At 40.9% G+C, this 72,089-nt stretch overlaps 3 protein-coding genes across 3 annotated transcripts; 1 reads left to right on the top strand and 2 right to left on the bottom strand.

The window, feature by feature from the left end:
• Window positions 1-7,738: 7,738 nt before the first annotated feature.
• On the bottom strand, window positions 7,739-14,973 carry LOC124262196 (patatin-like phospholipase domain-containing protein 4). Its single transcript, XM_046696652.1, has 5 exons — window positions 14,902-14,973; window positions 13,377-13,619; window positions 11,546-11,776; window positions 9,601-9,666; window positions 7,739-8,457 (listed from the first exon to the last, which is right to left on the bottom strand). The coding sequence occupies exons 2-5, from the start codon at window positions 13,584-13,586 to the stop codon at window positions 8,116-8,118; spliced, it is 849 nt and encodes a 282-aa protein (XP_046552608.1). The 5' UTR covers window positions 13,587-13,619; window positions 14,902-14,973; the 3' UTR covers window positions 7,739-8,115.
• A 23,240-nt stretch (window positions 14,974-38,213) lies between these two features.
• LOC124262200 (oxalate:formate antiporter-like) lies at window positions 38,214-47,884 on the top strand. The gene is made up of 10 exons (XM_046696655.1): window positions 38,214-38,414; window positions 41,937-42,048; window positions 42,495-42,550; window positions 42,993-43,085; window positions 43,406-43,545; window positions 44,397-44,538; window positions 44,940-45,040; window positions 45,416-45,557; window positions 46,404-46,526; window positions 47,645-47,884. Exons 1-10 carry the CDS (start codon window positions 38,214-38,216, stop codon window positions 47,882-47,884), a joined length of 1,350 nt encoding a protein of 449 aa, XP_046552611.1.
• A 10,712-nt stretch (window positions 47,885-58,596) lies between these two features.
• On the bottom strand, window positions 58,597-71,250 carry LOC124262198 (oxalate:formate antiporter-like). Its single transcript, XM_046696654.1, has 12 exons — window positions 71,142-71,250; window positions 70,041-70,260; window positions 69,633-69,759; window positions 66,612-66,734; window positions 65,953-66,092; window positions 65,293-65,422; window positions 64,547-64,635; window positions 63,421-63,550; window positions 62,812-62,934; window positions 61,828-62,037; window positions 59,369-59,468; window positions 58,597-58,872 (listed from the first exon to the last, which is right to left on the bottom strand). Exons 1-12 carry the CDS (start codon window positions 71,248-71,250, stop codon window positions 58,757-58,759), a joined length of 1,617 nt encoding a protein of 538 aa, XP_046552610.1. The 3' UTR covers window positions 58,597-58,756.
• Window positions 71,251-72,089: the final 839 nt, after the last annotated feature.

Genomic DNA, 72,089 nt, shown 5'->3' with positions numbered 1-72,089 from the left:
TTCAGCTTTTTCGCAAGGTCAAAAAGCAATGATTTTAACCGAACAGCCATTGCCATCCTAAAAAGAAAGATAAAAAGACTTAGAAGAAGATTGAGAACCTGCTGTGTCCGCCCATAGTTGACGCAACACAGATGGTTGCAATTCTGGGACTACAACCAACTAATGAAAGTACTGCGTCTTGAATATTAAAAGTCATTCTATAACTATCTAGAATGGAGCTAGCTCTTTTCGACGAACTCCTTGTAAGAGTTGGCCTTAGAATTGCCAAAAATAACAAAAAATCAGCGAGCAAATCTAGAGCCTGGTCTGAGGCTGGCTGACCCTCAGGTTCCTTGCTACTGGGGACAAGAACCCAAGCCTCCAGTACCAGTATCGTGTGTCACACAGCACCATCTCTGTTTTCGTGCCAGATGTTTGAAGAGTACTTCTCTGGCGGCATGGTGAGACGGCAGTTCGCAAACTCTGACAATCAACAGTACCAGGCCTATTGATATGGAGTCTGAAAAGGCAACGCAGTAAGCCGAACGGTGGCAGAAAGGAGGCATAGAGAAGGCTGTAGGAAGGGAGAGAGAGCTATTGTCATGGTCGCTCAAGGGATGCCGCTGTCGCCGGATGAAGGCACAGAGATTGCTCAGCGCACACTATTGGTTGCTCAAAGAACGCACAAGGAAGGATCAAAGAATGCAGAGGCATCGCCCCGGTTGACGGAGCTATTACATGGTGTCCTTTCGCCGACAGTTGTGCATTCAATCTACCGTCACGGCGAGGCTTCTGCTTTGTTCGAGAGTCCTTTGTGCAACCACTTTGCGTTTTGTTTTGAACATGTTCAATATTGTCGCCGCCACCATGGCGTTCTGTGCCGTCCATGGCGATGTATGTGCCTTCTCTGTACGACCTACGCAATCATTCTGCCTTCTTCGAGCGTTCGGAGGCATTCTAAATATTTTCAGAACGCACAAAGAAGGCAGAACGGTTGAGGTCCTCAGTAAAGGGGGTACAATCGTCCGAATTGAGACCGCTAAAAATCACACAAATACATCTGAATACATCGTTTTCAGTGACTTTTCTGAGAAGGGAATTTACAACTATTCGTTGGCTTCATTGGGGGCAACATGACTGCGGCCCTGGTCATAGGCGGATCCAGAGGGTGGGTGCAGGGGTGCGCACAGCCCCTTTTGTCCTGAATGTTTGTTTCATGACCATTGAAACTCGGGTGGAAATGAAGTGTGCAACCCCCACATTTTTTTCTCATTAGTGTGCACCCCCTTTCTCAAAAAAGCTGCATCCGCCCCTGCTGCCATTTCAAGCTTTGCTCTCTCTTGAGGTTGGGAGCTCTGGTATAGTTTTACACCACCTTTAACTTCATTCCTGCAACATCACTGAGTGGGACATCACAACGCATTAACCACCAGGCTAAACCAGTCTAAGTAAAAATAGGCTCAGTATTATTCGTTACACTGCTATCAGTACAGCAGTGTAACGAATAATACTGAATCTAAGTTTACTTAGACTGCAGGCTAAACCACCACCAAGTCAAACCACTACCAGGTCACTCCATCACCAGGTCAAACCACCTTCTTAACACGACAGCTCTTAATCACTGACAACGAAAACATACATTTTGACATATGTTTTATATTTTATTTCGAACACATGAATAAATGTCAAAAACAATATAATTACCCAGAAAGCGTTTGGTAATGATATGCACATTGATCAACAATCTTAAAACACAAAATTCTACCATTACAGTGGAAATAAGTATATAAATACATAACTCATCATGGAAGCTGCTGCAAAAGCATTGCTCTACATGATGAAGGTCGTTTGATGATGTTTTGACAAGTTCATAATGAAAGAAATTCTTCATCAAAAACTGCTCTGTGAGACCTTCCCTAAGTAAATAAATACGACATGTTGACTAACATTTGAAATCATGGTGTATGTGTTGTTTAACATCACACTCAGCAACATCCATATGTAGACAATGGATTCTGACTCAGACAATCCAACCATTTAGACAGCGAACAATGACCCGACATCTGGGTGCATGACACCCCATCAACCAGGTCAGTGAGTCCGACCACCTCACCCATCGGTCACCTCCTGCAACCAGTAGAGTTTGCTGGGGACCATCATCAGTATCACCACAGGATATCGTGGAATCCATACTGAACCAATAAAATTTTCAAACTGCATGAGTTTGAAATCTACAATTTGGACAAATAGTCCAACCATCCATGACAAAAATATTCTTGTTGACATTATGCATTTTGGTATATAAGCCTTTTGGCAGGAATGAAACATATGTTTTGACATATATAATGTTTACCTCTGTTGTTATAACAATATCTCACCTCTATTGATGATTCTGTTTGTTCCTAAGTAAAATAATGCACAATGCATTACAACACATCACTAACTAAACAAACGGTTGAACAGCACAAACAAAACATTTGTCATCAACCACATAAATCCTTGCATTGAATATTGGACACTTGTCTATCAACTTTCATGTCAATTGAGAGAAAGATTCTTTTAAAGTGTATGAATTGTATCAGGGCTGTAACAATCAACAAAGTACACAAATTCTGAGCATTGCTTTAAGGTTGAACAACCGTATATGTACACAAATATAACAACAGTTTAGAGACTAAACATTGATATTCTGAGGAGGGAGCAAAATGGAAATTGTCTTGTCGTGAAGTTTTTCAAACTTAAATTAAAAACAAAATACTCGTTGATGTTCCTAACATTGTTCAGACTTAAAATAATTATAAGGCTTCTTCTTTAATAGAAATAAAATTGTTTTGAAACATTGTCCAAAATATCCTGACTGGGAACAAAACACCAGTTGTCCATCCCTCAGAATAAATGATGGGTCTCTTAAGGCAGATCATGAAGACACACTGGAAGATCAGATTGAACAAATTGAGCAAGGTCGTTACAAGAGCAGTGAATACAATGGGTACAGAATGATCCCGCTGTACACCTGTCATGAGGAAAATACTATACAAGAGCAGTGAATACAACAGGCACAGCATGATCAAGTTGTACACCTGTCATGGGTGAATACTATACAAGGGAATACAGGTCATGTTGAACATACAGGGATGTCATATTACAGTAACCATGGTAACATCACAACGGGACTGAGAGGCTATAGCCAGAGTGTTCAGCCCAGGCATCGATATGAGGACCAATACCTATAACCAAATGTCTCCATCATTCAGCTACTACTGGTTAACACTGTGAAGATACTTGCTGTATTTGGTGTTCAGCAACCAATGCTTGGTGTAAGTGGCAGCTGATGGGATTTGGTTGATAGTATCCCAGCTGAGTGAACTGATCCTCATACAGCTTGTTCATCTTGACCTGAGCTACTCTACATATGCATGACCCGGAGGTTAAATGGCACAAACGTCAGGTCGAGTTAACTTCATTAAATAGGGGAGCAAGAATGTTATTAATGTTGCGTTCATGTGAAACATGCATGCATGGATTCATTACAGCCCAAATCGAAAACAGTAAACCATCTGTAGCTTCTTTTTTAAAGAAAATTAGGACATTGCTGACGATTTTTCGACACAGAGATGTCAAACGGCAACCTTGTCTCGGCTGTTCGGACATTTTGACAATCAAATGACAAAAGTGCACCCTTCACAATAATAAACTGAACCAGTTGTGACGGGGTCATGCATTGCATTAGTATTCACTTGATCAGGTCAAGCTGAACAAGCTGTAGTATCAGTCACTGGAATGTCTGGTCCAGACCGTACAGACTCCTGCTCTTACCACAGTGTATGTTTGCTGCTACACACAACTCTCAGTAGTATTCTGCATGTATGACCTTGAACTCTGAATAATAACAACTGGACAAGAAGAACCAGTGATTGAGATGATCAGCAACATTCCTCAATGTTAGGGTAGTAAAGTTTCACACAATCTCTAGACACTGAAGCTAGGTTCCAACCAGCCACCTTGTACAACAAGCATGTGCCTATCCTAACATAGAGGCCCTTAGTGCTACCACAATGTTTTCCATTCCATCCCAGCTCAAGCAAGTAGCCCCAGATCTCAGTCGTGGCTGTCTACTTAATACATGTTGGTCCTTAGCACATAAAACATACAACAGATAACGGAACTGTACAGACTACAGATGAACACTAATTGAAAACAAACTGGTATGAGCTGATAACGTATGATTGACAGATATGAGCTGATAATGTATGTTTAACTGATATGAGCTGATAACGTATGATTAGCACAAGGTTGATTCTGTGCTTGACAAACTAATCTCCTGAAAATAAAAAATACATATTTGGAGACATTCCATAAATCAAAAGAAGTTAACAAACAACCAATTATTTCAGATGATTTTGGTAATCATGGCCACATCTGTAACTCCCTTTGAGTGGTGTTGATACCGGACAGATGCAGCTATTACATGATGCTAATATGAGGGAGTGCAATACTGATGAACAAGGTAATACAAAACATCCAGATTACATGCTGAGCCAGTTGCATATACAAAGTAGGTGATACATCCGTGTATCACTCACCCCGGAACCAACGCTGTACCTGTGTGTGATATCCTGGAACAACTAACCGTGCAGGACAGGAATACGAATATTATACGTGATTCTAGATGCCGGGATTTGCAAGGCTGCCAAATGTGCTTCAAGTACGCATAACTATGTAGAGTGGATGCAGAATGAAACATAGTAGTGTTTATTGTGCTAAATTCTTGACAAGAGATATTTAGGCCAGGCAATTAAAGTTTTGATCAGTACATCACACCATTTCAACACCCAACAAGATTCTAATACTTCCTGTAAGTACCCTTGTAATTGATTATCGTAAGTCAGGGTAAATGTAAAGTTTGTAAAGTGGGTTGAGATATTACAGATATCCAGATTCAGTTTAACATGAACTTACAATATAGGTCTGAATGCAAGAACATGCAAGTCTTATTGCAGAAATTATCCAGCCACAAGTACACAGTCTAAAATCATAGATGAATCCCTGGATCCTATGTGTGCAGGTTGCTGTAAAGATGAAGACATGTAAACTGATAGTTAATTCATCACTACAGTAAAGGTACCGGTACGTAAAATATCTGTAGCAAAATTATTTGAACTATGTGGCTAACAGACAAACAGTTTGGTTTTGACATCAGTACAACTTAGCAACAGAATTTCTGCATGTCTCGAGTCAAGGGACTTTGTTATCAATGAGAGCGAAACATTGTCAAAAACATGATCAAAGTACCCTTCTCTTCCTTGGCCCAGCAAAACAAAGATGTAATCAGATTAGCAGTTACTCCCCTTTTTATAATGCTCTTCAATGTGAAGGTCATAAAGGGAGACTACTCTCAAAGCTGTCATTGCCCCCAAGACAAAGCCAAGTGTCATGTCAGAATTCCATGTTGAAAAGGTTGAAAACTTTAATAGGAAAATATTAGTGAAATGTTCTTCAAAAAAAGTCATGTCTGCATTAATGAATAAATATCTTTGGTGTTGCCATAGTTACCAAGATGAATATGTCATACAAATTGAGCACATCCCTGAGGTATAAACTACTGTCTGTGCATTTCGGGGTCCTGACCCAGGCAAAGATACACAATCTGCCCAAGCTGCAAAAGCTTAAAGTATCATATGCCGGCATATCCCAATAAATTAATACCATGTCCATTTTAGCTGTTTGTTCAATGAGTGTTGCCAAATAAAACAGTGTTTATTTTATAAAAATACAGATATTGAACATTTATTATGTATACAATAGAGCTGTGATGATATATCGCAGTATCGATAATCGTGATACTTTATCTGGCGATAATTATATCGATACATTTTTTCGTATTGTGATATGTATCCTTGACCTTAAAGTTGTTAATTTTCACCAGAAATTGACGGTTATGTCAAAATTTACACTGGTACTAGCTACTAAAATATACTTTTTTAAAGAAAACAACTAAAGACAGCATATCGTGATATGCATCAAATCGTATCGTATCGCTCCAAGCTATCGATACGTATCGTATCGTGAAATTTCTGTATCGTCACACCTCTAGTATACAATAAAGCCCGTCAACACTAAAAGCTTTAATAAATACTTGACAATCATGTACTTTCTTCGAACGTGCTTCTATTTCCACTTGCAATTATAAAGAAAACATATAAGACAAATGTTTAGAATACCAACTCCCTCCACAAAGTCAAATGTCAAAACAGCAGAAATATACAAAATAATATCTTAGGAATAAACTGCAGGATTCCTGCTGAAAGCTGAACACACAGATGAACATTTCTATGACATCTAATATCAAACGAAAAGTTCTACAACGGTGAACACAAACTGTGCCATTGTTTAATCATGAACACAAATTGTGCTATTATTCAATGATGAACACAAATTGTGCTATTATTCAATGATGAACACATGCTGTAGAAGATGAACGGCATCATTGAGCCAGCGAGGTGAAATTCATCATCAGAATCTACTTTTAAAAATTCAATTTGAAGGTATGAAATTTAGGTCCTCTTAAGTTTTAATCAAATACACCCTTCCTAATATTTAATAACATAAACGATTGCAACAAAAGATGACACAGCTGCTTAAAATCTTTAACAGTTAGTGAAAATGAGAAATCTGTTGGGACATATTTAGCTTTTTGTTCTTCACTGTTCCCTGGGAATATCAATACGAGGAACAATTTATTGAAAAGTTACAAAATGAGTTATATATCTAACTTAATTCCAGTCAACAATATCCTCCTACCGCTGACTAGTATTTGGAGTAATATCTCAAGGCACTGACACATCCTAGAATCATTACCATTTATACTGATTGTTGACACCAGCAAGAAATATTCAAACTGCAACATCACATTCAACATAAACAATAACATTGTTTCAAAATCTTTCTGTCATTGTTCACGCTCATGTACCCGCATAGACCACCGTTTCCATAGAAACATAACAGATAATGAAATACCATGGTATAAATAACATGTTCCGATGAATACAACGGATTTTACATTTACTCCTTGATCAGTCTCGCTATCAAGAAAAAGACAACAGACAAATGGACGTAGATGAAGATATGAAGCATCACTGTGACTGGCTTATTTGTGTCCTTTTTTCATATTTACAACACACAGTTACTTGTACATATTTACAACACACAGTTACAACACTGTGAGATATATTTACAAAGTTGTCCCCCTTTACACATACCACCAGGATATATTCCAGGTGTTGTTCGTAACTATAGTTGATTTGATTTCTGGCTATAGAGCAAAGTTCCAGGTTTCTGTTTCACTATGATAACATTGTTTAACAATGAATGTCATTTTTGATCTCTAAAGAAGTCCAGACAGAGATATGTTTGAGTTGGAAAACAATCCTTTTTTTAAACATTGTAATCACAGGCATGTTTTATGTTTACTCTAATGCAGGAACATCCATTTCATTGCTTGGGGGGTCAGAAGATTATTTAAATGAGTTGTTTGTCCAGAAATATACCCAATATCATTAGTTTATTGTGTTGATGATACGAAATTGATGAAACTTTTGTATTAATAATAAAAATAAACAGATTGTTTGATGGTGCTCAGAAAACAGATAGTTTCTTGGGTACATCTGGGAAACAAACAGATTGTTCTCAAAACAGTTTTCCCCTCCTCACCAACACAAATAAAATGGATGGTCCCTTTCAGTATTCTAGTCATTATGACTATCAATGAGACTAACTTTGAATGCAAATGAGGATCTGTGACCAGAAATATTGTTACATTTCACAACTATCGTAACAGAAACTGAAGACATTGTTACCATGTCTGTAGCAGCTCAGCACTGTACAGAGAGCAGGTGCATTTGTTTGTGATTCCTGGCACAAAGTGGGAGGAACCCCCAAAGCTATACATACTCCGGTGATGACAAGCAGGATGTTAATATCTCAGTTGTTGCTTATATGTCATAAAACCTCTGACTGGCAGATCCTGGCTTAGGAAGGGGAGGTAACTCCTTAGTCTGCAGAACCTACTTCTGTGCCTTACACTGCTTGTTACCTTGAGAAGAAATCTGTAAAAATACATGACAAGATAACAGGCCATTATACAGTAGACTCATATTGAGTGACCTTCTTGTAGACTGGCTGAGGTTTGGGAGCGTCGTACAAACCTTCTCTTCTCAGAAACCGACTTGCATCCCTCTCTCCCATTTCAAAATACTGTGCCAGGGTTTTCTGTTTTGGGGGAAACAAAGCATGTGTGACACGCACAAGGTTGTTGAAGTTCACTTGAAAGTCTTGTTTACTGTGACGGAAGAACATTCCCTTCCCCGCCTTGTCATGGGGGCAGATGTCTTGACGACCCGAAAATGGTGACACGGTGATGTTCCTTGCTGTGCCACGGAGAGATGGGAGGTTGTTGGTGACACCACCATCGATGTATCTCTGTAAGGGAGAAGCATTACGTTGTGTCACCATGGTAACAGACAATAGTATCGAACCTGTTGTATGAGTAATTTACTGGCTAGTTTTACTACATGACTTGTTTGACATGAAGTGCTCTTATGATTACTGACTGATTCATTCTGTGGAGAAGTATAACGCGCAATGGTCAGAACAACATTTGCACAACATTTGCAAAATGTCTGGAACTTGTTTATCAAGCACAATGAGCAAACATAATTCAACATGATATGCTACACATTCAACCTTAAATGCTACACATTCAACCTGAGATACTACACATTCAACATGAGATGCTGGACATTCAACATGAGCTGGTAGACATTCAACATGAGCAAGTGACACCAGAAATGGGCTTCACACACTGTACCCATGTGAGGAATTGAACCCCAGTCTTCAGTGTGACATATTCAACGTGAGATGCTAGACATTCAACAATGAGATGCTACACATTCAACAATGAGATGCTAGACATTCAATGGGAGATGCTACACATTCAACACATGATGCTACACATTCAACAATGAGATGCTACACATTCAACACATGAGATGCTACACATCTAACATTCAACAATGAGATGCTAGACAACAATCTAGACATTCAATGAGATGCTAGACATTCAACAATGATGCTATTCAACAATGAGATGCTAGACATTCAACACTAGACATTCAACAATGAGATGCTACACATTCAACACATGATGCTACACATTCACATGATGCTACACATTCAACAATGAGATGCTAGACATTCAACAATGAGATGCTAGACATTCAACGTGAGATGCTAGACATTCAACACATGATGCTACACATTCAACAATGAGCTAGACATTCAACAATGATGCTAGACATTCAACAATGAGATGCTAGACATTCAACAATGAGATGCTAGACATTCAACAATGAGATGCTAGACATTCAACAATGAGATGCTACACATTCAACAATGAGATGCTAGACATTCAACAATGAGATGCTACACATTCAACAATGAGATGCTTCAACACATGTTACTACATTCAACACATGATGCTACACATTCAACACATGATGCTACACATTCAACACATGAGGCTACACATTCAACCTATGACACCAAACATTCAATGCTACTCACATGCCCCTTGATCTTGGGGGGCTTAAGTCCTGCATATCCGGGGATATAGCTACTAGCAATCAGGGCCTGGAAATACAAATATACTCATTGTCATGGTTACAGTTCCACTTTTGTGAAAACACATGTTACTGGTGCTGGGGAGCAAACTATTATCTTTGAGTAGACATACATGTGTAACGTGAATATCCCACCATGACTCTTCAAGGAGTGAGTGATTGAGTTTAGTTTTACGCCGCACTCAGCAATATTCCAGCTATATTCCAGCTATATGTAAATATAACATATGTTATATTTGGGATTACATTTTCTTAGTAAAGTACAGATTCTAGTACTATTGTTGGGTTGAGTCCCATCCGGGATTCGAACCCACATCCTCAGAGTCAGGCACCTAATCGCCTATGTTCTGTAAATAGGTTTACAGGTTTATAGGTCTGTAAATAATCGTGACTGGACCAGACAATCCAGTGATCAAGAGCATGAGCATCGAACTGCGCAACTGGGAACCGATGACATGTATCAACCAAGTCAGCGAGTCTGACCACCCGACCCCGTTAGTTGCCTCTTACGACAAGCATGGGTTACTGAAGATCAATATTCTAACCCGGACCTTCACGGGTAGACTCTTCAAGAAGGTGAGTCCATGTGTCATTAACTTAATACCTAGCGCCAGGCAGGAACACATCATCCTTTGCTAGTTACAAGGTCACATAGATATAGCAGCTAACACAAAAGCCGATGTAATAAAATGTCTTGACAAGTCGTTATCTTCACAACCGCCTCCGTGGTGTAGTGGTTCGAGGGTCTGCCCGGAGAGCGGAAAGTCGTGGGTACGATCCCCGACCATGTCATACCTAAAGACATTAAAATATAGTACTTGCTGGTTCCTGCTTAGCACTCAGCATCAATAAGGACAGGTCTGCTCGAGTCACCTGAGTGAGCTAACTGCCGCATGGTATCTCAGTGAGCTAGCACTGTAAAACCAGCTTAAGTCTGGGCTAATACAAGCAACCACACATACACACGCATGCACGTCGTCATATGTGCGAAATAACACTAAATCCAATTTCACCTCACCTCACCCATTATCGTCACTGTAAATCCTGTATAGTGATTTCTAACCCACTATTAACAGGTATATATGGGACCTTATGCAGAATGAAATGATGGTTAATGCCTAAAAACGATGAAGAGAAAAGTATGGGCAATGTATTCACATACATACTCATAATCTCTCGAATATTGCTAAGTGCAGCGTCAAACTAAACTCACTCACTCACTCTTAATCCTGGATTCAAGATAAAAATAGCAAAAAACGTGTACAGCTAGGGGAGACAACTCTACATTGTGGCTTAACAACTGCATCATCATCAGACAAGCAAATGAACAATTCAGCCTACATTATGTGACTGATTTTACACGTTCATTATCATGACTGTGAGAGATATTGTTCATGATATAAATAATGCTTTTAGTTCCTTATCCTGATCATTGTGAGCACATGTGGAAACCGTGGGACAAGTGTCTAAGGCATCACAATCAGTGAGTGAGTGAGTGAGTTTAGTTTTACGCTGCTTTTAGCAATATTCCAGCAATATCACAGCGGGGGACACCAGAAATGGACTTCACACATTGTGCCCATGTGGGGAATCGAACCTGGGTCTTCGGCGTGACGAGCAAACGCCTTAACTACTAGGCTACCCAACCGCCCGCATCACAATCAGGCTGATGAGAGTTGTGTCCTTTGAGTGAGAAACCTGTGACTGTGAGTGGCTTCTGTTCAAGTTTTGAGGTTCGCCACCACTTAACCCATCTTGTGTTTTCAAAGAAGTCTAATACCTCAATAGCTTAAGGTTTACCTCCATAAGCAAACGCCATGATATGACTGAAATACTGTACAGAGTGGCGTTGAACTCTCTCACTCACTCACTCTGACAAGAACCAGTACCTTGATGAGTTCATCCCTGCTGTCAAACGTGGACATGATCTCGTTCTTCTTCGTGTCCACATTGGTGAGTGAGATGAACAGTTTCCCTGATGCGGTCTTGTGGGCGTCCTGTGGCAGCGTCCTCTCCAGGAACTTCTCCACAGTCTTCAGGAGGCTGTAGCGTGGGGTCAGCACCCCAAATGGCTTCGACCGGATCTCCTTCGCCAGGTTCTTCGTGAATTCGACAGATTCCTGCCGATGGAAGCGATGACAATGATGAGGATGCACAGGAAAAGGTAAGTAACAAGTATATCATCATGATTAGAGCAGCTAGTATTAGTACTAGTAATCATGGAACTAAAGGGTTAACAATTTGACCAGGAAATATATGACTGGTATATGTCACCACCTGTTTGTAGACATGTAGCTGCATAGCTGCAAGTTAGCAGATGAAGTTTTTAACTAATTTATCACACTCATGGGCGTGTATCACATTAATAGTTCCAAAACAGGCCTATTTAACATTATCGAGGGTACATCAAACCATGGGCCCCGAGGGACCAATGAACAAGGCATTTATCTTACCGAACACCTCAATGATAATTTTGAGCTGTTTGAAGCATGGGTATTGGATCATAATAAGGAGTACCGGAGTTAGGCAACAGTCCAAACACTACTAACACGAAGTACCAAACAAATTCCCACAGTTTAGCATTATGAGCGGATAACATAGAAAATGTTACTCGCTTGTAAGTGGGGTACATTGATAATGATTGGCTCAGCCAAACAGAAAACAACATTTATGAGTGAGGTAAGATAATACAATTTGTTGTGGCTTGTACTTCACTGAGTGATAGCTGCACAATAAAAAGGGAGAGGTTATAACTCTAGTTTACATAACTGAACACAACATAAAGATTCAAAGTTAACATTTCTCTTAGTTTAAAAAAAGTATGAACATTCCTCAAATACATGTATATTTGGTTGACAATTTTCCTTCTTTGAGCAATTGGTCTGGAATCAGAGAGAATTCCCAGCAAGGAATAATAACAATCATCGTCTACTTCTTTCTTACAATCAATAGTAGGCATCTACAATCAATCTTACAATCACCTAGATTAACACATCTAGTCTCTAAAATGAACATGGACTTTCCAGGATATACTTGTTTCAAACAAATCACCAGAATACCCATCATAGTATGGTTGTAGGCGGCTTTGATTAAGATTTCAACATTGGGTAAGATCAAAATCTTAAAGGGTGGGGGTACATATAGTGTTCTTACCTACAGTACTCAAAATCTTTGAATTCATAATGTACGGCATGTAGGAATTTTCAGTGTTTGGGGGTTCTTGCTATCGAATGTAAATATGATTTGAAACATTCCAAAATAATTAGGGTAATGATACAGACCATGAACTTTCATGGTTAACTTCAAACCCTGGCATAGTATGGTACCTTTAATGTTGAGGCACCAACATATCATATCAGCAATAATACCAGCATAAACCAATCTCCCAATATGGACACAAAATATACCGCAGTAATTTCCCACTTCTCAGGGGTGGAAATAACTTAAAAATTGCTAGTGTACTCCGGTACAGTGGCACATGTAAAATCACTTGCCCTGATAATTTTTCCACTAAACTGGCCATTTTCTTGTTGAATTTTTAAATAAACAACATAATTAATGTTGGAAAGTCAACTGGACACTGATACAGTGTGATATACAAATTTGCTTGCCCAACATAAAAAAACACTGGACTCGGACGTCGGGCAATGGGTTATTTCCACCCCTGCTTCTATACCCAAAATGGGTTTGAGTACAATACGAATCAACTGTGGTACATACTGGCACTTTATCTTTTGAAATAACAAGAATGGCGGCTGTCAGTGATCCTGCTGATGCCCCGGCAATGGTGTCGACTTTTGAGAGAAGAGTCTGCCCATGGTTGACCAAACACGAGGCCACCCCCAGGTGATATATCCCGAGAAAGCCGCTGCCACAGAGAGATAGATTGTATTTCATGTCTGCATGAACACCTGACGTCGACTTTTTCATAGTAGGTCCTGATAACTTGCGGGGTGGATGTGTCTGAGGAGAAAAGAACAAATGAGTACTGATCACATTGAGAAAAGTCTGAAATCTGAAACCAGATTTGTATTAAGAGCTGGGACACAGCAGTAGGGCAACAGATATAAGATATCAACATGCTTAATTTGTGCTCAAACCTTCGGATTCCTGTCATATGATACTGTCTGTACCAAAAGATTTTGAGTCTACTGTAGGTAGTGGTCTGAAATAACATGCACTGTGAAATGCTTTAAAAATATTTTGCCCATTTGAGCTAGACTAAGCTCTGCTAATTAGATATTACGATACTAGACTTGTTCTTCAGAATGCAGACAAACCAAAACAAACAAAAAAACAAACAAGAAAACAATCGCTGAGAAATAAAGCATTGTCACACATACATTTCAATAAAAGGGAAGATGTCAATGTGGCAATCTGTGACTTGCAAACAGACTCACTTCTATCTCACCTCAATTATCTCAAACAATTGGGTGTTAGTTAACATATTTGTGTTTATTTGAGCCGTTCATAATTTATGGCTGGGGGTTGGGGGTACAATGATGATTTTTATTTTAAGGGGGTGTCACTCATTTTGTTCTGGGGAGGTGGGGGTGTGGTGTGTGGTGTCATCAATTTTGAAACTATGCATTTAGGGGACATGCAGGGGGGTCACTTACTTTGTCCATAAAATTTAGGAGGGGGTTGGGGGGGTCATTCACATTGTACATGCTTCTCCATAAAAAATAAAAATCATCACCCCCACCTTGCCATAAATTATGAACGGTCCCTTACACGTTTGAAAATACAAATTAAGCCACGTAACCCACACTATTACCTTCAGAGAGGAGTAAAGTTGACTGTCATCACATTTCCTAATGTTGGAGTTAAGACAATTAGTCTGACACAGTGTACAGAACAAGCAGTATTGTCATTGTGAAACTCATTATTTCGAAACCAATATCAATTTCATATCCCATTGCAACACTGATAATCAATGACAAGAGTACGATAGTGTATACCTAAATAGAATTTACGTATGCAACAGTAATCTTGCGGTGGTGTCTAACGTGTTCTGCTCCAGTCTTCTGTTTTCACTAACCTAGTCAAGAATAAAGTCTGACAATGTCACCAATAGTGTGTACTGTTATGGCACCGGATTTGTGGCCATGGTAACATTTCGGTCGATTTGACGTTGCGAATACTTATCAATAATTTTGAAGAAAAGACAAAAGAAATAAACACCACCACAACAACTACGTTTCAAGAGTACATCAAATGTTATCAAATAAATATCACAATTTACCTCGAAGTCGTAATTCCACAACTTTCGTCAGCTTACCGCGTCCGCCATGTTTTAGAAAAGCCTGACAGAGTTATCTTCTCTTTATTACGTCAAACGATCCCCTCGTTATAGAACGGATTGGATAGCCCGTAATGGACCGAACTGTGGTAGATATATTTTGAAATAGCCTTGCGAAGATAAAACAGTAGGTGTTTATATAAAAATCGTTCATACTAGGAAAAATAGGTACATTCTGAAATATTGCTTTAAAACGGGGTGATTCTACGGAATCCAAGGATCGTCAATCGGAAACGAGACAGATTCATTTACAGGAAGTATGATTCAGGTTCGGAAGTAGACTTACACTCAGTCTATGGACATATAAAACTTTAATAGAAACAAACAATTCCTATCAAATTGAAAGGGAACCCCAGTGAGGATGGAGCTTCAGAACCTGAGCTAGAGCTGAAGGGGTCGTTGCCGGCACAGGTACTACAGATATGTACACCAGGTACGTTTCTGTATACAGACATGTACCCTTAACAAAGACAAACTACAGAAACGTACCCGGTACCCTAAACGACGGACGAGTCCATATTCCGCAACCCAAAACCGAAACCGTATGTAGTTGTTCCCGTTCAGCTGATTGCGAGTGGTGTACGTTGTGCACCGTGAAATATTCGTTACTGTGAGTATTCGTTATAGTCTTATAAACGATATCAAATGCATCTAATACAACAGTATGGCAGTTCCGATGAAGAAAACTCCACAATGCAGAATGGAATCGTCCAAGGGTACGTTTCTGTATTCTGATTTTGGCTAGGGTACATTTCTGTATACAGAAACGTACCTGGGGTACACATCTGTAGTACCCGTGCCGACAACGACCCCTTCAGCTGAGCTAGACTTGCCTCATATTGCGTTTAAGCAATGCAGAAAGGGCTATGCAGAAGGGAAAATAATACATATTTGTGATTCACGAACTGTGAGACAAACTATATAGATTCAGGGAGACTATATAAGGTTGTAGAGTATCCCTGATAGAACGGAAGCTGAAACAAGACATACGTTTCAGATCCACAAATAAATACGTACGTTTTGTATACACAGATTTAATCGAACACCGTGCGTTAGGCAAGACAGGTTGATAGGAAATTATCATTTCATAAAAGCCTAAACAAATTTAAGCATTTTAAACATTTGAAAAGAACCCAACAAAAACAAAAAACAACAACCTTCCTTGAGTTCACGAACACGTGATTGGTTGGTTTGTTGTTTAACGCCACACTCAGCAATGATCCATGCAGTTATATGGCGGCAGTCTGTAAATAATCGAATCTGGACCAGACAATCCAGTGATCAACAGCATGAGCATCAATCTACGCAATTGGGATACAATGATATGTGTCAACCAGGTCAGCGAGCCTGACCACTCGATCCCGTTACTCACTCACTCACACACTTAAAATGGTCTAAAATTGTAGATCAATGCTCATTATGGCAACCACAGGATTGCTGTTTCAAACATGATAGAAATATTGCTTAGTGGAGAGTGTAGCAAACAAACAAACAAGGTTCTATAGACTTTGTAAACTGAGATGGTGTGAGTTACCGAGAGTGGTTTAAAACGTTTCCCGCTGTCTAATATCGACTATGCTTATCACCCAAGGGCTGTTGTTTAATAATAAGCTTCATGTGAACATATGTTGGAAACATTAAATTCCCTGCAATTGTTTCGCGCTAACCACAGCTTCCATTGACAGGGATCAATTAATTTGGTGAGATAAATTATTACCAATGATTCAGTGGTGTCAGCTTGAATTGTGACTGTCAGCAATAAATAGCTAGCCACACTGTATAATATATCCAATGATATACATGTACATGTACATGTAAATATAGAATTGATTTCTTAAACTTATATTTACCAGGAAAATGGCTATTAAGCATTAATTTCATGATATAAGCCAGTTACAATGTATGGTACTGTTTGAAAAGTATTCAAGCAAGGAGACATTGAATTAACCGACACTCTGTATAATCCGACATTTATTCCCGGTCCCAGTGAGTTTTGGATTATACAGAGTCCACTGTAATTACTTCCCCATGTCGTACATCTGCCAGTGGATCCACCGTGTCATGGTGACAAGCGTAGGTCCCGCATCCTGGGGCTGGGTGCTGCTTATCCTCAGATGGAAACTACGTATTTCCTTAACATACAGTTATTTCAATTGTCGCAAAAGTCTTAATGCTCAATCGAACCGTGGGAAATATATTGGAAACATAAGGACATTCAACTAATTTCAGCTCAGCAGGTGCTCGGTCTCCCTGCGGAGTCTGTCAACAAATTCACGGCTCGTTAACTTGGACAAAGGATGCTAAGTAGATTAGCGAGGGATATCTACTTGCTGGTGTACAAAGGGAAGGTTCAGTCTACGACTATTTGTACCTTTGTCACAGTGGACTAATTGAGTGAGTGAGTGAGTGAGACTAGTTTTAAGCCACTTTTAGCAATACTATTCCAGCAACATCACAGCGGTGGACACCAGAAACGGGCTTCACACATTGTACACATGTGGGGAATCAAACCCGTGTCTTCCGCGTGACGAGCGAACGCTTAACCACTAGGCTACCCCACCGCCCGTCTAACCGATTAAGAACTATGATGACAGTGACGTCATAGAAATGTGCCTTCATTTATCGTCAACCCAAACAAGATATTCCTATGGGATATTTATATGAAAAGATAGCTTTTACTGTTACGTTCATAACACAATTCAGGCGTCTATTTGAGTAAAAAGCTGATGGTATATACAAGGCTGATAAATAACAAGTTACTAACACGTTACCTACAATACTCGGCACACACATACGTGCCCTTTCTCGTTGTAAATATCTTGATTGTATTTCCACTAAGACTTAGTCCTTACGCATCATCAAACTTTCTTAGAGCTTATGCAATAAGCACAAGTCTAGTCATATCTTATAACGGCATATGTGTGTGTTTACATGTGCTTGTTGTTTAACGCTGCAGTCGGCAACGTTCCATCTACATGTACATGGCGGCGGCCTGTAAATAGTCCGGTCTGGAACAGACAATCCAGTGATTGACAACATGCACATCGCTTTTCGATGAGTGAGTGACAGCCGGTTTTACGCCGCTTTTAGCAACATTCCAGCAATATCACGGCGGGGGACACCAGAAATGGGCTTCACACATTGTACCCATGTGGGGAATCGAACCCGGGTCTTCGGCGTGACGAGCGAACGCTTTAACCACTGAGCTACCAACCGCCCCCTTTTCGATGACATGCATCAGCCGAGTCAGTGAGCCTGACCACTCGATCCCGTTAGTCGCCTCTTACAAGCATGGTTTGCTGAAGACAAAGTCTAACCCGGATCTACGATAATAGGCTAATTTCGCAAACTTTATCAACAATCACATTTAAAATTCTGATGTGGTAGTTTGCAAATCATGTAATATCAGTAAGTCATTTTCCTTAATCTTTGATTTATAAGTGTGATTTTGTCATGTATGCAGTGACAATGTTAAAAGTGCAATCGATATGCACTGCTTCCTCCTCTTTGACAGTACCTGACGTTGAATGTGACGTTAAGGTATTGTCTTCCATTCTTGATGGAGTACTTGTTCCAATGCCTAGATTTTCGAAGCTCTCTTAGCGCTAAGATAGTCGTAAGTTAATGTTAATGTATGGCACCTACGACTATCTTAGCGCTAAGAGAGCTTCGAAAATCTAGGCCCAGGATCGTATTCTACGACTCTTAATGTCGCTTTGACCGGTGAAGATCCTGTGTAGAATAGGTCTTCAGCAACCCATGTGCTTGCCACAAAAGGCGACCATGCTTGTCGTAAGAAGCGACTAACGGGATCGGGTGGTCAGGCTCGCTGACTTGGTTGACACATGTCATCGGTTCCCAATTGCGCAGATCGATGCTCATGCAGTTGATGACTGGATTGTCTGGTCCAGACTCGATTATTTACAGACCGCTGCCATATAGCTGGAATATTGCTGAGTGTGGCGTGAAACTAAACTCACTCACTCAACTCACTTAATGTCGCTTTAGGGGGCTTTGATATGGGCTCCTGGCGGGCCGAGGTAGAGTTGCTACCACCTCCTGGCGGGCCGAGGTAGAGTTGCTACCACCTCCTGGCGGGCCAAGGTAGAGTTGCTAACATCTCCTGGCGGGCCGAGGTAGAGTTGCTACCACCTCCTGGCGGGCCGAGGTAGAGTTGCTACCACCTCCTGGCGGGCCGAGGTAGAGTTGCTTCCACCTCCTGGCGGGCCGAGGTAGAGTTGCTACCACCTCCTGGCGGGCCGAGGTAGAGTTGCTACCATCTCCTGGCGGGCCGAGGTAGAGTTGCTACCACCTCCTGGCCGGCCGAGGTAGAGTTGCTACCACCTCCTGGCGGGCCGAGGTAGAGTTGCTACCATCTCCTGGCGGGCCGAGGTAGAGTTGCTACCATCTTCTGGCGGGCCGAGGTAGAGTTGCTACCACCTCCTGGCGGGCCGAGGTAGAGTTGCTACCATCTTCTGGCGGGCCGAGGTAGAGTTGCTGCCACCTCCTTGCGGGCCGAGGTAGAGTTGCTACCACCTCCTGGCGGGCCGAGGTATGAACGCACCAACGGCAGGTGCACGCCGTGACCCAGCATTGTCGTCCATGAAGACTGACCTTGTGTTCAACGGATGGTCATCGAAATGTGGTACAACAACCTGTAAAGGATGTCCATGATGGACCGTTATACCGTCAGATTTTGTGTGGTCGTCAGTATAACGTCAGGTTTACAGTTATGTGAGAATCACTCCATGCCATCAAAATAACCATACACACAAACACAATTATAACATGACTATAAATGGCTAAATGGGGTTAAAAATAGTAGAGATGCACTTTTCTATGTGTAAAATGACACTGATGTACCACCGTTCAAGCAATGAAGAGAGAATCATGGCGATTTTCTTTTTTACATTATATGTTGGTCAAACATTGGTGATTAAGTAAGCCCTATATCTTTAATTATTAAAATCTCCAAACCTGCTGGATTAAATTTACATGCTCCTCAGGCTTTCGCTCGTCTCGCCAATAATCTTTCATCCTTCATCTGAACCTCGTTTCAATCGTTCCGTTTTTAGTAATCATGAGTATATGACCTTCAGTGCCACAACACTTATCTGTAAGTACAGATAGCGGCGATGCACCGTCTGTAATCTGAAGTTTCACTAGGGGATGCTTGGGTGATCCAGACAGTCGCCAACTTTTTAACGAACGCGGACTTCTTTTCTTGACGGGGCTATCTGTTGAGTTGGCCTACATATATACAGCAGTACTGATATACGATCAAGTCACATAGTATTTGCTTAGTAGAATACTGAACACCTTTCGCCTGTAGTGGGTGAATACAGATTTACACACTTCTCAGCAAGAAAAGAAATCGAGAATTGGCCGCACAATGGTCGTGTGACGACAGAGATGTGTGTGTGCCCGAGCGTGTGTGTTTGGAAGTATCACATGAATATAAATTCAATCATACTACCACTACTACTACTACTACTACTACTACTACTACTACTACTACTACAAATTCTAATACTACTTCTGAAAAATCTACTACTGCTACTACTACCACTACTGATACTGATACTGCAAATTCTTCTTCTACTACTGCTACTTCTACAACTACTACTACTACTACTACTACTACTACTACTACTACTACTACTACTGCAAATTCTATTACTACTTCTGCTGAAAAATCTACTACTACTACTACTACTACTACTACTGCTAGTACTGCTGCAAATTCTACTACTACTTCTGCTGAAAAAATTACTTCTTCTACTACTACTACTACTACTGCTTCTACTGCTCTTATTACTACTGCAAATTCTACTACTATTTCTGCTGAAAACAATCTACTACAAATTGTACTACTAGTACTGCTGCAAATTCTACTACTACTATAACTACTACTGCTGTTGCTGCTACTACTACTATTACTACTGCTGCTGCTGCTACTACCACTGCTGCTGCTGCTACCACTGTTGCACCACCACAACACGAGTCCATATACTACAGCTACTAAATAGAGCAACTAGCCAAAACACGGAGCTACATTGTCAGTTTCCAGGGCATTGTCGCTGTAGCCTGGTGCTCCGATCCCCGTGGCTTCAGTTCTCAGCTCCCTGAGGAATACACATTTCAGCCAGAAACAACATCAATACTCACCATTGCAGGATCAACAGGTGGCGAAATACAATACTCCATGAACACCCGTCTGTCCTTTCAGTTCTGTTAATCCTCGAAGCGCAGCCTTGGCCCAGATGATATCGGTATAACCACGTCTCTCAGCTGGGTAAGCCGCTTGTAGCGTTCAGTCTCAACTAAGACCCAAATGCGGCAACACACAGGTAATATACAGGTAGAACAAATCGACGAGACCACAGGGGTCACAAGTTCACGATGAACCAATAAACAGGTCAATTGATTTTCAACGATGTAATTTCGCAGCCAGTGAAATACCATCACAGATAGGACATGCTCGTTGCGACGTAATTTCGCAGCCAGTGAAATACCATCACATATAGAACATGCTCGTTGCGACCTCTCAGGACGAGCAGTATCTCCAACACTTACTCGTGTGATGTAGTGTTACCTGTAGCCTCGTGTCAGGTTACGCCCCGGGGCAATGTGAGGCCCTTACCTGTTTACTTATCTGTACTCACCTGACACATTATGTAACGTTACTGAACGAGGGACATAAAATGTTGAAATATACCTGTACTTGTAATGTTGGTAGCCTTCATGGTGCTAGGCTCTAATTGAAAGGTAAATTGTATATTCCTTGCTCGGTCGTTTAGCTGGCAAATACAACAAGGCTATGGCTTATTTTTAAAGAGTGAGTGAGGAGGTGGGTTTAACACCGCTGTGAACACTTTTCCTATTATAGCGGCGTGTCAACGTAGTATGTGCCAGAAGAGCCCTAACTGGCGGCTGTGATAACCAACCCTGCCCTAACAGGATCTGCTGATCGCAGGTTCGAATCCCGATTATGATTCTTAGTATATCAACATCATTCCACTTACAATCAGTTTGCGATTTCATTCTTCATTTAGCTGACATGATTAGATATATCCAGATGCTGCTCGGAAGACGCTAAACTTTAGGGAATACTTAGGAACAGTCTCGCGCTCTTGCGTTTTCCAGATAGCGAACACAAGACTGTATATAACAGTAGTCCATACTAAACCAAACCAACTGGGGCGGTGGGGTAGCCTAGTGGTTAAAGCGTTGGCTCGTCACGCCGAAGACCCGGGTTCGATTCCCAACATGGGTACAATGTGTGAAGCCCATTTCTGGTGTCCCCGGCCGTGATATTGCTGGAATATTGCTAAAAGCGGCGTAAAACCATACTCACTCACACACCAAACCAACTTTTGACAGTAGCATTAAAACTATGTTTTACGTAACCAAAATTAACCTCTCATTGCAGCGTCATAACCTGAACTTTAGTTGCCTAGCAACGAGACAGTAACCACGTCTAAGTACATTGTCTGTCTATACTGAATGTGGACCAGGTTGAAACTAGACCTAGTGTAAACACTGTATGTGTGTCACTGGTACAGACCGCAATGGGAAGGGGTAGATTGTATTATGGCATGTGTTGGTAGGTAGGTAGTGGTTAGTGATGTCGGTAGGGGGCCAGTGGGATCCCAGGTCAAGCTGTGAAGGGAGCTGCAGTCACTCCTTCAGCTGGCTCAGTTGGGATATCTGCTGATAACAGCACTTTGACTTGATGAAAGGCAGTGAGCAAATGATTTGAATACTAGGCTGTTAAGTTTTATTTTTGTTAGTTAGTGGTTTAACGTCGCACTCAGCAATATTACAGCTATATAGCAGACAGTAAATGATCGACTCTGGAACAGACAATTCAGTGAACTACAGTATGAGCATCGATCTTCACTCACACACCCACACATATAATAAAAAAGTAAAAATAAAATAAATAAAATAAATAAAAAATAAATAAAAAAAAAAAAAATAAATAAATAATAAATAATAACAAAAAAAACAAAAGAAGAAAAGAAAGAAGGTAAACAGCCCCAAACAAATAAATGAACAAACAAGAACAAAATAACAAAACATCACCATGACTTCTCAGTTTCCGTTTCCATGTTTTCACCAAGAAACTAAACTATATAATCTATCCGCCTGACCAAGAAGGAAGTTTAATCTGCTCTCAACCAACCCGGAAGTGCAGCCATGCCAGAGTGAAGACCATCTGTCGCGTGGATGATGACAGATCCATCACTTGTGCCAGTCAAATATTTCTGGCGTTTTAAATCGACTGCACCAAGCATGGAAATAACGTCAGCAAAGTTCAGGGACATGTTTTATTTCGCGTTCATGAATGATATATACTGATTGACCAGGATTTCGATGGGTAATTAATTTTCATTTGCGCGCGCAGTGACTATTAGACAGTTTAGTCCTTCCGAGAGGTCATAATTTCATCTTGTGAACATTATATTTATTTCCAGCAAAGTCCTTTTTATGGTAATTGCCTTTTTAAAGAATAATATTAATTACATATACCTAATTCCTTCACCCATGAAGGTATGTGAAAAGGGCGAACCGCTATAAGAAAAAGGAAAATACCACCCAACCTCAAAAATGTGTGTGTGTGTGTGTGTGAGTGAGTGAGTGAGTGATGTAACGGTCAGTGTACTGGTATACAGTGAGGGCTGAATCAGGTCACATCAGGCGACGAGTGGTGTATAGCTTTGATACGTGAGCCTGATACGTGTGATACGTGTGATACGTGTGATACGTGTGTGATACGTGTGTGACTGCTAATATTCTGCTGATATTTTACGTACGCATTAAACCAATACATGTAATTGGTTACCTGAAACTTTGTATAATTGCTTAGAAGAAACCAAGTGTGTGTGTGTGTGTGAGAGAGAGAGAGAGAGAGAGAGAGAGAGAGAGAGAGAGAGAGAGAGAGAGAGAGAGAGAGAGAGAGAGAGAGAGAGAGAGAGAGAGAGAGAGAGAGAGAGAGAGAGAGAGAGAGAGAGAGAGAATGACATTTCGCTGCTTGTGATAATTGAAAACACACATGTTGTTGGCACCATAAATGTCAGTGTCCTTGGCCTTGTGGAACCAGTGACACCTTTTCTGACTGAATAAAAGAACACTTACTAACGTCTAAGGTCTAATATCCTCCTACTGCACACTAAGGCTTAAAGCGACATGCATATGTTTATACAAATATCACAGACCTGTAACAATAATATGTCACACGTGATATGTGTCGTGAACGCTGTAGTAGACGACGTCTAGTAAGTGAGTGAGTTAATCTTTTAAGTCACATCGGCAGTTTTTCGGCCATATCGTGACTAGAACAAGTTATAAATTTAGATTCATGATACATGAAGTTAACATATATATTACAAAAAACGAAGGGCACTAAAACAACTGGAATTTAAATGTAAAACCAGTATGAAAATCTGAAACATTTTACCATTGAAGACAATATAATATATAAACAGGCTATACCTTCAGATGTTAGCAATCATAGACAAAGTTAGACATAAATTAAAATTACATGCATAAATTAAAAATAATATGTGCACCCTCACAGACCCTGAACCACATTAATTATCCTACTGCCTACCCTTCCCTGCAAAGCTAAAGCCCAAAATGAAGCAAGTCTATATTATAGTCTGAATCTCTTTTGATTAAATTTGGTGCATGTGCAATCAACAAACCAGATGAACTGATACAAGTTGGTGTTTCTGTGGGAATATTAATTCAGGGTACGAATCTACAATGTGGTTGTATTCTATTCAGTGATATGTGTACGATCCTTTTCCTGATATTTAGAATCCACGTTTTATTCCAGGAGCGATTTCTATAAATTCTGATTCATGTTAAAAACATCTTTCCATGTGTTGTTGTCATTTCTGAGGAATGAAACTGACTTTATACGATTAAGATGTCTACTGATAGAAGATGGATTTCCTACATTATACCGTTACTTGTGCTTTATGTGGAAACACTGCCTGAACACAAAGGACACGCTCGGGTAAATGAAATCTAATTCTTTATTCGGATTAGATCTCTTTTAGGGGTTATGTGTGAGCTGCTGGCCAAAGGATATTTAATAGGCCATAACACCTTAATCCTAATTGATTATATACTCGGATTAAGCATTTCAGAAAGTTGCTACTAGTTTCTTGTATCAACATGTACCAGTTAATCAAGACATTATAAGACTTTTAAGTAATTGGTGAGTAGCTGAGTAGCTATAGTACTGTCGGAAATAGAAAAAAACATGTTTATAGGCTGTTACTCTGTATCCCTAAAATTTACACAATTGCAAATAGCATATGTCGAAATAACCCACTTCGGCCTTACTGGGCGTCCAGTGGGATGCGTAATACGATATCCAGAAAAGCATGTTTACTCGTAAAATCGGGCAAAACTGAGAATAAAACGAATAGCTGCTGAAAACAATAGATCAGACTATAGATGGCAATTAGGTCGCTCAGCCAGGTATGACGACGGACCGTGGACTCACCTGGCATGAAATGCACGTGCTGCCTACAGGCACAAGGGGTCATCTCAAAGATATTTTGTGCTTTTTCATGTGCGTTGACTATGTCTCATCTATTGATTAACATCAAACGTGTCTTTCTTTCATATAGTTTCATATAGTTTATGTTGAGATATGTAAAAGAGTATGATACCCGAAAACCATACAAAACGCATCGTAGTATATAGGTGGCATGACCACCCGAAGATCGACAGGACTGGATATTATTTGTAAATTGTTATGACGTGCCGTGTACCTCCCCAGTATAATTGCCCTAAAGGATTATCTTATCTTAGCTGATATCTCTACCCCCAAGCCCGACCCAATTTGAGACGACCCCTCCTATCTGTCTCTTTTTATAGTGACAGTGAGACTGCATGGTAGCAACATCCTTACTAGTTTCGGCATAAAAGTTATTATTTGTTACGTCAGCTATCGTTTATAATGAATCTACGTCTAATTTCAAATTGGGCATTTAAAAAGTGTCCTTTGTAATACAATATCGTCGCACACTAATTTGCATAAAGCCATGGTCTGTTCCAAATAAGTCTTTTTGGACTTAGAAAAAACCCGCATTGCTCATTTCTGGACTCATTTCCCCTCAGTAAAGTCCCTTTTTCTGTTTCCTTTCTCCCTACCACTGAGACTGTAGTTAGGCCGAACTTAGTTTAACAGATATTTCAGACTTTCACATATCAACTACATAAATTGTAGAGATAAATGAGAAAATACAGTTTTTTTCTATTTCGACAGTACTTTAGTGAGAAACTTGGCCCCTCATTGGCTTCTCATTGGGAATGTATAAAATAGTAAAGAATAGTAAAGAAATGCATTTAGTGTCATTGTGAACATGGAGGTCATAGATAGTAACAAGGGTGGCAAGATGGTATGCTGGAAGGGATACATGTATACCAAAACATCAGCCTCAAAGACCAAGATCTTGTGGAAGTGCTCTAAAAGATCAAGTCTGAGTTGTTCTGCGCTGTTGTCGACCACTTTGGACATAGAAAACCCAGATCTGAAGAAAGAACACAACCATCCCCCAGAACAAACTGACATCGCCTATGCCAAGTGTCGAGTTAAGATGAGAAAGCAAGCCTCTTCTTCCCATGACAAGCCAGCACAGATTGTTGCCACTGCAGTGTCCGAGGCTGAGAGAGAGGTACAGATGAGATTGCCAAAGCAGTTGGCTCCCACAAAAGACTGAAGAACTTGTGCCAGAGATGGGTCAACAGTGACATTTCCACCCGAGACTTGCTTACTGCAGTGAGCCAGAATATCAGACTTTTTTAAATTAAGTAAATGACTTGCCTAGCAAAAAACATTTCTTTTTTTCCGAATACCGTTCCTACCACAAGCGACAAGCTAGTAAGGTAGCAACAAGAATCCGGATTGGCTTGTAAATACCATATTCATCTGCTATGTTTATCCATGCAGCCTCGATATTCCTCTGAGGCCAAATTTGAAACTTCTTCTTGACATTATTTATAACGTGCCTGTTCCAGGCTAGATATCCTTCGCAAGGCACAATCTGATCATTATTACCCCAGATAAAGCAACCTGCATGTTAGGCATTAGAAGGTTAATAAGTAGACTAACGCTTTGTCTCTGAATATATATAATTTTGATAGTAGCAAACAAGCCCATTTAAATTGAAAAGGAGCCCTAGGGAGACCAGAGATAACCTGAAGAAATCCAGACTTGAGATAGGGCTTTAGCATTGCAGAGAGGGCTTGGCAGTAGGGTACATAATGTAGTTCAGGGACTATGAGACACACTAGGTTAATAGTCACGACATATTTCGCCGGGTACTTTTTCTGCTGGTTGAACACAGGTAATTTTGAAAAAACTCACTTGCCTAAGGTGAGACCATATGTATCACATGTGCTTCGTTGTGGGGCAGGACTAGAAAAGTCCTAGAAACTCTCCGCGCCCAACTGATTTGTGACCTGAGCTACTATAATTCCAAGCTTATATTATAATAGTTCTATTCGTATACTGTACTTATGTTTCTGGCGGAACATTGGGTACATATAGCAGCTTACTCATGGACACAATTCTGGTCAATAAACTAATATGTTCTCTTCAGTCTGAGGGGCGGTGGGGTAGTCGAGTGGTTAAAGCGTTGGCTCGTCACACCGAAGACCCGGGTTCGAATCCCCACATGGGTACAATGAGTGAAGCCCATTTCTGGTGTCCCCCCGCCGTGATATTGCTGGAATATTGCAAAAAGCGGCGTAAAACCAAATTCAGTCAGTCAGTTTTCTGCCTGAGGCCATTGTCAATGTCGAAGCTTTAGACTCATGGAATCCATACATTTCAAGAGAAGTGAACCCAACCCATTATTTCTTCAGTCGTCCCCGGCAGTGATATTGCGGGAATATTGCCAAAAGTGGAGTAAAACTAAACTCACTCACTCATTCACGCTTCAGTAAACACTGAAGCGGACGTAAAATAATTTCAGGAAATTTTCCATTTACTTTCGCCTTGAAATACATCAATATAAAATAGACACAAAATGTAAAATAGATGAATAAATCTTTCTTATTACAAACGTTATCAAAATGTTACTATGCTGAGTGTCAATGCAGTATTTGAACACTGTGCGTTCTATTGTGAAATTAGATCTCGGGTAAACGATGCATCTAAACTTACGTACAAAAGGCCACACCTGATGCTTTGGTAAAATGTTTTCTTAAAAACAGGGTAATATTTAGAAAAGTGTTTTTTGATTGCGACTCACAATTCACAAACATTGTGTACGTGTTGCAATAACACCATAGATTTCGTACCCAATTGGAGCATTGCTAGCAAAATATTTACGTTGTTTTAATAGTCTCAAAACACCAGGTGTGTACTTTCTTTTGTACATCAGTATATTTAATGTGCCCTGATATGCATTAGTTTCACTTTGTTGAACTATTTCTGTGACTATTAAAACCTTTGAAACACAGTGAAAGGCACAGGGGACATTTGGATCTGCATCCTCGTCAGGGAAATATTTGTTTGATTTGTTTGTTCTTTAAACACGCACCCTACATGGCGGCGGTCAGGAAATAATCAAGTCTGAACCAGACAATCCAGTGATCAACAGCATGAGCATCGATCTTTGCAACTGGGGTACGATAACATGTGTCAACCAAGTCAGCGAGTCTTACCACCCGATCCAGTTAGTCGCCTCTTACGACAAGCATGGGTTGCTGAAGACCAATTCTAACCGTGATCGTCACGGGTATCTATATAGGTGAAGCAAGGGTCGAAGTGGTGAGTTAGTCGAAAGGATCACCCGTTCCTGGCGCCTGGTCGCTAGCTCAAGTATCATTTCCTCAAGTTTCCTCCTCTTTTTTAATTTTTTTTGTAGCATCATTTATTAGCAATACAATTCCACGATTTTACATCCCCTGTACAGGGTCACGTGGGTGGACATACCAGGGTGTTGTGGTTAAAAAATGATTAGTCACAAATTGGATATCCACTTGTCATAAGATATCCACTTGTCACATATACTCTAGGGGGGTACAAATACATCAATTGTAGAGCGGCCTTAACACGGCAAAATAAAGTTTGACAACACATGTTGTCAAACTCGGGTTTGAGAGTGGGAACTTTTCACAACTCGCCACCAACACCAATTTCAGAGTTGTCAAACTGTTGTCGAGAAATGGGATCGGTCTCTGTTCTCACTCACTTTTCCATCAAACTTTCGGTGTTGTCAAACTGGAGTTTGACGTGTAGGTCTTGTCAAACTCGTGTTGTTCAGCAACAACCAATAGCAGTCAACGAAATTGTCATGTGACCGCACCGACAGAGACATTGTGCTCAAATGACACGAAAGTCTGTGATTGACGTGTGAAAACGCGAGTTTGACAACATTTAAAATTTCAACAACATGTGTTGTCAAACTTAAGTCTGCTGTGTGAAGGCCGCTTTAGTCTGAACTCGGTGTAAAAGTCCAAGTTGTTGCGATACATGTCTTCTTTGAACCCAGGCATTGAAATATTGGGCGTTGAGGTCATGTGTGCGTGGTACTGTAACCCTCGTGGAATCCACCCTAACTACATACATCCTTTGTTGATTAATCAGAGAAAGATTAAGGGATGCGGTACAGGGAGAGAGAACCCTCGTGGAATCCACCCTAACTACATCCTTTGTTGACTAATCAGAGAAAGAATAAGGGATGCGGTACAGGGAGACAGAACCCTCATGGAATCCACCTAAACATACATCCTTTGTTGACTAATCAGAGAAAGATTAAGGATGCGGTACAGGAGAGAGAACCCTCGTGGAATCCACCCTAACTACATCCTTTGTTGACTAATCAGAGAAAGATTAAGGGATGCGGTACAGGGAGACAGAACCCTCATGGAATCCACCCTAACTACATCCTTTGTTGACTAATCAGAGAAAGATTAAGGGATGCAGTACAGGGAGACAGAACCCTCATGGAATCCACCCTAACTACATCCTTTGTTGACTAATCAGAGAAAGATTAAGGGATGCGGTACAGGGAGACAGAACCCCCGTGGAATCCACCCTAACTACATTCTTTGTTGACTAATCAGAGAAAGATTAAGGGATGCGGTACAGGGAGAGAGAACCCTCATGGAATCCATCCTAACTACATCCTTTGTTGACTAATCAGAGAAAGATTAAGGGATGCGGTACAGGGAGACAGAACCCTCATGGAATCCACCCTAACTACATCCTTTGTTGACTAATCAGAGAAAGATTAAGGGATGCGGTACAGGGAGACAGAACCCTCGTGGAATCCACCCTAACTACATCCTTTGTTGACTAATCAGAGAAAGATTAAGGGATGCGGTACAGGGAGAGAGAACCCTCACGGAATCCACTCTAACTACATCCTTTGTTGACTAATCAGAGAAAGATTAAGGGATGCGGTACAGGGAGAGAGAAACCTCATGGAATCCACCCTAACTACATCCTTTGTTGACTAATCAGAGAAAGACTAAGGGATGCGGTACAGGGAGACAGAACCCTCATGGAATCCATCCTAACTACATCCTTTGTTGACTAATCAGAGAAAGATTAAGGGATGCAGTACAGGGAGACAGAACCCTCATGGAATCCACCCTAACTACATGCATCCTTTGTTGACTAATCAGAGAAAGATTAAGGGATGCAGTACAGGGAGACAGAACCCTCATGGAATCCACTCTAACTACATGCATCCTTTGTTGACTAATCAGAAAAATGATTAAGGGATGCGGTACAGGGAGACAGAACCCTCATGGAATCCACCCTAACTACATACATCCTTTGTTGACTAATCAGAGAAAGATTAAGGGATGCAGTACAGGGAGACAGAACCCTCATGGAATCCACCCTAACTACATCCTTTGATGATTAATCAGAGAAAGATTAAGGGATGCGGTACAGGGAGACAGAACCCTTATGGTATCCATCCTAACTACATACATCCTTTGTTGACTAATCAGAGAACGATTAAGGAATGCGGTACAGGGAGACAGAACCCTCATGGAATCCACCCTAACTACATCCTTTGTTGACTAATCAGAGAAAGATTAAGGGATGCAGTACAGGGAGACAGAACCCTCACGGAATCCACCCTAACTACATCCTTTGTTGACCAATCAGAGAAAGATTAAGGGATGCAGTACAGGGAGACAGAAGCCTCATGGAATCCACCCTAACTACATCCTTTGTTGATTAATCAGAGAAAGATTAAGGGATGCAGTACAGGGAGACAGAACCCTCATGGAATCCACCCTAACTACATCCTTTGTTGACCAATCAGAGAAAGATTAAGGGATGCGGTACGGGGAGAGAGAACCCTCATGGAATCCACCCTAACTACATCCTTTGTTGACTAATCAGAGAAAGATTAAGGGATGCGGTACAGGGAGACAGAACCCTCACGGAATCCACCCTAACTACATCCTTTGTTGACTAATCAGAGAAAGACTAAGGGATGCGGTACAGGGAGAGAGAACCCTCATGGAATCCACCCTAACTACATCCTTTGTTGACTAATCAGAGAAAGATTAAGGGATGTGGTACAGGGAGAGAGAACCCTCACGGAATCCACCCTAACTACATCCTTTGTTGACCAATCAGAGAAATATTAAGGGATGCGGTACAGGGAGAGAGAACCCTCATGGAATCCACCCTAACTACATCCTTTGTTGACTAATCAGAGAAAGATTAAGGGATGCAGTACAGGGAGACAGAACCCTCACGGAATCCACCCTAACTACATCCTTTGTTGACCAATCAGAGAAAGATTAAGGGATGCAGTACAGGGAGACAGAACCCTCATGGAATCCACTCTAACTACATCCTTTGTTGACTAATCAGAGAAAGATTAAGGGATGCAGTACAGGGAGACAGAACCCTCATGGAATCCACCCTAACTACATCCTTTGTTGACCAATCAGAGAAAGATTAAGGGATGCGGTACAGGGAGAGAGAACCCTCATGGAATCCACCCTAACTACATCCTTTGTTGACTAATCAGAGAAAGATTAAGGGATGCGGTACAGGGAGACAGAACCCTCACGGAATCCACCCTAACTACATCCTTTGTTGACCAATCAGAGAAAGATTAAGGGATGCGGTACAGGGAGAGAGAACCCTCATGGAATCCACCCTAACTACATCCTTTGTTGACTAATCAGAGAAAGATTAAGGGATGCGGTACAGGGAGACAGAACCCTCATGGAATCCACCCTAACTACATACATCCTTTGTTGACTAATCAGAGAAAGATTAAGGGATGCGGTACAGGGAGACAGAAATGAAAACGGAAAACGTCTAAAACTGGAGAGTACTCATTTGTTGTGCACATCAGTGACGGATCCCGGGGGGTGGTGGTTCAGGGGGTTCGACCCCCCTCCTTTTGAAAATGACTAAAGACCACATTGAAAAAAACCAAAAATTGCGTTGGCGGAGCCAATTGGGTTCAGTGGGTTCACACACACACACACACACACACACACACACACACACACACACACACACACACACACACACGCACGCACGCACGCACGCACGCACGCACGCACGCACACACACACACACACATTCCTGGATCCGCCCATGCACATATATGCCTTACCTGATGTGGTAGATAGGCCCATTCAGAATCCGCAAGTTCAGAATGATGCTGTCAATACATCTGCCCTGAGTTAAGGGCATTCAGGGCATAAAAGTATGTGATTAATGTCAATGTGATTAACCCCCAACCCCCAAACTCCCGCAACTTTTTGCAAGAAGGTTGGTGCACTTTTAGAATTCAGCGCCACAACGTCTCGTGAAACTAGATATCACCTTTTTCAGGTCTGTCACCTTTTTAACAGACGCATCATATTTCACCACACACATGCCCCTTGCATATTTTACCTTGCAAGTCTGTCATTTTTTAGAAAGATTGTATCTTTATTCATTGTGGCATTATTCAGAAAGCATTTATATCACGAATCTTTCCGCCAGTTGCAAAAGAATTCCTAGTCTCGACATTCCGCTGACACAGATTCCATTTGCTTTGAAGCGCAAAATAGCGCATGTGAATAGACTATAAAAAGAATACAATCGCTGATGACACAGTTGTAAGGGCAAGCATGTCCCGCAGTACCGGCCATTCACACACTTTACCTGAAAAACAGTTAGTATTAATTACAGCCCCACGTTACTTTTGGCTGTATTAGAATCCGTCTTCAGTAAGCCATGCTTGTCATTCAGCTGGAATACTGCGCCGTCAAACAACATTACGGCTGTCATGAGACGGCTGCCTGTAAACCAACCTGACAATCAAGTGATCGGTGGGCAGGACAATTCATTTTGATTTACGACTACTGTGGAGACGTTCTGGCTGCTTACAAGTAAGGAAAACGTTTTGGGAGTAGATTTTACGACATGGCTAGAGTTCGTGACATCAGCATCATGATGTATATTTACTGTTGTCACGTCAGTATGCCTGACCTGTGTCAGTTGTCCCATGACACTCTGAAGCAAAGTATACTCACCCCAAAAACACCCCAAAACACAAAAAACGCATAGGCGATATTGATATATATATTTTCAAATTTTTTGTTTGATTCCTATATTTATAATGCTGATTGTGTATATGGAACGGATGCACTCATCGTCAGGAACGTTTAATGCACGTTTACGTTCGAAAGTGTCAACTTGGGTGAAACTATCATGGAGTAAAGGTGGTTTGCAGTATGCGCCTACAGTGCTGAGGATCGTGAGTAGGGACTGCTGTAAGGCTGTCATTGACATTTATTAGCTAAATGAAACAATATGGTTATTCCGCGACTCACCGTAAATCGAGACATTACCATTGGACGTCTGGAGGCTGGGGAGTCTCAACCTGCCGTTGTACGTCACCAATTCTACTCAAGATCGGCCTCGAGGTGGTAGACCTCGGAAACTGAAGCGCAGGCTAGGTACATCCGGGTACTTCATTTGAGGAATTGAATTGTCACAGCAACTGCAACTGCAACTGCAACTGCAACTGCAAATGCTGTGCCTGGTTTGAAGAGAGTGTCGCCACAATCCATTCGTAATCGTAATCGTAATTTCGAACCGATGAACCTATTTTGGCTCTGTGCCGGCGACGTGTATGGTTCAGTGACGAATCACGCTTCTGCTTCAGTGCCGTGACGGAAGAGTACGTGTCTATAGACGTCGAGATGAAAATGTGTCGCCCAGGTTGACCGATATGGTGGTGATTGTGTCATGATGTGGGGAGCCACATCCTACACGCAGAAATCTAACGTTGTGCGCCTTTAGGGCAATTTAACAGCTATTTGGTACAGAGACGAAATCTTAGGATTCACAGATTAGCAGATTAAATTCGTGAAATTACACCTATGCGTTTAATGTTTGGGAGAGTGTATATATTTGGGGGACTTCATCCATATAATTAGTCTCATATGAAGGAAATGGTTTCGTTGTCGTGCAAGTTTCTCCTGACGAATAATATTGTATATATCTTTCCCCGTGAACATCCTCCGAACTTCCATTTCTGGGCTCCCTTCCAAAGTGCTGATGCGGCGTTAGACAATGTTCACTCACCCCAATGTATTCACATTCTGGATTATACTTAGTGAACTCTGACTCAAATATCTGTACATATATACATAGCGTTTAAATTAATAATAGGTAGATGAACATGCGATACTATTAAGTAGTACGCTGTGTGGCATTTTTACCATCTTGCACAGCTATATTTAACAATAAGAATAGAATACTAGTTGGATATTACCTATTGATATGGTACAATATTAGTTATGTTTAATGCGTAAACTTTTTATGGCTTAAATATTAATTCCATGGCTTTGCACAGTACGTTCTACACTCAGTTTACCCATCACAAATGGTCACACTGCTCACATCACTCTTTGCTTGGCGGTGGGGTAGCCTAATGGTTAAAGCGTTCGCTCGCAACGCTGAAGACCCGGGTTCGATTCCCCACATGGGTACTATATGTGAAGCCCTGGTGTCTCTGCCGGAATAGTGTTAAAAGCAGCGTTAAAACATACTTTTATACACCAACTTTTATACAAGAAGCATAAGGTGCGCATGTTTCATCAAGAACGTAAGTGTCCTGTGTGGAACTCACATGATGATCTGTGTGTAATTGACACAGCCAGACACCCCTTGGCTCAACTGTATGATCAACTCGCGGCGTAAAATTATACTCTCTCACTCCAGCGCGCTCACGGTCAGTTCTGTTGTCCCACTGATAGGCCAAGCTGGCCACAGCTTCAGTGTTCAGATTATAAACTCACCTGCTCTCTTACTTCTGAAGGAAGGGCAAATATCGTTCTCAAATATTTGTCGAGATAATTTCTCTTACCATACGTTCAGTGCGTTCCTGTTGTATTAATGTTGTATATATGGATACTTTCTGGTTTAATACATTCAGGAATATGATGTTTTGCATACTGCAATTCGGATTAGATTTACTGGAAGTATTTGTACTTGAACATGAACTCACAGTTCATTGAGTTATTATGATTACCTGTATAATGAAAAAATGATAAACTCCAACCCATGCACTCAGCACCTAAACTGTACATCTGTAGAGTAATGGCTAGTAAATTTGAATGGTGAGTGAGTGGGTTAAGCTTTTAAAAGTGACATCGGCAGTATTTGATAGGGCTGCGCAATATCACCGATTTACCGGTTCAAACGTTTGAAAACGATACGTATTGCGATACGCTGATCGAAAACCGGTATTTTGACTTGCATTCGGAAAACTTCGTAACACTCGGAAATCTTCGGATATTTCCTTGTTTCGTTTGTGCCAAATATTATTCACATTTATATTTTACCATGATTAAAAGGTGCTATTAAAGCTAAATAAAGCATTGTGATTTCGTTGTGTTTTTGCTCTATAAATCAAGCATTAACTCGATTATAAGTAGTTTTTGTTTAAAAATACTCCATGCAATATATTGCAATACATATCGCAATACATGCTTTCGCATCGCAATATATCGCAATATGAAAATACCCACCCCTAGTATTTGAGCTGCATCGTGATTGAAATAAGTTATAGATTCATAATGATAAAGTCAAACTATGAAACCCTATCAACGAGTGAGTGAGTGAGTGAGTTTGGTTTTACGCCTCTTTTTGCAATATTCCAGCAATATCACGACGGGGGACACCACAAATGAGCTTCACACAACACACACACACACACACACACACACACACACACACACACACACACACCCCCAAATCTCTCCCCCCACCCCCATCAACGAAGGACAGTAACACAACTAGAGGATCACAGACATGGATATAAAACTATTATGGAAGTCTAAAATCTTTTAACTATAGAAGACAATACAATACTACAATATAAAAACAGGCGATATATTGCCAACAACTGAAGGTGGATCACGATACTAGGGACCATGGGTACTTACAGTTCATTTGCTTCCTGCATGGACCCCAGCTGGGTTTTACACAATCCCTTCAGGTGTTAACAATTTAGACAAATCTAGCCATGCATTATAAGCACACGTAGTCTACGATTAAAAAGTCGAGAGATTAAATTGACTTTGAATGTTTTAGGACTTACGTACCCTCTCAGGACAAAACATTGAATGGATGCCTGTTTGATATGGGTGGTTGATTGACTTACCTGTGAGTAGATACATGAGTATGAGCGTTGTATGTTTGATATGAGTGTCCAGCTCACCTGTACCTTTATACGCTATTTCATATCATATCACCTGTATCTACACTGTTGTTTGCATACTTATTTATTCATACTTATTCATTCATTTGTGACTGGTAACAAAACGCACTACTACGTGTGACTAGCTTGGGTTACACCATTCTGGTATGGAACTCCAAAATAAATGGATTATTTGTTTTCTACAATTGAACTAATTATAAAATATCCCGAAAAGGATACGTACAGTATGTGGTTTCCTCAATATATAGATAGAACGTCATAATAGTGCATATGGATGTTTTGTATTGAACGAGAAGATGTCATGGGAGCAGAGAAACAACGAGTTCGAAAGAGAAGATGTCACGGGAGCAGAGAAACAACGAGTTCGAACGAGAACATGTCATGGGAGAAGAGAAACAACGGGTTCGAACGAGAACATGTCATGAGAGCAGAGAAACAACGGGTTCGAACGAGAACATGTCATGGGAGCAGAGAAACAACGAGTTCGAAAGAGAACATGTCATGGGAGCAGAGAAACAACGGGTTCGAACGAGAACATGTCATGGGAGCAGAGAAACAACGGGTTCGAACGAGAACATGTCATGGGAGCAGAGAAACAACGACTTCGAACGAGAAGATGTCATGGGAGCAGAGAAACAACGAGTTCGAACGAGAAGATGTCATGGGAGCAGAGAAACAACGAGTTCGAAAGAGAAGATGTCATGGGAGCAGAGAAACAACGCGTTCGAACGAGAACATGTCATGGGAGCAGAGAACCAACGAGTTCGAACGAGAACATGTCATGGGAGCAGAGAAACAACGGGTTCGAACGAGAACATGTCATGGGAGCAGAGAAACAACGAGTTCGAAAGAGAACATGTCACGGGAGCAGAGAAACAACGAGTTCGAACGAGAACATGTCATGGGAGCAGAGAAACAACGGGTTCGAACGAGAACATGTCATGGGAGCAGAGAAACAACGGGTTCGAACGAGAACATGTCATGGGAGCAGAGAAACAACGAGTTCGAAAGAGAACATGTCATGGGAGCAGAGAAACAACGGGTTCGAACGAGAACATGTCATGGGAGCAGAGAAACAACGGGTTCGAACGAGAACATGTCATGGGAGCAGAGAAACAACGACTTCGAACGAGAAGATGTCATGGAGCAGAGAAACAACGAGAGTTCGAAAACGAGAAGATGTCATGGGAGCAGACAAACAAGGAGTTCGAAAACGAGAAGATGTCATGGGAGCAGAGAAACAAGGAGTTCAAAGAACGAGAACATGTCATGGGAGCAGAGAAACAACGAGTTCGAACGAGAAGATGTCATGGGAGCAGAGAAACAACGGAGTTCGAACGAGAACATGTCATGGGAGCAGAGAAACAAGGAGTTCGAAGAACGAGAAGATGTCATGGGAGCAGAGAAACAAGGAGTTCGAAGAACGAGAAGATGTCATGGGAGCAGAGAAACAAGGAGTTCGAAGAACGAGAAGATGTCATGGGGAGCAGAGAAACAAGGAGTTCGAACGAGAAGATGTCATGGAAGCAGAGAAACAAGGAGTTCGAAGAACGAGAAGATGTCATGGGAGCAGAGAAACAACGGAGTTCGAAGAACGAGAAGATGTCATGGGAGCAGAGAAACAAGGAGTTCGAAGAACGAGAAGATGTCATGGGGAGCAGAGAAACAAGGAGTTCGAAGCGACGAGAAGATGTCATGGGAGCAGAGAAACAACGGGTTCGAAGAACGAGAACATGTCATGGGAGCAGAGAAACAACGAGTTCGAAGAACGAGAAGATGTCATGGGAGCAGAGAAACAACGGAGTTCGAACGAGAAGATGTCATGGGAGCAGAGAAACAAGGAGTTCGAACGAGAACATGTCATGGGAGCAGAGAAACAAGGAGTTCGAACGAGAAGATGTCATGGGAGCAGAGAAACAACGAGTTCGAAAGAACGAGAAGATGTCATGGGAGCAGAGAAACAACGAGTTCGAAAGAGAAGATGTCATGGGAGCAAAGAAACAACGCGTTCGAACGAGAACATGTCATGGGAGCAGAGAAACAACGAGTTCGAACGAGAACATGTCATGGGAGCAGAGAAACAACGGGTTCGAACGAGAACATGTCATGGGAGCAGAGAAACAACGAGTTCGAAAGAGAACATGTCATGGGAGCAGAGAAACAACGAGTTCGAACGAGAACATGTCATGGGAGCAGAGAAACAACGAGTTCGAATGAGAAGATGTCATGGGAGCAGAGAAACAACGAGTTCGAACGAGAAGATGTCATGGAAGCAGAGAAACAACGGGTTCGAGTGAGAAGATGTCATGGGAGCAGAGAAACAACGAGTTCGAAGAACGAGCAAGATGTCATGGGAGCAGAGAAACAACGAGTTCGAAAACGAGAACATGTCATGGGGAGCAGAGAAACAACGAGTTCGAACGAGAACATGTCATGGGAGCAGAGAAACAACGGGTTCGAACGAGCACATGTCATGGGAGCAGAGAAACAACGAGTTCGAAAGAGAACATGTCATGGGAGCAGAGAAACAACGAGTTCGAACGAGAACATGTCATGGGAGCAGAGAAACAACGGGTTCGAACGAGAACATGTCATGGGAGCAGAGAAACAACGAGTTCGAAGAGTTCGTATTGCACCCCTGTTTTACTGTCCTAAGTTTACATGGGTAGATAATAAATAACTGTATTAATATTTCACGGTGTTGCAACTTGATATATAGTTTAGATGTATTTATATTGTCTTCATATTAAAGTAAATAGACGTGTATTTTATAAACTCCACGAGTAGCCTATACATATATACCTATTTATTAGATTCTAGTTTTTATTTCCTTATGTTCTTTCAGACTGAACTGTTTGAGAGGCATTCTAGAAGTTGTAAGTAATTGGAATGTCTAGTCTTTATGTATGATCAACTTCTCTATTGTACAATAGCGACATTTCGGTATAGATTCTTATACCGTTTTCAAGTATCTATACCGAAACGTGGCTATTGTACAATAAAGATGTTGATTATCCATAAAGACTTGTCATTCTTTCAGACTGCCATACATACACGTGTATGAAAATAGCCATAAGGCACAGCCCAGCCCACAAACAACAGAGTGTAACATTATGTCACGTAATTTCAGTTCTGTGGTAAAAGGACATTCCTTTCCAAGACCTCCGAGATAGCGCTTGTTCCTTGTCGTGTTAAATATCAACACTCGCCAATAAAGCCCTTCAGGGGGCAGTCTTGTTTTAATAAACTCCGTGGGCTATTTAGCGCTGCTTGGCCTTACGTCCTCTTAGAAGAGTTTAACTTCAGTTAAACCAGAAAGAAAGTGGTCAGTCTACTCTGTAGCTAACAGCTACGTTCCATGACGTATGGTCAAGTTCTAATTATGTAACCAATGAATTCTAAAGAACCCCGGAGTTACGATATATACGGACTATGATTTGGTCTTGGCGTCGATTCGTCACTCCGCTCGTGTCGAGGTAGGTATACATTGTTTTAGTCTGAGGTGGTGAGGTGAAATGGGGGTTTAACGTCGTACTTAAGAATATTTCGCTCATATGACGACGTGCATACGTGTGTATGTGTGGCTGCTTGTTCTAACCTATACTTAAGCTGGTTTTATAGTGCTAGCTCACTGAGATACCATGCAGCAGTGAAGCATGAATACCCCACTCAGACACATTATACTGACTCCGAGCCGACCAGTCCTTGTTGTACCCATTTATGACAAACGCCAGGCAGGGACCAACTACCATATTTTAAAGTCTCTTGGTATGACGCGGCCAGGGATCGATTTTCTCCGGTTTTAGTCTGAGCATTTATCAGAAATATTCCAGCTATGCGAAAGCAATCGATCCGCGACCAGATAATCCAGTGATCAACATAATGCTTGTCCCCAGTTGGGTCAATGATTTTTAAAAATATTGCTAATGTTGACAAAGACTGAAACGGAAATTCGTACACAAACGATTTTGGCGGACTCGTACCCAACAAACCCATCTTTGACCCACTCGTTATATTCCGGGACCAGCGGAATAGCGTGTTGAGGCTATGGAAAAGTTCGAGTGAAAATATTTATGACGTGTGATTGGTTATCAATTCTTAATTGCATTGGAGACCTTGTGGAATTACAGTTCAGTAGCGACGACCATTACATTCAATGACCCGGAATGGACTTTGGAGACACGTAAAATAGGCGACTACCATGATATTACATTGCTCAGTAAATTATTATAAGAATATATTTTGTCTTTTTACTACGGTGTATACAAATGCAATCCGGTTTCCGTCATGAAATACAAAGGCAAGGATCATCCAAGTTTGATGTACGGGTTGATCCAAATAGGTACAAATGGGCTACAATGGGTTCGAATCTGACTTTTAGGTACGTTGGGTACGAATCTCCATGGGTACGAAACTGCAGTTTTACAGATCGTGTTGTATCCACAGACTCTGGTGGCTGATTGCATTTATACCTGCCAATACTTATATTAGTATCTCGAGGCTGTTTGTTTGGATAAATGTGTCTTACAGAAGTCAATAAGTGGGTCCACAACACTTTCTTCATGTAGGATATGACACCTACATGGTATTATATTAATGGCTAGGTGACATTTGGGAGGCGATGGTCAGCCAACCTGCCCAGCGGCTGTTGGGGGGTCAAGTCCCGACTTACACAAAGCATTCCATACCTATTATATTTCAAAGTCCTTCTGTGCCGTGTTTGCCCTTAACCCTGAAAAGCTGCAGGCCTTGAAGGACCCAGAATCATAAAAGTTGTGGGTCCTGATCAGAATGTATAGGCCCTATACTGTAGCTATGATACAAGTAATTCCCAGCAACAAGGCCATAAAGACATGCAGAAAGCAAAAGATGTGGGTCCGAGTGGTTTTCAGTCGGCTCCAAGCCTAAGGACCGGTGTTAATTTCGAACGCTCATTCAGTAGCTAGTGTCTAATTGTGTTTATAGGCAACTGACCCGCAAATGACTTTTTGTTGTGGCAATGATAATACTGGTCACGCTGCGTTGATTCCATTTCTATTGACAGCATGGTTATTATTTAGAGATATATATATCAATTTACATATCATGACAAACCCTGCGTAAATGTGCCTACGATATTATCCGTTTTGATTTCTCACGTTTCTGGAAGTTCATGAACATTTGGAGCAATTCCCCGATCATCGCTATCTAACCGCGATTATCCTTAGCATGAAGGCTTTCATTATGTCAAATATTTAGATTGGATTACCAAAGATGGTGAAGAACATCCGGGCATTGCCCATCCGGGGTGTGCTGACAGTTATTGGCGGGTTCCTGATACACTTTACCGTCGGTACCGGAAACATCTTTGGTAAGTTGATTATGGAAAGAAACCGCCTTCTATTGTTTCTTTAGGTCACTAAAGCGCAGAAAGAAGTAATGGTATCAAAAGAGTCCTGAAATCTCTAAACCACTGTCAAATACACCCTTTGGCTTCAAGAATCTGAGGGAGGTGGGGTAGCACACGTGGCCTGATCGACGACCCGGGTTCGAATTGGGTACAATGAGTGAAGCCATTTCTGGTTCCCCGCGCGATATTGCGGAATATTCGCAAAAGCGGTGTAAAACTAAACTCAGTCACTCTGAAACACACTGATGATCGTTTTACGAGTATCTGACAAATTCACTCATGTTACGATCTAATGATATCCTGTATATACTGTTTGGTAAAAAAAAAAAACCCAAACAAACCAAACAGTAGCTGTGATAATACAAGGTCGCCCACTTATTTGTTTTGATTACCTCCCTTGTTTCCAGGCAACATAAACCCCTATCTGACGTCGTACATCCGGGCTCGAAGTTCGTCCATAAATGTAACTTACTCGGAAACAATTTGGATCCCCACAGCAAAATATATAACCTTTGGGTTTTGTATGCCCATATTAGGATGGGCAGAGCAGATGCTTCCTCCAAAATTCTGCACACTCATCGGTGGCCTCATTTTCAGGTAACACAGTTTACTTTAACAGATGCCGGTATTACACTTGTGTCTTGGACTGTTTGGGTGTTTCGTCCACTGTATTCTGTCGAGTAACCCGAACACAATATATATATTTGTTAATTTACAAGTGTGTGTGTGCGTGCGTGCGAGCGAGCGAGAGAGAGAGAGAGAGGGAGAGAGAGAGAGGGAGAGAGAGAGAGAGAGAGGGAGAGCGAGAGAAATCTTCTCTACATACACTTCCTTATGGGATATACTGTATTTATCACTTATATTCTTTTAGTTCCAGTTCGTTCCTCACGTATTTCTCAATGCAGCATTCTCTACCCCTTGCGGCCTTGACCCATGGCGTCATGCACGGTGCAGGGATTTGTATGGCGTACCCTGGAGCAGTGAAAACTGCACTCAAGGTTAGTCGAACATTTGGGTGAGAGACTGCCGAACTGAAAGTAAATTTTGTCTGTCAAGTATGAGTGAATTTTGCTTTGCTAATTGTAGCAATATTCCAGCAATTTTATGTTAACACTGAAACGGGCTTCAAGAGTGTGTTGCGCACAGTTCATTGTAGTGGCTTTGGTTGGTTTAAGGATTTGGAAAAACCTTATGTTTTTATACCGTTATCGCACTTTTCATCACAGAAAGAAATGACGACATCACATCTTAATTAGACAGACTAATCTACAATGGGACATTTTCGTCCACACAATACACAATCACCTCTATATTTCAGTGGTTTCCCGGAAAATCGGGTTTGGTGACAGGAATTATCCTGTGTGGTGTCGGTGTTGGCGCCATCGTGTTCAACCAGGTCGTCACGGCCTTCATCAACCCTGACAACCTCTCCCCTGATGAAACAATAAAAGATGATTTGTAAGTGTAACGTTCACAAATCGGCATATATTTAAAAGATATTTAAAATACATCTGTATGTAGAGAGAGATTGTCGAGCGACATGCAATCCTTTTTTGAATTCTGCGATATATGTGCGATCCGTTTCCGGATCTTTTAGAATCCATGTTTTAGTCCTTGCATGTCAAAACCATCTTTCCTTGTGTTGTTGTTAATGAAGAATGAAACGGACTTTATACGATTAAGATGTCTACTTATAGAAGATGGATTTCCTACATTATACCGCTTACTTGCGCTTTATGTGGAAACACGTCCTGAAAGCAAATACAACAAGCTCGGGTAAAGGATAATGTTAGTTCTTTATTCGGATTAGATTTCTTTTGGGGGTCATGTGTGAGCTGCTGCATCACGGTGGGGGGACTCCAGGATTGGGCTCCACATATTGCATCCTTGTGGCGAATCTGACGTGACAAGCGAATGCTTTTACCTCTTACACTCGAACTGCTGAAAATCCAGATTCGAGTAGAACAACTTAATGTTCAACATCAGGCCATTTTGCCCATTTTTAAATTACATAATTCATTCGCCGTTAAATGACTGATAATGTCCTTTTCCGAAGTCTGAACAATTTTCATGCACACTGATCCCTTCTATGTGTGGTACTTAATCCAACGCTGTTTGAAAAATGCTTTAACACTTTTTACTTACAAGAATGCACCAAGTGACAATGGAGAATAACTGTATGCCCTGAAGAATTGAAGGTGAATCTGCTGTTCTGACAAACCTGTTTTAAATTTGGAATGACACACATACGTACGTACGTACGCTGGTGACAATGCTAGTAATAAGTAATATGTCTTAATTTTATCCAGGTTCTTCACGCAGACTTCTCTTCTAGACAGGGTACCCTACTGTTTTCTTCTACTAGGAGGGGTCTGTACAATAACGCAGCTCTTTGCTGTCGTGTTTCTCATGAGCACGCCCACGGACACGCCCACGGACACGCCCACACAGGTAACAAGAACATGTTTGGAGGGACGAACTGCTTTGATTTCAAAGTGTACAAAAGCCAAAAGCATCTTCCATCCTCCTGTCGTCCGTGTCGACTTTCTTGAAGATGATCAACGGTTGTTGTATTGCTTTTATTAATTATGACCGGTTAAGATCTGGGTTAAAATTGGTCTTCAGCAACCATTGTTTGTCGTAAGAGGCGACTGACGCCATCGGGTTGTCAGACTCGCTGACTTGCTTCACACATGTTATCGTATCATAAATTGCGTAGATCGACGCTCATGATGTTGATGACTAGATTGCCCGGTCCAGACTTGATTATTCACCGTCCTATTGCTGGAATATTGCTGATTAAACAGTAAACAAAAACACATTAACATTTGTGTTGGCTGTTTATTGTAAAGGAAGGAAATTCAGAAAAGGAAGTCAACAAGAGCCATGCAGAAGACACGAATCCAGATGAAAAGCCCAAACAAGTTGGCTCCATGACATTGGACGCATACAAGTAATGATTACCAAATTTGTATTCATTGAACATAACTCTGTCTTTTGTTAAATGAATGTTTACGCTCCATATTTGTGCGTGTCATAAATTCAAACTACATACTACTGGAGAACCAGTGGCATTATTATAAATTGTAATCAGGCTCGCTGACTTGGTTGACACTTGCATCGTATCGAAATTGGGTAGATCGACGCTCATGCTGTTGATCACTGGAATGTCTGGTCCTGAAAACCGCCATGTAGCTGGAATGTACTGCGGGTACAGTCTTGATGGTCACGTAATGTTTGCATGTCTTCTGCTATTTTTCCCATTTTGTTCAAATCACGAATAACTCTGAAATGTACAATTCCCTCACTCTTCCCTTCTTTCCCCCAGACCACATTCCGCCAGTATCTCTGACAATGACGACGATCACTACACACCACGTCAGGTTCTACAGTCGAAGCTGTTCTACCTGTTGTGGCTAATCAACAGCTGTGTGATGCTCGGTATTATCCTCATAAGCACCTTTTACAAGGTAAGTACTACTGCTGCCAAACCTAGCTCTGCTGATCTGTCATATATATGTCTATGATAAGTCGTCACTCTCCATAAACTAAAGGATGAAGAAAACACAAGAACAGAGAGGGTAGCAGTAACTACCGGTGCTCAGGTACAAACAGGATGTCGTTAAACTACTGCAGAGAGAGAGAGTGAGTATGGTTTTACGCCGCTTTTAGCAATATCCAACATTTTCAATAGCAGTATTCATTATCACGTCTGGGGACACCTGAAATGGGCTTCACACATTGAACCCATGTGGGGAATCGAACCCGGGTCTGACGAGCCAATGCTTTAACCACTAGGCTACCTAAACGTCCCAAACTACTGCAGAGATTTCAAGTTTTGGGTAAATCTATCAGGACATTTGTCTCAAGACTCCGAAATACATAGTGATAAATATGGCCACTTATATAGCGCTGAACTCCACACCGCACCGGCACATTCTTAGCGCATACAACCTGTTAGGCATTATTACCCCGGTTAGCACAACCTGCCTGTTAACAGTCATTTGATTTATCCCACCGGGTACCCATTTCTTGCTGGGTGAGCAGAGCCAATTTTGATCAACTCACTTGAGACGATATGTTTCCCTTGTGCAGCGTTGAGGGGTAGGACAGACGTCCTAGTTCTCTAAACTCTCAGGAATAAAGCTGCCAAACAGGTCTGAAGACTTGAGTAGTCATTTATATGTCTGTGAAACCCATTTCTGATTTTCCCCTCCGTGATATTACTGGAAAATTGCTAAAAGCGGCTTAAAACTAAACTCACTCACTCATTTATGTACCTTTGCATGTTATAACTTCACGTTGTTTATTTTCAGACATTTTCCCAGACTTTCATCAAAGATGACCATTTTCTGGCTCTGGCTGGCTCTGTGGGATCGGCCTTTAATGCTCTGGGGCGACCATTCTGGGGAGCCGTGGGGGACAAGATAGGCTACAGGGTAGGTCCAGGGGTGTTTAGCTGGGGGAGTCAAAGTATACCAAGCGAAACTTTACCATATTTTTACATACATGTACTAATCCATTTTTAAAAACTAAAATATAGAGGCCTGGGATACAATGAACTGACAACATCAAAATCTCAACAAAATCAACATTTATAAAGACAGTCACATGAGCACGACATGTGCCCGAATGGTGGTGGGTGGGGAAGAGCAAGGGTATGCCAGTTTCTTCATTAAGTATTGTTCCAAGTTGAGTTCTTTCGTTTGTCCATGGACTTTGATAGTCATTTAGTTTTATGCTTAGTTTATGAACGTGTACATTTCAATTGACATGCCTCTTTGTTCCTTAAGATTCAAGTTTATTTCGCACAAATATATCTTGAAGTAAACTTGTTTCTTTCTTCATTTCCCATTTAGTTTTCAGTTTTCAGTGAACATGTATCATGTAATGGCCGTTTTACGTCCTTCATTGATGTTGAAGTTTCGTTCAAAACATATTTCTTTCATGTTGTTTTTTCAGTAAGTTTGAAAGTGTGTTTATACCTATTTAGTTTCAAGTTACGTTTAGATGGAGGTGAATCTTTCTTCAATTGGAAATCGGTACTTCTAATAAGTATTCTAATCAAAATTTAGTAAAGTTGAGAAGTGTATTATGCGTATATTTTTGAGCATAATATTGATATATTAAATGTGTATCTATGTGATAGAACCTGTATGATTGGCCCTTGAAACCAGGGCACATTGATGGTCTTGTTTCACGAACCCTATGAATCGTTTCACCAACTGTGTGTCAATGACTTCATTCATATGTTCTTTCATAAACCAATAAAAACCTACTGAGAAATTATGGATAAATTAACCTTACATACTACTGATAAATTTAGACGATTGACCTCTCATATATGTTCTATATCATTCCTAACATTTCTTTAATTATGGAGGGGCGGTTGGGTAGCCTAGTGGTTAAAGCGTTCGCTCGTCACGCCTAATACCTGGGTCCAGTGTGTAAAGCCCATTTCTGGTGTTCCCCTCCATGATATTGCTAAAGTTAGCGTAAAACCATATTCACTGGCCTCTAATTGTTGACGAATGATTTCTGAATAACTCTCACACAGGAATCGCTCACCATTGTGATTGGAGTGTTTGGAACAGCAGGTGCGACCTTCACCTTGTGTGAATATGGCGGGAAAGCGATGCTGATGATTTGGTTGTGTCTTTTAAATGGCACATACTCGGGATTCTTGGCCCTCATGCCTTCTCTGACAGTCTCTCTCTATGGTCAGAAATACTACAGCGTCAACTACGGCCTGCTCACCACCAGCCACGTGAGTCTGCGACATCATCTTCTTACTTGACCTCAGCATTTAAAGAAAGACCATCTCTGGTGCTCTACCCGTGAAGATCCGGGTTAGTATTGGTCTTCAGTAACCCATGCTTGCCCTAAGCGGCGACTAACGGGATCGGGTGGTCAGGCTCGCTGACTTGGTTGACACTCGTTTAGTTTTACGCCGCACTCTGCAATATTCAAGCTATATGGCAGCGGTCTGTATATAATCAAGTCTGGACCAGACAATCCAGTGATCAACAGCGTGAGCATCCATCTGCGCAATACATATTGAAGAATAGTATTCTAAACAATATTACGGCAAAACAGTTTTTTTCGTTAGAATAGGACATTTGCATACTGAAAATCAGGAGCCGAAGTTAATAACCATATTTGGCGGTTGTTCCCTGGCCACTGAATACCTCTCCGTTGTTTCTGTCTCATCTGATGAGAACAATCCAGATATAACGTTCACTGTTTTTTACTCTTGTTCCACCGTGCATGGCAGGATCTTTGTAAAAATGGGACTATCCAGAAAGAACGTACCTTCGCGTTTGTCTGTGGTTTTATCGGGGGGGAGGGGGGGGGGATCTGTGTATTTCTCTCTCTAAAAGCTACATGGAGTTCAGAATATATGACAAAGAATTAAACAGTGAGTTACAATATTACGTCGCATCGCAATATTTCATTCAAATAGCGACGGACCCAAATTTACATCAGACTATCAGTAACGCAAAGTCAATGACAAAAGGTGTGGTGATGATCATATATATGTTTGCCTTTTATAGTAAATCGAGGTATGAATACTGCATATGTAGATATATGACATGTGTGTTTCCAAATTCATGTTCAGAAAACAAGTGAACGATTGCCATTCACGCCGGCAATTTATGCCTGAATGCATGCATGATGCACGTGCATTCCGATTTCAGTGTTGTGTTTGTGCGAACTCTTCCCTCTCCACAAACAAAAGCATTTCTAACCTCAATCTTAAACAATAATTTACTGGGTAAAACATGCTATCCGACCACGATTCATGGTTTCTTCAAACTTGACTTCCGGTGTATAGTTTTAAAAAAATAGGTTCAAATACTCCATTGATACTTAAAGTGTCATTTCCAATACTACGACGTTTCTTTTGCCTTTCAGTATAGAAACATACAGCTTCAGTTGGAATGGCTTCTCCGTCTTTAACGGTGTCTTCAGCCTTTCACGATCGAACGCACCCCTTACTGTGCCATCGATCGTGTACTGGGTTCCCGTTCTCATCTCTTGACGCACCCCTGACGTCACAGCTGAAATGATATTGGATGGCCATCTTGCCGCACTTACTCTTTATAAGTTTAGGGAGGACGTGTACTGTGCGTTCCGTTCTAATTCATCTTGTTGGTATAACGCCCTTTTTCCCAGCTCACGGTTTTACTGCGTCAAAGACAGCCGAATTTGATCCTTGTCCAGCTGGGGGAATCGAGGTGGCGTGACTCCTGAGCGTCTGACTAAGCTGAAAATTCCAAGATATTTTGTGATGCCGCAACTTTATCATACGGAATTACGCTTTTCTGTACGTAATTATCATAGGAGCAATTTGGCATCTTAGGAGGTTCTGTAAGTCCTCTATCTTGCATTCAGTACGTACATACGGAAATATCTGGAGTGCTCTTGGGGTGCAATACGGAATCTGTTTCTGGGATGCAATACCACGGAGGGGTGCAATACGGAATGTCATCCGTATTGCGCCCATATATTATCGATCTAATCACGCAAGTTCCCACCCTACATGTCAGCACAGAACACATTTACGTTTATGCAAGCCAGTTCGTGGTGTTTGTCTACATTCTGAGGTTTGGTGCCCGTCACGATGAGCCTGAAGAATAACTCCCTGCATAGTACTTGTATATAAGCTGAATATTTGTGACTTTCCATCGTTTTTAGAAGTATTGAATCATAAAATGAACGTTTCATGGACATAAATTCCATAAAATTACTTGGAACTGCTCTAACTCGACACAAGAGATCGGCCATACAAGTCATCCTGTTTACGTGACAAGCCAGCCAATCATATGATCGAACTTGTGTGACGTAGCTTTCTGGGTCACTTGTGTTGACAGTGAGAGGGCGGCCATGCCGCGATTGTGAAAAGCAGTAAAAATACCTGAATTTCGGAAATGTTTGACATAAATAAACAAGTTTAGAGGTAAGAGATTTGATATGAATATAACTTCGAAAATTCAGCGACAGTTCTTAAGTGATCGAACTTGCATGACACGAGGGTACAATCCTAAGTTTACATGGGTACATAATAAAGCATACATTCGCCCTGAACTATTATAGTTAAGCATCATAGTCTTTAACGTTATAACAGTTCAGGGGGAAAATGATTTATTCCACTTTACATGGTGCGAACTGTATTCCTTAAATCAGGGCGACGCGCCGTGACACTGCCGATATTCTCCGAACACATAACTGTTGACAGTAACATTAAGACGCTGGTCAGTGTATGGAGATTATTGTGATGTTCCCATCATTGTAAACTAAAAGTCACTGTGTTCTTTAATCTGATTGGCTGAAAAACGTGATCAAATGGTATTTGATTCCCGGAAATTCTCTGCGTATTAATACATACAAACATCGCTCACACCATTGTATTGTTACGTCGTCAGCTGTGATGACGTCATTCAAATCATATTGTGACGTAAAGTCCGAATGACAAATGAGCAGTTCCAGATGCTACCATGGGAGACAGCCGGAACGGCCGGCTGATGACAATTCACTGCTGTACGCATACTCGATGTCAATGAGAGCAGACACGAAAAACATGTGTGGATCTTTTGGTTTACTTTTGTGTTTACAATGTCGATAAACATCATGTGTTGGCAAATTTCCGGGTGTTATTGAGTATTTGAAGCACGGGAAATTTCATTTGAAACCTCCGGCTCACGCCGTCGGTTCCAAATGAATTCCCGTGCTTCATTCCAAATGAATTCCCGTGCTTCAAATACTCAATAACACCCTGAAATTCGCCAACACATGATATTTATCTCCTAATTAACCACTGGTTTATGCAATGTGCTCGGGTTTCTTGCTGTGTCAGCACTTAGAACCACTGACTTGCAGTATTTTAATATCGCATACAAATATTTCATGTTTGTCGCCATAGAGTTTGTAAACGCTTTACACACATTATGAGTGTTTACTTTGGTCTTGTTCCTTTCTGCAGGTTTCTTCTGGTGCTGTGCAATGCTTGTACACTACCGATTGACCAGGAAGAAGGAAACGAAGTTCAGCAACAAACACGCCGTGAACCCAGTCGCCACTCGCCTGTAAGATGGGAAATGGAACTAAAAGGACTGGAATATAAAGTGTCAACACACGGGAACAAACAGTCCTGATTATCTGACTGGCAGTGAACATGAAATCAAACAGTTGATGACCATGTGTTTACAGGGTAGACAGTACTGATAACAGTCAACTCACTCATTTGGTTCCTCGTAGCTGAAGGTATGCTGTATAACAGCATTGTATGCTTATGAAACCATGGTTCATCCTACAACCATTGACTTGTTGGATACTAATATTAACACCAGGCATGAATATAGACAGGAATAAGTGAAATATGAAAAAGGTTTTGAGTTAGTTATAAAATATATTTCCTACAACCACTACCTATCATCATCATCATCATCGTCGTCGTCGTCATCATCGTCGTCGTCATCATCATCATCATCGTCACCATCATCATCGTCGTCATCATCATCGTCGTCATCATCGTCGTCGTCGTCATCATCATCGTCGTCATCGTCATCATCATGTCAAACACTGGTGCTGAGGAACATTCGCTTACAGAATAAGTTTTACTACAAAACCTTACCAATTAGACTCGCCGTCTCTCTGCTTGTCACTCGCTCTGTCTGTTGTGTTTCACGTTCATTCCATGCGGGTGTGTTTGCCCGCCACGCTCAACCGTGGTTGTGGTTTTGTGTTTCCCTCAGTGAGTCAATTTTCCGGTACTTTTTGGACGTACTTCAATCTTCCCACACAAATCATCCCCGATGCATGTAGACATGATAAATTCATATTGGGTATTCATTTCGTACAATGCTCAACAAAACACCGTCAAATATTTCCAAGTTTTCTGCTTTTGCAAGGTTTCGTTTTGCAGGGTGTATAAACCATTTGGCTCAGTTTACTGCATGAAAACATTTGTACTTTCTCTATGTCAGATTGTATTTGTTGAACTTTCCTTTTGAATTCTAATTATCTCTCGAGTAATTTCAAGATTGACTTAAATCTTGTTTCTCGTAGTCTTGCGCTTCAGTTCGTATGAAATCTGTGGCATGTAATATATAAATCGGTATTTTGTAAGAACTGGAAAATGTAAAACTAAAAAACCCTAATAGCCCAGCCGATAAGTGCAGTGTTTTAACTGAATTGTGCACTTTGTGTTACAAGCATGAAATTTGGCATGATTGTAGCTTATACCCTCTTATTAAATAAAGATCGAGAGGCCTCGCAGATTTTTTTTTATTTTTCATCTACACATGTCTTTATCTTATCATTTTTCAAAATGGCGTAGTCATGATATAAATTGACTTCCTTAGACCTAACCGTTAAAGATAATACGACATGTATAGATGAAAATTGATCAGCTATGAATTTCCCACAAATTTGATATATGATTTTTGAGAATTTGAGATTTTACAATTATGACGAAGATATTTAAAAAAAAGATTTTTTTTCACTTTTCCCCCCAAAATTATGAAAAGTCTGCGGGGCCTCTCGATCTATATTCTTTAAGATGGGTACAAGCTACAATCATGCCAAAGTTCATGCTTGTAACACAAAGTGCACAATTTGATCACTTATCCGCTGGGCTATAAGATTATATAAGAGAATTAAAACAGAACGGCCTGGAAGACATACAAGTTAGGATATAAACATCATGTGTTGGCCACTTTCAGGGTGTTATTGAGTATTTGAAGCACGGGAACTCATTCCCGTGCTTCAAATACTGAATAACACCCGGAAATTGGCCAACACATGATGTTTATCGACACTGTAAACACAAAAGTAAAGCAAAAGGTCCACACACGTTTTAGTGTCTGCACTCATTGACATCGAGTACTGGTAGAGCAGTGAAATGTCATCAGCCGCCCGTTTCGGCTGTCTCCCATGGTAGAATCTGGAACTGCTCATTTGTGACGCCATTCAGACTTTACGTCACAATATGATTTGAATGACGTCATCACAGCTGACGACGTAACAATACAATAGTTTGAGCGATGTTTGTACGTATTATACGCAGCGATTTTCCGGGAATCGAATACTATTCGATCATGTTTTTCAACGAATCAGATTAAAGAACACAGTGACTTCTGGTTTACAATGACGGATAAACACTTCCAAATAGTTTGTTTTTTAGCTAACGCCAGCATTTCTCCAGTGATATACAATATCATCATGTTTACAATTCTCAAGTATGTAAATAGTCGAGACTAAGACAATCCAGTGACTGGTATCACGAGCAATCACGATACAATGACATGTGTCAACCAAGTCAGTGAGCCTTACCATCAGGTCCGTAAGTCCCCTCTTACGACAAGCATGGGTTGCTGAAGGCCAATTCTAACCTGGATGTTCACAGGTACGTTACAAACGTAGTAAGCTTCTGTAAAATGCCCCCTTCTTAAAGAAGGATTTCAACAAGTCTGACTGACTGAGTTTAGTTTTACGCCGCTTTTAGCAATATTACAGCAATATCACGGCGCGGGACACCAGAAATGGGCTTAACACATTGTGCCCATGTGGGGAATCAAACCCGGGTCTTCGGCGTGACGAGCCAACGCTTTAACCACTAGGCTACCCCACCGCCCCGATTTCAACAAGTGATTGACACAATCAGCCCCTGGATGCCACAGGGACATATATGTCCTTCCCCTTCAACCCTCAATTTGAAGTCGAATAAAATCAAAATATCCACGCACACAAATACACTTCACAGTTTCGAATTCTGCGGGAAATTCCCTGTTTCTTGATACCATCCACTATTATTTTAAACAAAGCTCAAGTGCTGAAAATGACCTTACAAAATAGGCTTCATCGAAAATGGCGACATTTTTGACACAGTATGAAATCGCGATTCACAGCGTTATTTGCTGTATGTTTTGAAATGTGAAAATCGGATAATTACTGTGAGTATTGAATTTCAAAAATAACATATTTATGATCACTGATATCAGTTTTACATGATTTCGCTAATTATAATTCTGAAACGTTGCCGATGAATCTAGAATCGGTTGGGATGTTTTCGAAAATGCACTTACACGAACACCGTAGAGCGCTTTCCGCCATATTGGATAGTGTTTACAAAATCACGTTTCGCGAAGGCCGGTATTGAGACGCCTATTACATCACGTATATTTCATATTCAGCTTCGAAAAATGCATCACTGAATTCCCCATACATTTTAGAATCAATTTGAAACTGGTCTGTGTCACCAATAATAACTGTCTAGATAAAATGAGACGAAACATATTGGGTGTGAAAACGAACGCTGTGCTTGAAAGACTGCGTTTGTGTGAAATGTAAACAAAGACAAATTCCCGATTTTACACTGCGCAGCATTTTCTGAAATTTTTCAACATTCATCCGTCTATTCATTGCTTGCAATGGCTCAATACCTTTAGAATATACATGGAAAGAGTATCGTAGCAAGAAATAGGAAATTATAAATAGATACAATGCAATGATTTGATAATTCATAAGAAATTGTCAAAGTTTCCGTGCAGCGTGACGCCATGACTGACGCCAAATCACGCAGAACGACAACGGTAATTATCTGCATTTCTGTCCTTTTCTCTTACGTATAGTGAAAACGATAAAAACATATAACAATACACAGATAGTCAGAATCATTCTGATTACTTACATCTCATATTTATGTACAAACGATCCCTGAATCAGTGGAAGGGTCCTCGCAAAATCCTGTGTACCCTTGTCAGCAAAGCCGCCATTTTGTAAGAAATCGGTCAGCGGTAGTGATGTCATACGTCAACATTGTTGTACATATTAGGCAATTTCTTTGAGGTGAAGGTCGGTTGAACAAGAGTAAACACAATCGCCATATCCTTCCGATTACACTGTCAGTATTATGATGTATATTTTGCGGATAGTTCGGATACTTTTTCATGAAACTGACTTCAGTATCTACATTTAGCCTTGTTCAATATCATATCATACATGCATATAGGGTTTACGGTGTTTTATTCTTTGAAAGTTTTTGATTGTTTGAATCATATTTACATAAGAAATTGACATATTTATTGCAATACACCATATTTTAAACCTTTACACAAGTGTTAGAAGATCAAACGTAGCCATAACTGCAATTACTTTAGTTCCTATGATGTACAATATTCAATTTATTTGGACTAATATTGCAATTTCATATGAACAGGTTAATGAACGGTGATATAATTCAACCTTATATGCAAAACTGATAATATTCATGACAATGATTTATATATGGTATGAAATGTACATGCACACATATTTAAAGGAATTGTCTTGTTCATTGCATAATTTTGTGTCGTTTTATAGACAAAGAATGATGCATATAGATCGGCAAGGTGCGCGTTTGTTGGAAACGTTTTATGATTCTCTATCATTGTTTTCGATAATATATATTCAATTCATATTCGATTAAATAATATTGTGATGACAGGATATCAAACTCTAACTACTTATAGGAAAATTGTTGAAAAATATATATACCATCTCATGTGTTAATTCGGACAAATCTTATATCCATATTCTAATATATAGTTCCATATATAAAAGCTATCTTTATGCATCTTTCATTGCATACGTATGAAGAGAAATAGCTTCATAATCATAAACAAACAAAATTCTTATCCCAAACAAAATATTCGGGTGTTGTGAAATATTATTTCTATTTACGTTAAATTGATGCCAAACAGGTGCGCGTGTTGGTCACAATAAGATACGCTGTCAAACTGTCTAATTGTTGATATATTCAGGACACTATTTAAATGGAAAAATCAGTCATTTTATGTTTTGTCTAAAGAGTGTTAAATTCTGACATAGAAGTCTAGACCTTTTACACAATGAATGGATATTAAGTGAGATATATACTAATCAGCATACCAATGTCGTCGTTTTCCAACGTCGCAAAATGCATAAAACAAGCGATGACGTCAACTAAAATGTTGTATTATTTTCAGCAATTTCGTTACATTTGAAGATATGGCTAGTACTCTGGTAATAACGATGCAAAATTAGTCAAATTACATCTACACAAACAGGAGAATATGGGAATCTAAGAACTAACTTATATATCGGATAGGGCCATCCAAATCGCTATTACGTGCTTTCACATGTAATACGTTGTCATCTTTTCTTATAAATTGTGAAACTACCAAAGCGCATCCGTTCACATTGGGGAACTTTGAATTGGAATAGTGAGGTTCACCATGAATATAAAATAACGAAAATATAGCGTCCGTATCCACAACACATTTTCTCCAAGTGATCTGAGTTACATTGACCTAGTGTTACGCATAACGGAGTTATGCCCCCTTATCATTATACGTTTATGACCTCTCTGTCGTCGTTTGACGTCATAGAAGAAAATACATTTTTGACATTTATTGCGAGTCATTTTTAATGTTGAGCGTATAACGTTATGCACAAGCACATAAACCCAATTCATATACACTTATGTCGTTCAGATATCAGGCTGTATTTTCTTCGCTCACACTTTCCGTAAAGATGCCCCATTAAAAAATTCGTAGCACAGTGCTTTTATCGGTGCGCGATAAAAAGCGGAGAAATTTACTGTTTTTTAACGCATAACAAAAATTTGGACAACATTTAGCAAGGTCTATTTCTCAAACCGCCAAGGTAGTTGCACTTATATTTATACCAACGGATAGGAAATTTAATATTCTACATTTCTGTGTAATTTTATAGCCTTACGTAGATCCAGGACCACGCGAGAGCAATTCTCGCACAACGTTCACTTTTCAAACTGTATGAAAATGTGCGCCTGAAAAAAAACTCGGCAGCCAGGGGTCATATGAGCGAAATATTCTCAAGCATGACGTTAAACCCAATTTCACCTCACCTCACCTTATTCACATTACTCCAAGGTACCTGGTAGGGAAATCAGGGCTAGAACTTTCCCCCACTAATCCTACGGCGTAGATGTTGGCCATGATGTCAACCACTGGTTTGTCTGGGCCCCTTTTGGTAACAGGCAGCCGTTATAAGGGTAGGAAATTGCCGAACAACTTTCCATTTCACGCACATGTCTCATGTCTCGGTGTGTTTGTTTCTGTGTTTGGTTTTCTCACAAGACGAAACCTTCAGAAACGAACATGTGGAATAACAATTGATAAGATTTCAACTATTCTTTTGGATAGTTCATAACTTTTTCAAAAATCATCTTTGAATGTTGCACAGGTTTTTGGATGCTGGAACGACTGTTACTGTTGATGCAGGCACGCCCAAACCCACTTTTGGCGAGGGTAGCCCACTGCACAGAAGGTGGAGCAGCGCCTGGCTGACGGTGGTGATGTTCGGGAGGATAAGGAGGGGAGGGTGACTGATTGACTGACTGAGTTAAGTTTTACGCCGCTTTTAGCAATATTCCAGCAATATCACGGCGGGGGACACCAGAAAGGGTGAAGGGTGGCGACGATGTCTGACATTATTCCTTCGCAGCAATTCACAATCATGTAGATTCAATGATTTAAACACCTAAGTGTGCCTTGCAAACACTAGACGTGAACTATACACCGTCTGAACATGTCACAGCTAACTCAAACCTTTCATATCTAACACTCTTCTATTTCCCTATTTATATCTGCAATGGGATGTAGAGGTGTAGAGGACATGACTGACATAAACAGATACATTAAGTTACGATCAGCAAAATTAAACAGTTTGAAGAAGAGAGTGTGTATGGTTTTACGATGCTTTTAGCAATATTCCAGCAACATCAGGGCGGGGCACACCGGAAATGGGCTTCACACATTGTACCCACGAGGGGATCGAACCCGGGCCTTCGGCGTGACGAACGAAAGCTTTAACCACTAGGCTACCCCACCGCCCCGAAGAGAAAGGGAGGAGTCTTTGTTTCATCTCTACATCTTTATTGCCAGCACGGTATCGGACGTGGTCGTCAATATTTATCAATATCAGCAGCGTTTAAAAGTCCCGCCAGCCCGACCGTCCGGAACGGTCTATTTTCGTCTCGGACGGTCAAATTTCAAAAGTAGCCTGTCCGGTGGTCTGGTAGATATTTTTACCCCTAACAGTAAAAATATAATAACATCTGACAGGTTCTCTTGTCGTCAGTTTGAGGTGTTTAGGGTATTATGATGATTATGTTAAACTACTTACGATTGGACAGTTCATGTTACGATAACCAATCACAACACGTGTACTTTGAGTTTACCTAAACTCGCTGCATTGCCTGTTGGTGCTATGTAGCCTACAAACAGTAGCCTGACTTACCTGATTTTGTTTGTTTTTTATTGTTGAAAAATGGAGAGGCAAGTGTGTATCCGGACTTGTTATTTTTTAAAGTAACCAGTCCGGCTGTCTAGCTTGAAATTTTGGGAGTTTTAAACACTGATATCAGTCACATTACTTGTCAATCCTTTCACTGTCAGTTGATACACCATCACCTCAACAAAAACATCGACAGCTCACATAGACCGATTTGTTTTATTAGAACATTGTACAGTATGAATTCTTCCTATGTACATGCGTTTTACCTGGTTCCATCTACTGTGAGCGTTGTGATAAAACGCTATTATTCCAACAGAGCACAATTGTCACTTCCCTAAATTTCCTTCCGACTGTTGCTCAGTTTCACATTTTACAGACGGGTATCAACAGACGTGTTTGTATTCTCGACGTGTTTGTTTCCTAACTTTTTATCCTTCCTCTTGGCCAGTCGGTACTGTACAAGCATTCCACAACACAAACAGAAACCTGCAGAAACGAACCAGAACAATACCAAATTGTAAAGAATTTGTAAAGCATTTGTAAAGCATAACGCCCTATGATGGCAACCATGAAAATTTAATGGATTTCAATGGATCTAAATGCTGGGGGAACTACTAAAAATCATTTTAAACCAATATAGAACAAGTGGGTATTTATGTCTGCAATATATTATGGCCTATTTCTACGATTAAGTGACTGTTATTGCTAAACAGTTAGTTGCTAAAGTGTTACGAGTACAAACGTATGTGAAGACGCAAGATGAAAGCCTGACATGATCCATGTCTCAGGCAATTAATTACCCCTTCGGCGAAATACTTCGTACTCTAATAGGCCTGCTCACAAAGCTAGAATAAGATTCAAAGTGTACCTTGGATTCGTAATAATGGTCATTGGATTCCAGTACGTGTCGACGTTACAAACACAAAAACAAAACTTATCCCCTTAATCCCTAAATCCACTGTAAGTATATTTATGTACGTACTGAACATGATCCCTCCGGCTCCTATGTACAGTATCCCTTGCCATCCAATAGCGGATTTCAGCTGTGACGTCAGGAGCGCACCTGCCAGCTGAACTACAATCTGGAACAGAGAGGTCCAATGTATATTTTGTGGTCAAATGTCGATTTTTCTGTTCTTTTCTGGGGTAATTTCTTTTTGGATAAAATCTCTTTTTTTTGAAACTCCTATGATATCATTTGGTGGGCGTCATACTCTTCAGAACCACATTTGGCAAGACGATAGTCGTTACAGTTTGTTGTGCCTGCAACTGAAAAATGTTGGAAACCGTTTTCAACGGTGTCGTCTCAGGACGCCGACCTTTCGATTTTCCACTAGTCTCAGGACGCCGACCTGCGGTTTCCTTTGAAGGTTAGGTTCTGACTAGGCGTAATTAGGGTTGCGGATAATCTACTCTAGATGTTTTGATAAGGTGAACTCGTCGCACTAGGTGAACATATCGCAGTGGAACGCAGTGGAACCACCACAACTCAGATGGGCCAAGAACCAACAACAACAAGGTGGTCTAGTACGCTGCTGTCCAGAAGCGTCCGTCCAAGAAGAAGAAATACAGGGACTTGGAGCCACGACTGGATGACATACGTCACCAACTCAGACAAGGGACACTGTCCGTGAGACAGTTTGCTGATTCAGCATTCCACCTGTTGCATTTGGGTTAAAATCTGTGGGTCAATCTCTGACAAAATGTGTGCTATATGTATCATGAATACGCATCGGATATGCGATGTATTTGTTAAAAATATCTTGTGTGAATCATTGTAAAAAAACCGTTAAAATCTGTAGACTGAGTTTGTAGATGAGTGCTTCAAGTATGGAAATAAACTGATAAAAATATAAACTGTTGTCGTCTTCTCATTAGGTGTGCTCTCATCCGCATAATCCGGATTAGTCTCTTCTGCCAACTCGTTGATCCTTCATTGTCGTCGTAATCCTTTATTAATTGGCAAAATGAAACTAGTCTCAGGACGCCGATATTTTGTTTCCACTCAACCGTGCAGTTTGGTCGAAAGGTCGGTGTTATGAGCCTGAACCTTTTCAACAGAACAGCCACTTAAAGTTAAGCTGTCATGTGTTGTATACAAGCTCCAACATGCCTTCTCTCTCGGTTGAGCGTGGTCTGGACTGATACCTGAGCTTAACGACTATCGCAAGTGAAAATGTGGGGCTACGACAATCCAAGTGCAGAACTGTTTGTGGGTCAATGTGACCGTCTCGTGGTCAAGGGACAGAGCAGTAGGTCATTGATTCGATCACATACACACGAATGTGAACACTGTTGAACATTTAACCGAACTCCAGCGAACAACGGTACACTCGTGTCTACTTAGGTACACACGGAAATAGAGATAAACATATAAGCGATTTTGTGTAACTTTGAACACAACTAAGGTTTGATTGTAAACTATTCTATAACTATCGCTTTCCCAACTTTTTTTTTCCAGCAGTTTTTGTGAAATCATCCGAAATAGATGAGTTTATAGGAGAGCAAATCGTGTCATTTTACCCCTTGAAATTTCATCGAAGTCGAAACGGATATTCTTGATGCAAGCTATACTATGCAAATGAGATATAATCTCCATAGGTTCGCGTACATGATATATTTCATGAAAAACATCATATACCATTCATTCTTTATTTCTTTTATCCTAATTGATATACAAAATAATTGATTTAGGGATGCCTGTATTATTTTCACGAGCTCATTCACAGCTTTGATTGTCAATTGCACAATCGCTATGGCAACGCACGTGCAAATGCATCTTCCCATCTAAACAGTGCTGCAGGTTGTTGCTACCACCCATTGTTGATTGTGACGTAAGTTATAACATGTTTCTAAATTTGTTCAAAATCTGCAATTTTTTGTTGTTTTTACCTGTAAAATGGCAATTTGGATGGTGATTAGAGGACCAAAATGAAAAGGCCTAGTTGGGGAAAAACATATTTATTTTAATATTTGTTAAAACTACCTATTTTAATGAAGTAATACACAAATAAACACCATTCCATTTGCATGGGTACTTTAATAATATATATTGACTTGTGCTGCTCACGATGTATGCTCTATTGAACATTTACAGTTACCACTGAAGAATAGTGTAGCATTCCTGTTCGTTATATCAAAACATGTATCTGCTGATCTGCACCGGTTTTCTAATTTGAAATAGACGACCCTGTTTTATTTTCGAAATATAAGACCTGTATTCTAAGATTTTGTATATAGAGACTGGAAAGTGTTTGAGCTGCTGGCGCAAAACAAGATATTCTAAATTGAAATTATGAGCCGAAATATGTTTTTTGTGCAACAGTTTGTGATGGCAGAAAATTTGACAACGTCTGTACTTAGATTTGGATGCACCAGCGTGTGGCTGAGACTCTCCCTGTAAATGACAGGAAGAATAGGCAGTTGATGTCGTAAACTCACCATGCAGGTGTAGAGTAGGCCGTAGTTGACGGTGTAGTACTTCTGACCATACAGCGAGACTGTCAATGAGATCATTAGGGCGTAGAATCCCGAGATTGTCCCGTAGATCAGACACAGCCAGATCATCAGCATCACTTTCCCGCCATATTCACACAAGGTGAAGGTCGCTCCTGCTGTTCCAAACACCCCGATGACAATAGTGAGTGATTCCTGTGTGAGAGGTATTCGGGTGATTAACGTAAATCATTCATACATATATAACATATTTGTAGGAAGTGAAAGAACGCATGAAGAAGTTTATTCTTTGATAAAGTAGGTTATTCTTTCATATTTTTAACCGTTACCGTAAATGTTTGACACTTTCAGAAGCAGGTAAATGACAGTGATGGCAAATTATTTTATGGATGGCCATTTCTACATCATTTTACGACATTTCGTTATACAGTCAAACACTGTTGTATAGAACTTGATGTGTCGAAGGTTTGTCTAGAAGTAAAAGTTGGGTCACAGCATATTCCTTATTTAGTCATCATGTTGCGGCTGTGTCGCACCTCGGATAACTCGAAGTATTTACGTGGGTCCCTACAACTTCGACGCAATGCTTTGTGACCGTAGCTTCTTGTACCGTTGTCAGACAAGAGTGAAGAAAGACAGAACAGAAAAGATGTACCAAATACAAAAACGTAAAGGGATTTTTCATCGCTTGTCCGATGAAGGATATATTTTACATGAACTTGTTGAGAATCAAGAATACTTCATCAAGAGATCTTGTAAACATTTATTTACATCCTTAAGAAATGACGATTTTCGTTCTACAGAAACTAAAAATAGGATCATGTTCGTTTACGGACTATCCACCTAAAACTGAAACATTCATTTTTCAATTACTTCAAAAGCGGAATTTGGAGATTCGAATTCCAGGATATGAACTAAAAGTAAACTATTTTAACTTTGACTCCTCCCGCTAAACACCCCTGGACCTACCCTGTAGCCTATCTTGTCCCCCACGGCTCCCCAGACCGGTCGCCCCAGAGCATTAAAGGCCGATCCGACAGAGCCGGCCAGAGCCAGAAAATGGTCATCTATGATAAAAGTCTGGGAAAATGTCTGCAATGAGGTAATGTATATTCCTTTCAAATCGATATTGTTGTTAGTATTTTATATTCTTTAGTTTCTGAAAAAAGTATTCTTATTACACATGAACGCACGCACACACACACACACACACACACACACACACACACACACACACACACACACACACACACACACACACACACACACACACACACACACACACACACACACACACACACACACACACACACACACAGAGACATTTATCCCAATATACCAAAGAAGAGAAGTACCATGGCTGTCCACATTGAAACCAGAACAAATGTACTTTAAAAAACATAATCCATGCATCCTGATTTAATCAAATGTAAGTTGAATGCTCAAATGCAAAATTCGCCTTCATTATGACGCTTGTATTGTCAACACAATGTTCACACTGTTGGGATTACAAGCCCTGTTGGCTGCAATGCTGTACAAATCGTTGTAAAATCCCCTCACTCACTCTGCCACTCTTACCTTGTAGAAGTTCGTCACAAAGAAAAAGCCAAGGGCCACACAGCCGTAGATGACCCACAGCAAGTAGAACAGCTTCGACCGAAGAACCTGACGTGGAGTGTAGTTGCCATCGTCGTCATCAGTGTCACCACTGGGGACGGCCATGCAAAGGTTGGTTAGTCAGCATTGCCTCCATATATCAGTGGGCAGTTACATAATACAGTTATTAATATTGTTGTGTTCCGTCATATCTGATGCAGTTCCCTATTTTGACCTATGAATCGAAAAATGACTTTTTAGACAATTTTTCCAATATTGACTTTGTTCATAGAAGCGTCTTATGAAAAAGGAAATGGTTTTTGTTGCATGTATCACAGTGTCGAGAAAGGGAGGCTCCCCTATAGTTGTTTGGTTCATTACGGTCAAGAGAAGAGGGTTTCAGAACAGTACACACAGGACGTTGTATTGACTGGAGGCAACATGGGCTGTAGGCATTACATGAAGCCGCCCAAAACATTTAACGACAATAATTTGGAATCGAATCAAAGAAAACTTGTTGTGTTTCTGGTATATATCGGTTCTCTGTTGAACTACAGTATCTGTCGATTATCTGCAATTTTCTGCAAGATCTGTGACAACTTTCCAGTGACCATGAATCCGTAATTTACCGCCCTCATATTTATTTTATAGTATCACGTTTTGCTTCATTTTTCCTTCTGTAACTCTCCCCAGGAGGAGTAATGCAGACATATCTGTTAATACTTAAAGTAACATTAAATCAATTTGCCTTTGCAAGTTTTTGATATTTTATAATGTATCATATTCACAGAAGAACATCGTCGTGACGTAGATGGCCTCGACCAGTGCCGTCTCACCACTTTCAGAAGGCGTTGCCAAAATTGTCATAATTCTCCACCCATTTCAAACAATACTGGTCGATGGGGTAACCAAATGGTCACGCTTAAGACCCGGGTTCGATTCCCAACATGGATGCAATGTGTGAAGCCCATTTCTGTTGTACTCCGCCGTGATCTTGATGGAATATTGCCAAAAGCGGTGTAAAAGTAAACTCACTCACTCAAACAATAATACATTTACAACTTGATTCAACACTTGACTACCAATCGTCCATCATAAACAAAGTCACCTGTCTGTGCTGGATACGGTGTCGAGATCTTCTTTCATCTTTTCATCCGGCATCTTCTCTTGATCAGGGCTCTTCTCCACGTTGACTTCCTGTACATGTATGGTCATATCGTCACAGTACAATGTAAAACATTAATGTTAAAAATGTGAAAAAAATAACCTAACATGTTATTTTTGTTTTAAACAATTATTTTCGGTTTAAACAAGAAATGGTTCCAGTATAGTTTTTATTGAAGCAATTTCTTATGAGTAACAGATTCCTATAGTTCCTAAAACAAGAATATCTTCACAGACTACTTACTTAATCGTTGAAAACAATGTAGGCCATGATAGGAAAAATGTGAAATACGTCAGCGCAATTATATAACACAAGCGTCGAAAGTAGTCCGCCAGGAGGCGTTGCATAACATTTTTGTTGTTTTGTTTTATGGAAACAGAATCGTCAATAACCACAGCCAAACTCTATGGAATCACTTTTACTTCATGTGAATGCCGTAAATTTCATTATCATATGTCAATTCATGTTAAGTATATCCGTTGTTTGAGAATACATGTCTCAATAAGCCTTTATAGATTCCTTAATTTTTACAATCCTGAACACACATATTGGAAAACACATACTAATGTATTCTTTTATACAAACTAATAGTGTAATACGCACGTTCTTATTTTCTTTGTTATTGACTTGTTCAAGGTTACGGAACGAAGGGATTGGCAGCTAATACAAGAGATACAAGATATAGTAACCTGTGTGGGCGTGTCTGTGGGCGTGGCTATGAGGAAGAGGACGGCGAGGATCTGTATGGCTGTGTAGACCCCGCCCAGCAGCAGGAAGCTGTATGGTACCCTGTCTAGAAGGGAGCTCTGTGTGAAGTACCTAGACAGGATACAATCGGTATCAATGTGTAATTACGGAAATAGTCAGTTTATCTGTGAGTTAAGGTTATAGAAGTTACGTGTCTCAAACTGTATGCTAAACAGCTAGCGGTGTGATCAAGGACACTATACTGCTGCCACTCACCCATCCTCCAGCCAAACACATTAACTCACGGTAGTTTCCGGAACACAAGAAGTTTGTTTCATGTTTTTTGGCTACAAATGTTGACATAAGAACAAATTCTTCTTGAAAATATATCTTTTTACGTGCTTTATGAATCGTTTGATTTAAGATTTTTACTGTATATCACCATTAATCTCAACTTCACCGTGTATTCTTCACGAGTTTGTGTAAAGACGCTCGTTTGCTGTTTTGACAAACAAATCACAGTCTGGTTCCATCGAAAGAGAAATAAAAAGGCGAGTTTTGAGACCAATGATGAACACATATCAGACCCCTGAGAAAGGAAATAAACTCTTCGTTGCACGTGTAACACCAACGCGGTTTGGTGAACAGTTAGAAACACTTACAAATCATCTTTGATTGTTTCATCAGGGGAGAAGTTGTCAGGGTTGATGAAGGCCGTGACGACCTGGTTGAACACGAAGGTTCCAAACCCGATTCCACAGATAATGATGCCTGTCACGAGACCTGATCTGTTGGGGAACCACTGAAACAGAGGATGTTTGTATAGTGTGGATGGATACTTCCGGTTATCCCGGGCTGAATGGTTTGTAGTCATCCCGCACTAACTGGCCACCATATTTCGGTCAGCGGCATGCTGTAAATCGACCTGGTCATCATGATGGCAGACAATCCACCGAGTCGCTGCGATATTATCATATCCATTATTCGGTTGCCTTTGACAAGCAATGCTCAAAGTTGCTTGTCCCAGGGAAGCTCATGATTGAAAACAGGAATTACAAGTATCAGGAAAGATACAAGTTGTTTACATCTGACACAATCAACGATTCGATTTTCCCTCTTTCAAGAACAAGCAATAGCATTTGGTGCTTCAGGGTACACCCATCAGAATAATTATCCGGAACTCTTATATACATTAGCCTTATACGATACAATGCCTTTGACATTTTTTGTTAAACTGACGTAAATTGCCCAATAACTTCTTACACGATGCGGTTTCACCCCCATGACATTCCTGTCAAGAGTGAATCTCTCTCTCCTTTACTCTTTTGCCCCTGCCACGTCGGTATTTTGAAACTGACCTTGAGGGCACAGCTCCAGAGTACGCCATACTCTTCCCAGCGCCATTGAGGACGCCATAGGTCAAGGTCGTCAAAAGGAGGGAATGCTGCATGGCAGGCAACCAACCAAGTCATCATGATGGCACGCAATCAACCAAGTCACCATGATGGCACGCAACCAACCAAGTCTGCATGATGGCACGCAACCAACCAAGTCACCATGATGGCACACAATCAACCAAGTCACCATGATGGCACGCAACCAACCAAGTCATCATGATGGCACACAACCAACCAAGTCATCATGATGGCACGCAACCAACCAAGTCATCATGATGGCACGCAACCAACCAAGTCACCATGATGGCACACAATCAACCAAGTCACCATGATGGCACGCAACCAACCAAGTCATCATGATTGCACGCAACCAACCAAGTCACCATGATGGCACACAACCAACCAAGTCACCATGATGGCACGTAACCAACCAAGTCATCGTGATCGACTTAGTCACACATCTGACACAATCAATCATCTAATTTTCCCTCTTCCAAGAACAAGCAATAGCATTTGGTGATCCAGGGTCCGCCCATCAGAATATACTAACGAAAAAAAGTAACTGTGAATAACATTAAATTGCATAAAATAAAGGTTATTTGAAAAGTTATAAAATATCCCTAAATAAACATGTAGCAAAGCTCTTTGCATGAAATGTCATGTCACCTATTTCGCGAGGCACGCGCACTTTGTGCACAATGAACGTGCTCACCGTTTGCATGCTTTTGACACCTGAAGTCCACACACCTGATACTTAAAACTCAAGAGCATTTTGATTATTCTCTAGCCTCTGAATCTTATGGAAAAGGTAAATTTCATCCAAAAATGCGCGAACGGGGAGACATCACATCTCATGGTCGGACACAACTTGTCATTGTCAATGGCAATCTGGCAGGTCTGCGATACACGGATGAGATCAGTGGGCCTCATGTGCAGCCGTTCATTCAAGGACAGAGACATAGATTCACGCTTCAGCAAGGTAATGCCCGTCCAAGTATCGCTCGTATTGTGACAGATTCCCTGAAACAGCAGAACATTCCGGTACTACCCAGACCAGCTGTTTCTCCGTATCTGGCCGCTATCGAGCACGCTTGAGTTGAAATGGAGCGACGTTTACGTCAAGTCCAGAATCTGAATTGGGACAAGCGTTGGTTCAGACATGGAACAACATTCCCCAAGCTTTCTACAATCGCTTAGTGTCGTCTATGCGTCGTCGTTGTTAAGCCTGCATCAACGCTAATGGTGGACACACACGATACTGAATTTGTGAACTGTCTTTTAACACCACATCTCTTCAAGGACGTGTCACGATGCCTAGCGTCAAATCACACAGATTTCGATATTATCTTGTCAACAGTTCAATAATGATTAAGGATGGAAAACGCCACAACTCACGTTAACATGTTTTTGCATTAAATATGACATAACATCAAATAATGCACAGTTACTTTATTCCGGTAGTATACAGTACCCGGAGCTCTTATATATGCAAAGCAGCAAAAGAAACGTCAGTTTGGAATTTTCGTTCGCAGAAACGGATAACTGTGAACTCATTTAATGTTTTGATTGTATATTGTTGACAACATCTCCAACTTTACCTGAGCCAAACTCAGAATGGAACCCAGGAAATGGTCTCAAAAACGCATCCTAATCTCGGAGATAGTACGGTGTTCTCCATGTTTTTCATGCACCTCATGCTGCACGTGCTGTTCACAAGGACCAGCCCTATAAAATGCACCCCCAAACCTGGTGGAAACATTCACATTACAACATCAGCAGGATGTCGTGACTCACGGCAGCTGAGAGAAACCAGGCGCTAGGAAGACTTGAAGCTGGCCACACTGCACACGCCGTTGCCAATCACTACCAATCAGTACTGATACAGTACGCCGACGTCTCAACACCGGGAACCAAGTACGCCGAACCTTCATTGCCGTAGACATTACCGTGGACCTATCCTTACCCCTCGTCATCGGCGTGAACGTCTACAGTTTGCCCTACAACACCAAAACTGGCGATACAGGCAATGGAGAACTGTTCTGTTCACAGATGAGAGTCAGTACTGCGTATCAACTACAGATGGCAGAACAAGAATATGGCGACGACGTGACGACTCAGACCAATGTGTTATGAAAAGAGACTCATGGGGAGGTGCAAGCATCATGGTATGGGGTGGAATAGGTTTGAACCAGAAAGTGGGTCCTGTGGTGTTCCAGAACCTTGGTCCAGGGAGAGGATGCGGCATCACAGCGGTGCGCTACATCGACCAAGCTCTCAGACCCCCAGTCATACCACATTTCGCACATCACTGGAACAACATTTTCCAGCATGATAACGCCCGGCCCACACTGCCAGAGCTTCACGGGACTTCCTACAGCAGAACGGTGTCAACATTATGCAGTGGCCAGCCCTTGGTCCTGATTTAAACCCAATTGAACATCTTTGGGATGAAATTCAGAGGAGGCCGAATAATGTCATACCAAGGCCGAACACAGCCGATTTATTGCGACAGGTCTTTCTCAGAGTGTGGTTCCAGGTGCCAATGGCCTTCATCAATCGATTGGTGCACTCCATGCATAGACGCTGTGCTGCAGTTATCGCCGCGCGTGGTGGTCACACTAGATACGGAAGTCAAGAGTCTGAATGGACTGCAAACGTTCACGTAATGTCTTGGAATTGTGCTGAGTTATTCATTGATGTGTCAAGAAATCTCATTTTGAATTCGTACTGACGTTCGTTTTGCTGCTGAGTATACATTAGCCTAATACGATACAATGCTTTTAAAAAAAATTTGAAACTGACGTAAAATCCCTTTCACTCAGCCCAATAACCCTTTTGAAAGTTTCCTAACACGATGTTGTTTCTCGTCCACGACATTGCTGACAAGACTGAGTCCATTCCTCCTTCTCTTATTGCCCCTCCCACGTCAATATTTTGCAACTGACCTTGAAGGCACATTTCACAGCTCCAGGGAACGCCATACTCTTCCCAGCGCCATTGAGGACGCCATAGGTCAAGGCCGTCAAGAGGAGGGAATGTTGCATGGTGAAGTAGGTGAGGAGCATACCGGAACTGGAAGAGAGTACATTACGTATTGCTGTAGCACAGATAACTTGTTACGGTCTGTTGAGGTTTGTTACCGCTTGTATGTTTCAGATGGAGGGAAAACAAAAATAAGAAAAAGGGCAAACAGGATTCGAATCCACAATCATGGATTTCCGGAAGTCTAAACAATGTAGCTCTGCACAGCCTATTCAGACGCTTGACCGACTGAGCCAGCCTAGTCCTCTGAAAAGTGGAAACTGTGTTTACAAAACTAAGAGTTAAGATCTACACTGATTGTGGAAGAATACCTGAAGATAAGTCCACCAATCAGCGTACAAATCCTTGGAGACAGTTTCTGTTCTATCCAGCCTAATATGGGCATACAAAATGCCAAGGACAAATAGTTCGCTGTAGAGATCCAAACAGTTTCTGAGTACGTAGCGTCAGTCGACCCACTTCTGGCACGCAGAAATGACGTCAGATAGGGTGTCATGTTGCCTGGAAACAAGGGATGTGATTGTGTATGTACTGACGGAAAGAAAACAGGTGAACGTGTCATAACAAAAAGAACGTTCTCCCATTTATTTGACACTTCATACTGAAGATGTCGACATTTTACTCATATGTATATGGTTAACTTGTTGATGTGAAAACATGATATTAAACACTCCTTCCATCACTGTAGGATTATAAAAAAATCCACTCCATTGATGAGATTTCTGCATTGTGGGGTAGATTCCGGTGTGCTCTGCTATATCAGTGTATGTTCTGGAAAGTATTCTGCTCTATCGGTAAGGGCTCTGGTATATGGACTTCTCTAGAAGAAAAGGTTCTGGTATATGTTCTGCTCTGTCAGGGAAGGTTCTGTATATGTTCTGCTCTGTCAGGAAAGGTTCTGGTATATGGACTTCTCTACGAGTGAATGTTCTGGTATACTGACTCTCTACAAGTGAAGGTTCTGGTATATGGACTTCTCTACAAGTGAAGGTTCTGGTATATGGACTTCTCTACAAGTGAAACTTCTGGTATATCGACTTCTCTATAAGTGAAGCTTCTGGTATATGTACTTCTCTACAAGTGAAGCTTCTGGTATATCGACTTCTCTATAAGTGAAGGTTATGTGTTTGTGTCCTGTCCCTGTGTCCTCCGATATCGATGCTTGTTTTGTAGAATTATTTTGTGTTCTTCATTGAGACGTGTTCCTGTTGCTATCAAACCATAGTTAACTGGACTGATAACTGTTAACTGAATAACGGGATTTTACATATTCATGAACACTGACACATGCAATATACACGACTGTTTTGTTCTGGAACAGCATTACCGGCTATATGGTTTCAGTATAAACCATATTACAATATGTGGAGCAACGGTGAGAGGAATACTTGTTCTCCGCACAATTAACTTACCAAAGATGTATCCGGTGCTGAGGGTGCTATGAATTAGGAACCCGCCAATTACAGTCAGCATACCGCGGACAGGCAATGTGCGCAGGCGCGACAGGATGTTCGTCACCATCTCGGACATACTTTCCAGGTCTCAGTGTCTAATATGTAAGAACATCAAAACAAATGGAGTATATTTCATTCCAAACTCTTAATTCAATTACATAAAATCACTCATGATACCAGTAGACATTGGATAACAATATCAGTAGATATTGGATAACAATACCAGTAGATATTGGATAACAATACCAGTAGATATTGGATAACAATACCAGTAGATATTGGATAACAATACCAGTAGATATTGGATAACAATACCAGTAGATATTGGATAACAAGATACAGTCGGAAGCTGCCGAAACAAGAACTCCACCATGAACATAATATTGGTTATTAATGGTCAAAGGTTCAAGTCAACGTGTTCGTCAACTTCAAATCCAAACACCACTTTCATGGAACTCTGATCTACTCTCACGTATTGGTGGAACAACATATGTTGAGAAGTCATTGTCACCTCACCAGAAGAATTCAAGGAAAGTCCGGCATGTCTGGTCAACAGGGGTGGTCATGCCCGATATCGACTGCTCATTGCCAATTTTCAGTTTTTTATCCCCAACCTATTTAACGATAGCTGTATCGATCACACGTTCTCTGGGTAGTGTGTATACTCTCCCAAAAACGAACCGCATCATGAAAATAGCAATTTCATGTAGCAATGAATTAAAACTTGATTCATTTTACAAAAGGTTTTGCTCTGTTTATGAGTCCTATGGTGTTTATGTTTTGAAACATCACAACAAAACGCACCATCCGTAAAATACCCGTATTTAAAATCATGATTTGCTATTTCGGCGTGTAGTGTCACAGAATACACAATTCACATGTAATGCACGTGAAAGTTGAGGATCA

This window comes from Haliotis rubra, unplaced genomic scaffold (assembly GCF_003918875.1).
Source record: "Haliotis rubra isolate DU_JTF1 unplaced genomic scaffold, ASM391887v1 Scf827, whole genome shotgun sequence".
NCBI classification, from domain to species: Eukaryota; Metazoa; Mollusca; class Gastropoda; order Lepetellida; family Haliotidae; genus Haliotis; species Haliotis rubra.
The sequence above is the reverse complement of the archived record's forward strand: the minus strand, read 5'-3'. Positions and strand labels throughout refer to the sequence as shown.

Excerpts from the sequence above, each read along its gene's own strand:
- LOC124262196 (XM_046696652.1), bottom strand. The coding sequence starts at position 13,586 with ATGAAAAAGTCGACGTCAGGTGTTCATGCAGACATGAAATACAATCTA. Across the intron at positions 11,777-13,376 it reads TTTCAAAAGATAAAGTGCCA|GAATCTGTCGAATTCACGAA; the intron begins GTATGTACCACA and ends TTCCATCGGCAG. Across the intron at positions 8,458-9,600 it reads CCCCCAAGATCAAGGGGCAT|AGATACATCGATGGTGGTGT; the intron begins GTGAGTAGCATT and ends TCTCCCTTACAG.
- LOC124262200 (XM_046696655.1), top strand. The coding sequence starts at position 38,214 with ATGTCATGGAAGCAGAGAAACAAGGAGTTCGAAGAACGAGAAGATGTC. Across the intron at positions 43,086-43,405 it reads CAGTGAAAACTGCACTCAAG|TGGTTTCCCGGAAAATCGGG; the intron begins GTTAGTCGAACA and ends TCTATATTTCAG. Across the intron at positions 45,558-46,403 it reads TCATAAGCACCTTTTACAAG|ACATTTTCCCAGACTTTCAT; the intron begins GTAAGTACTACT and ends GTTTATTTTCAG.
- LOC124262198 (XM_046696654.1), bottom strand. The coding sequence starts at position 71,250 with ATGGTGACGAACATCCTGTCGCGCCTGCGCACATTGCCTGTCCGCGGT. Across the intron at positions 70,261-71,141 it reads CAGCACCGGATACATCTTTG|TACATACACAATCACATCCC; the intron begins GTAAGTTAATTG and ends TCTTTCCGTCAG. Across the intron at positions 62,038-62,811 it reads GGGACAAGATAGGCTACAGG|GAATCACTCACTATTGTCAT; the intron begins GTAGGTCCAGGG and ends CCTCTCACACAG.